Below are 72,089 nucleotides of genomic sequence, written 5' to 3' on the forward strand. Positions count from 1 at the left end.
TAAGAGTGTTTTTTAAGTATTTTTTTTTTTACAATTCACCCTTATTAAGAACGCGCAATTGGGGGATATCAAAACTAATTGGGGGAAAGAGGAAAAAGATGAAAAATGGATCCAAATATTAAATTAGGGTCACCCATTATCTAATTATTTTTTAATTCCTAATCTACCCCTCACTAATTAGGTTTAATGGTTAATTAGAATTAGTAAAATCTTAAGATTTTTTGTTAAATGATTAGTGTGTATTTTTATTTGAATTTGGGTGAGTGAGGTGAGAGTAGAAGGAGGGAAAAAAATATTTGAGAGGGAACTTTTTTTGGTGAAAATGAAGGATGATTGTGAAGAGAGAATTGTTGCTAAGAGGTTGAAAATTTGATGTTTTTTTCTTTGAATCCACCATTGTTGCAGTTGAAATAGCTCGGTGTCGGCATTGTATTCAACAGAAAAAACCATGCCGGCATTTGTTGAAAATTTTCATAAATGTTTGCCACTATCCGGGGAGGCGTAGCCCTTCCCGGGCTCGTAACAAAATTTTCTGGTTTTGATCTTCAAAACCTATATTTTTTTTGCTTTTAATCAGTCCAGTTCCGGCACAGTAAGTTGATTTTCGAGCATGCCGGTACTGCTACCGGCATGGTATGATGATTTCTATGCCGGCACATGATGTAAAGTATCCAAAAACTTGTTTTTTTTCACTTGAATACCGGCATTGATAGATTTCTATCGAGCATGCGGCACCATTTTCCGGCATGGTCTTCATCACTTCCGGCATGGTCTTCATCACTTCCGGCATGATATTCATCATTTCCGGCATGGTATTCATCACTTCCGGCATGGTCTTCATCACTCCCGAATGTTAAAAAAAAAATCATTTTCAAAGTGAGGAGCTGACAGAGAAGGAGAAGAGAATTTGAAAGGGAGTGTGGAAAATCTAGAATTTGAAAGGGAGTGGGAAATATTTAGGTTTCAAAGCTCTAACCTTAAAAGAGATTAATAAGAGCTGAAGATGGAAATGGGGATATGTTTTTGTTTTTTGATTTTAAGTTTTTTAATTTTTATTTTGAGGGAGGGGTGTTTTAGTATTTTCACCCCAAAAAACACCCCTTAGCAAACACCTTTGGTTGGGGGAAGTAATTCATATCCCCCAATCGCGCATTCCTTATTAACTAGTAAAATTTTAAAATGATTTATCCGTCAAACTATTCCAGGGATATTCATAAATTTTATAACATTGAAAAGCATATTAAAACACCTACAAAACGAATAAAAATATGGGATATCAAATTATACATATTTGTTATACTAACAATAGTCAATTAAAAAGGTAATTTTAGAAATATCCTCTTGGTGAATGATGTATGTCATGTATTAGTGGAATAAAAATTAAAAATAAATAAGTCTTCTTCCAGAGATGAAGGGAGTATATTTTATTTGAAGTTGGTCCAAGATGATTCAGGCGAGTAAGATTCGAAACAATTATAACTCGAGATGGACGGGTCAAAAACAAAAATTTGTACCAAAAAAAAGAAAAATGTTGTCCATACTGGACATAGACTCCATTTGATATAATTCACGCTATATCCATTTCCTTTTGACAAGAAATGAATCTTCATACTCATTTCATGTTTAGTTTATTTTTGTCCATTTTCGTGTGACATTATTTAGATCCAAACAAGGTACTCCCTCCGTCCTAAATTTTTAGTCCGCTTTGACTAAGTCAAGATTTTAAGGTGACCGGAGGAGTATACAAAATTACCCCTATTAAATGCTATGTTATTACCAAAACTAAAATGAGTGCATGAACTATGGAGTATGTAATAAAACACATATTTGGTAATTTAGTTATTCATAGAAATGTTTAAATAGAAGATAAAATTAAAAATCTTTATGCGATTAATTCAATAAATTTGTTTCCTATTAAGAAAGGTATCATTTAAGAATTTAGATTGGTTATATTTAAAATTAATTTTATAATATAAAAAATTAAAGGGTATATTTGAGAGTTTGACTAAAAAATATGACTATAAACAGAAGCTGGCCAATATATTAGGACAGACGAAAATAGAATAGAGGACATAAATTTTAGGACAGAGGGAGTATGTAATATTGTATACAAATTCTATAAATATATGTATTTGTAGATCTGATAGATGTTCATAATCACATTGATTAATTTTTTACGATAATGTGTAAATTTTTCGTAATTTCATATCTAATACTTCCCCACTAGTCCCACAAAATTGGATTTCTGGTTTGTTCAATTTTGCCAGTAAAAGATTAGAGAGTTGATTTCATAATATTTTCTTTCGACGAAATGAGATGTCCAAGGAAGATGAATTCTTTTACGATAAAACAACCGGTAATTTGGGTTTGTTCTGCCCATTTTAGGGCATTTCAAACGTTTTAAATTCATTTTGTTTGTCAAGGTCAGTGAAAACTTAAAAATATTGAGGCCAATAACTTCTACGTTGACTTCGGTCAGAGATATTTTTCTTTTCTTTTTTTGATGCAAAAGAATGGGAGTTATTAATCATGAATGTGAAGTTTTTCTGACAATACTTGAGCCTCAACATTACTAGGAGGATACCAACTTAATTCAGTCACATATATTATCTCCAAAATGAAAACTCCCATCCGCTTTTTACATGAAGAGGTTACATTCTTTTGTTGCAACAAGCACATTGTTTTATTTCACTAACGGGAAGGCAGTAAAAATACACAAAATTGGTTAAAAAGATCAAAATCAACAATTTTTGGGTGAAAAAGACATTTAGATTTTCATACTGTTTAAATGGACAAAAATGTAAAAATAGCCAGGATGTAAACAGTTTCATCCTACCCATTTTCAAATATTTTTTCTTATTTTTAATTTACATCAGGATGCATCCAGTTTCATCCTTGCTTTTTTTTTATGTTCATTTCACCCATAATAATTTTTACTCGTCCATTTGAACCATGTTTTAAAAATATTTGGACAAATGACCCATTTTCCGTAAAAAAAATAAAGTAACCGATGAAAAGTAGTAATTAATTTGAGATGAAAATGACTCGCACTTAGAAAAAAGACTGTGCACTCTATGACTTGTGCGTCACTTTCAAGAAGACTACTTGTACTTCACATTTTTCTATTTCGATCTTACCACTGGCAAGCCTCAACTGACACCACCAAAACCCTCTATTAATTGCAATTTCAATTTCAATTTCATTTCAACATATACATGAAACTGTTGGAGAAAAATAAGATGAAGATTGAGACGGACATATACTGTTTCCATACAAGTGTTTACCGTTAACAAAACTTTCTCTCTTTTACAGATCATATCTTCTCTATATCAGGAAGGTTATCATCTATATGTAATAGATACACATATAAGGTTACCATCCCCATTGTACTGTTACAGATTCTTCATAAGAAAGAATCATCTCTTCTCTCTTGTGGATGTAGGCTTAAAGAGCCGAACCACGTTAATCCTTTGTGTCATTTAATCTTCACTTGTGCCAACTGAATCTTCATGGTATCATCGATCAAGAATCGGTCATGTGATATTAATTTTTTATTTTTCCCTTCACTTTGTTGAGAGTACATTTTTTTTATAAGGTCTAAATGTCTGCAACGGAAGGAAATATCTCTTGGAGATTATCTCATGTGTTACTCAATAGTAAAAACTATGTTCTTTGGTCCCAAATAGTAGCCTTGCTATTGGTGGAAAGAAGAAAGTGAGTTTTATCAATGGAAACTCCATTTGTTCCCGTCCAAAGAAGAATCCAAATATGAGGAGTGGGTATCAACAGATCAGACCATTTGATCTTGTTTTTTTAATTCCATCGAAGCTTCAATTTCAGAAGTTTTTACATTTTCTGATTCAACGCGACGAAACTCATAAAAAATCTGTGAGTGCTGAGACGAAAGCTATTAAAGAGATGACTAACACAAGTGCTTTTCTTGTTGCAAAACAGGAAAAACGTACATCTTTTGCGACAGAAAAAGGTATGCAAATTTATTACAATAAGCACAAGAAAGAGAACTATCATTGTGATTATTGCAGGAGAACTGGACATACCAGGGATCGTTGCTGGTTATTACATCCTCATCTCAAGATTAGTTACGACAAGCATAAGAAAGATTACGCTGTCGTAGCCGACAATTTGATTTCGATAAACAACTTGACTAAACATTTCCTACAACAATTGAGTAAGTCCGTTCCATCTAAATATGTTTCCTCTCCATTTACTGATGCTTTAGGTAGGTTACAAGCATACGTTATTGCATCTTCTAAAATTGATCCATGGATAGTTGATTCAGGAGCCACTGACCATATGGCTAATAACTCTATTGTTGTGCATAAATTTACACCGAAAGTAGGTAAACATGATGTAGCTATAGCTAATGGATCGACTGTTCCTGTACAAGGGAGTGGAAATATTAATTTTTTCCCCAAAACCTCGTCTTCTGACGTTGTAGTGGTTCCATCTTTTCCTGTTCAACTCCTATCAGTTGGAAAAATAACGAATGCTTTGAATTGTGATGTTATTTTCTCTCCCACTTCAGTCACATTTCAGGATCGAAAGACGAAAACGATTATTGGTGAGGGAGTTTATTCTAATGGGATTTACCTATATCAACCTCTTAATAAAGCATGTCATGCCACTAATTTGATTGAAAATCATACTCTCCATAAACGTCTTGGCCATCCATCAAGTCGTATCTTAAAACATCTTTTTCCTGTTTTGTCATTTGAGTCTAGTGTTTGCGATGTTTGTCAATTTTCCAAGCAAACTCGTTTACCATTTCATAATTCATTGTCGGTATCGCCTACACCTTTCGAGCTAATTCATTCAGACTAGTGGTCATCACCTATTGAATCTTATGACGGTTTTAAATATTTCATTATATTTGTTGATGATTACTCTCGTAGTACTTGGTTATATTTGTTGAAATCTAAAACTGAGGTTTTCTCTATTCTCCAAGTTTTTCATCGTATGCTAACTAACCAGTTTGATGCCAAGATTAAAATTTTTAGAACAGATAATAGAACTGAATTTTGCAAAGAATACCTACCCGGATATCTTCGTGAAAATGGCATTGTGCACCAAACAAGCTGTGTGGGAACGCCACAACAAAATGGCGTGGCTGAAAGAAAAAATAGGCATATTTTGGAAACAACACGGGCGTTAATGCTTCAGACGAACGTTCCAAAAAAGTACTGGTCTCATGGGTTGTTGGATGCAACATATTTAATTAATCGCCTCCCTACTCAAATACTTCAATTTAAATCTCCATTATAAGTTTTAAAAGACCGGAAGATTGATTTGTCTCATTTACGAGTGTTCGGATGCGTCTGCTATGTTCATGTACAAGCACCTCGGCGGGATAAATTTGATCCGCGATCAGTTCGATGTGTATTCTTTGGGTACTCTTCCACACAAAAAGGATGTAAATGCTACGATGTTGCGGCACGTAAAATTCTTATCTCCAGAGACGTACGTTTTGATGAATGTGCACTATATTTTCAACTGAAAACAGACAAAAAGACAGGCATGGGGGGAGTATTTGTGTGATTTGGCTCCTCTTGCACCCATGATAAATAGATAAGTAATAGCAAGAGATCCGTCTATTGTGCTAACATGTTCAGAACCGGTTATCTCCACTTTGAATGAAGAGACGACAATACATATTTCTGATCATCCTACTGAAATTAACGTTGAGGTTGACCCTGTTACTACTCCCGGTGTATCTACTTATACACGTGGAGATGTTAATGCTTCTCAAATTAATGTACCAGCACAAACAATACCAACTGCAACTATTCAAGATGCTGCACCAACTATTTCTCCAGCTGCTGCACAACCACAACAAATATCAATTATTACTTCTGAAGCTGCTGCACCAACTACTATTTCTCAATCTACTGCACCAATACAAAGAAGATCAACTAGAAAAACAAAAACTCCAGAGAAACTAAAAGATTTCTTAACTTATCATGCAACCACATATCCTATACAAGAGCATTTATCATTTAATAATATTTCACAAACTCATTCTTCTTTTCTTACTGCCTTATCCAGGGAGGATGAGCCAAAGAATTTCAAAGAAGCAAACGCACTTCCAGTTTGGAGGAACTCCATGGGGAAGAGTTACAAGCTCACGACGAGAATGGAACTTGGGATATTGTTCGCCTACCACGAGGAAAAAAGGTTGTTGGTTGCCGATGGGCATACAAAATAAAGTACAGGAGTGACGAAACTATTAAACGACGCAAGTCAAGGCTCGTTGCAAGAAGATTCACTCAAACATATGGAGAAGACTATAAAGAAACATTTTCTCCAGTAGCGAAAATGAATACTTTTAGAGTTTTAATGTCACTTGCCGCAAATCAAGGGTGGAAATTATTTCAGATGGATGTAAAGAATGCATTTTTACATGGAGATCTAAAATAAGAAGTATATATGAGTATGCCACCGGACCATCCTGCTGAAGGAAAACTAGGTGCAGTATATAGACTTAAGAAGGCGATATACGGACTAAAGCAATAACCACGGGCATGGTACACAAAGCTTAGCTCAGCTCTTATGATGAATGGTCTCAAACAAAGTAACGCAGATCCAACATTATTTTTCAAACGAAGCGCGTCAGGTATTATTTTGGTTTTGGTATGTGGATGATATAGTGATAACAGGTGATGATCATTCAGAGATTACAAGACTCAAAACTCTCTTGCACACCAAATTTGCTATAAAGGATCTAGGTATCCTAAAGTATTTTCTTGGTTTAGAAATTGCCTATTCTAAGAAAGGTATTTTTATAAATCAAAGAAAATATATATTGGATTTACTAAATGAAACAAGAAACTTGGGGATAAAACCATCGGAGACGCCTATCGTCGAGCAAAGATTGATGAAGATGGTGATTTGTTTCCAGATCGTGGTAAGTTTCAAAGGTTAATGGGCAAGCTTATATATATCACCATTACAAGACCAGACATCTCTTATGCCGTGAGTCTTATAAGTAGATTTATGCATTCTCCTACGGTTCATCACATGAATGCTGCAATACCTTAAGGGCTCACCAGGAATAGGTTTGTGGATGCGTAAAAATGAACGTAGCTCTATTACTGTTCATTGTTCTATTTCCATTTCAGCCTACACAGACGCAGATTGGGCTGGATGCCCTGTTGATCGAAGGTCGACAATGGGCTATTGTACTTTTTTTGGTGGAAATTTGGTAACATGGAGGAGCAAGAAACAAAATGTAGTTGCCTGATCTAGTGCCGAAGCAGAATATCGAGCCATGGCACTAACAACTTGTGAAATAATTTGGCTCCGAGCCTTTTTGCGAGATTTGGGTTTTGCATCGTCTCAACCAACCAAGATGTTTTGCGACAACCAAGCTGCTATGCATATTGCCTCAAATCCTGTCTTCCATGAGAGAGCAAAACATATTGAAGTTGATTGCCACTTCGTTCGGGAAAACTTGAAAGTCAATGTTATCAGTACGCCTTTCGTTCCTAGTGCTTTGCAGTTGGCAGACATATTTACAAAAGGACTACCCGATGCTAAAATGAAAGAGATATTGGGAAAGTTGGGCTCAATAGACATCTACGCATCAACTTGAGGGGGAGTGTTGGAGAAGAATAAGGTGAAGATTGATACGGACATATATTGTTTCCATACAAGTGTTTACTGTTAACAAAACTTTCTCTCTTTTACAGATCATATCTTCTCTATATCAGGAAGGTTATCATCTATATGTAATAGATACACATATAAGGTTACCTTCCCCATTGTACTGTTACAGATTCTTAATAAGAAAGAATCATCTCTTCTCTCTTGTGGATGTAGGCTTAAAGAGCCGAACCACGTTAATCCTTTGTGTCATTCAATCTTCACTTGTGCCAACTGAATCTTCAGAAACACTCCTCATGCTTGAGCATTGAAGCCGTTCCATATTTGGCAACAAGGAAGTTTCGTAGCTAGTCTTCAACTTGCAATGAGAGCTGTAGGGGTCACTAATCAATGTCATGCTGAAAATGGTAAAAGTAAATGCAGAAGAAAAAAATCAATGCATCTCTTATTAGTAAGAAAACATAGTGCGTCTCTGGCAAGGCTCAACTCAACTGCCACCACCTAAACCCTATTTATTGCGATTTCATTGCAGAAACAAAACACCACCAACTCATAAACAGGTTTCTTCTCTTTCTTATCTAAGTACAAGTGCAAGTAATGGAGTTGTTTGAAGATCCTGAAATCTTGAATTCGCAGCAAAAAGATGAAAGAATTAGTAAGTGTTGGATGTATCAAAGAAGCAGTCAAAACAATCCTGAAAGCATCTCCAAACAAATTCTTCTGTATCTTCCTTCTCATCATACTCCCTCTTTCATTTCTACAATTCATGTTGGAAACTAACAATCTGGCACTGGCAATCTGTATTACCGATGTTTATGACAAATCATCACCTGAGTATCTTTATGCCAACTCATTACTTCCGTATGAACAAATCGTTGGCACATATTCTAGCGCCTATTTCTTGTTGAAATTGAAGTCTATCCAGTACTACTGTGTCTCCCTTGTTTTGTTCTTCGCCTTCTATCTTCTAGCCATCTCTGCTACAACCTTCACTCTAGCTACTTTTTACCTTCCCAAACCCTTGTCACACATTTCTATTCTTTCATCTGTTCCTGGTATCTTCAAACGTCTTGCAATCACCTTTTGTCACGCCGTACCCTTTGTTTTCCTGAACTACATAGCTTACTTGGTGGTGCATACTTTGTGTTGTATGATTCTTACTTTGATTCGCACAACACCCGAAATTGATCAGGTCCTGGTATCTGTCATAGGTTTCATCTTCTTTCTCATCTATCTTTCAATCTTCCTTGTTGTTCATGGGCGTTTTATAGCAAGGTGGAACTTCGCTAATGTGGTTTCGGTTGTTGAACCGGACACATATGGTTCAGGAGCCATAAAGAAGAGTAAAAAACTCTTGTGGGACAAAAAAATCATACTTGCAATTTTATACCTTGCTGTTGCTATTGATATTGTTTGTTTTGGAAACTGGGTTATGAGCCATGATATGAACATCAAAGCAAGGGTATTTGTCTGTTTCTCATCTGTCATGGCACTGGCAGTGGTGAACTTCTTGGGGTTAATTGCTCAAATTCTCATGTACTACCAAAATCAAGTGATTGTTCTTAATGAAAGCGGTTTACAGGTGAATGGGATTGTTTTGGCAAAAATGAGGAGGTTTGTTCGTAATGATAATCGTGTGGAAGGCAATCAGTTGGAGGTTTAAGTGATGTGTTTGGAATGTTATTAAGAATCTTGCTAGGCTATTCTAAGTTCTAAACATTCTTATGTTGTGCATATATGCACCTTACACAGTAGTGTCGAATGCTTTACCGTTTTTTGTTTTTCTTATCCGCAATAAAATGTTTAATTTCTTTAGAGATTGAACTGCAAAATGGTGAATTTCATACGTAGTTGCTGCTTGTTATTTATGTTATAAATATTCATGTTACTTCTAATTTGCCTTACATGTCTGGTTGTTCCAAGTCATCTCTCAACGTTTACATGTTTGAGAATGTTTTGCAAATTAAACCCGAAATATACTGCAAGAGAATGAAACTGATACTTGTGCTTTTTGTATTTAGTCCTGCAGTTGCTACCTAAAACACTTTCTTATCTCTTCTCGAGGTTCTGCAAGTTCTTATTGCAGCTGCTCAGAGTCGCTGTGTCAGACTGCGGATACAGATTTTAGTGCAGTACCAATTTCTACGAGTCAGTTGGTGCTGGTACTATGTACTTGCCATAATGCACAATCGAAATTCTTTCCAAAATGCAGAGTTTTGTCGGTTTCAAAAGAGTAATAGGTTATTCTGCTGTTTGATTTGAGATTATTTGGGCGGTTCTTGCAATTGCTTGTTGTATATGCAGAAGTAGGCCTCGTCTGGACCCTCACTTTCATTTCTAGGCCACTTTTTTTATTTCTTGCAAAACTAGGCAAGTTAAACAGATTCCATCCACTTTAACCATCTCGGTCAATTTATCGCGTTGACTTGTCAATATCTCGCCAAAATATCATATAGGGAGATCTCATACATGTGGTAAGATTACTGAAATGTCCTTCGCACGTGTGTGTCAGTCACACACGTTTAGATGTCCACCTGTCTCGATAAGATCTCCACGTGTTGCTATCTGAGAGCCAAATCTAAGTAACACGAAATATCGAGGATGAATTGAACGGCCAAGATAGTTCTTCATTGTTATTATCGACAGCGCGGGAAGGTGTAAGGAATAACAGAAGATTCTTGGATTGAGAAATCGATTCATTTAGTTTCTTCTTCTCTTTTGTTCTTCAAAGAGGGTTCTTCAGAGAGTGTTTTTAGATAAATCAGTGAAACAGTGTTTTGTTAGTTGAGATTCGAAGAACAAATTGAAGATTTCCTGCTGGTGAAGATGACGAGAAGGAAGAAGCGTTCTACAGAGAGGTAACAAAAAACACTAATCTGTTTTTTTAGGTTTCATGGTTGATTTTAACGTTTCAGTGATGAACATATTATGGGTTTTGTACGTAAGGTTGATTTATTTGGGTTTGTCGGTGTTTATATTTCTAGGGTTTTCTCTGTTTATAGAATTTTTATGAAGTTCGAATTTGTTCTGCTGATAATGAAGTTATACTGATAAATTTCTAGGGTTTCTTAATTTCAAAATTGGGTTCTGCTGATAATGATTAACTGAAATTGATTTCTAGGGTTTTTTATGGTTTGTGTGATAATTGATTTCTAGGGTTTTTATGGTTCTAGAATTTGTCTGAGATGGGTTTTCCATAATTTGTCTGATATATATTTTGTTGTTCTTAATTGTAGAAAGCAAGTGGTTAAAGAGGTTATAAATAAGGTTCAACAGGACATATTTCCAACCAGAAATATTAAGGTGAAGGATCTAATCAACACTGCTATGTGTTTTGAGTTTAAGGGTTTGTCAAGAGAAGATATGGGTATAAATCACTTAAAGTCTAGGATTAGTCCTATGTTGAGATTAACCAGTAGGGAGATATTGGACCTTCTATGGTTTGTTGATCCATGCCTACCATCAAACATCATTAATGATGTAGAATTTTGTTTTTTCTGGGAAAATGCAATTGAAATGAACATGGTTGGATTACATTGTATTTGCAAGTGATGCCACTAGATGAGAATGGTGAGATAGATGTATCTCAGGTTACTGCAGATTCACAGCCTCCTCCACCACAGATGATACCCAAAAAGAATGTGACTCCAAAGAAGCCAGTATCTAAGACTCCACCTAAACCAGTTTTTACTAGTGGTTCATCACCTAAGAGATGGCATGGCAAGTCAGTTAGAAGAAGTCAAAGAATACCAAGGATGAAGAAGAAGAATTCTACTAAAGTGTTTGTTGATTTAGCTGGTAGTGAAGAAGATGTTTCTGATGAATATGTTGATGATGGAGGTGTATCAGTTCCACAGTTTACTCAACAAACACAAGCAAGTGTAGCTGAGAATGATGATGGAGATGTTTATATTCCACAGTTTACTCAACAAACACAAGCAAGTGTAGCTGAGAATAATCCTGTTTTGGAGGCTAGTGGAGCTGAAAAAGGTAATGAGATACCTAGATTAGATGAGTATTTCAATCATGACTTTTGGGTTGAAGCTACAACACAGGCAGAAGTGGTGGAAGATTTGTTTGCAGTTGCCCAAGAGTACAAGAAAAGTGATGAGTATGTCATGCACTTGAAAAATGTAGAAGAAGATGAATGTAACCCTGATGATGAGGATGTCCTGAAGATGAATGACAATGACAGTGAAGAGAAAGATATCAAGAGTTACAATAAGTTTCTACAAAAAGTTGAGAATGGGTATCTTTCAGATGGTACTGCAAGTGAGAGAAGTGATGGTGATAATGTTGATAATGATGCTGCAAGTGATGGTGATAATGTTGATAGTGATGCTGGTGATCCAAACTTTGGGGAGGTGGAGGTTGATAATGACAAGGAAGGTATGTGATTGCTTCTGTCTCTTTTTAAACTTTGTTGTGTTTGATTGTAGATTTGTTTAATTTATTTAGTACTAATGCCTTATCTTTGTGGTTTTGTAGAGGACCATTATGGGGACTTGGTCTCTGACAGAGAAGAAGAAGAAGGTAATTTGTCATTTTTTTTGTAGTCTTTTGTTTTTCTTATTCTTTGTTTGTTTGTTATGTTTGTTTGAAGGGCTATAACTGAGTCATTTGTTTTTGGGAATTTGTATCAGAAACCAACAAGAATGATGGGCTTGAACTTATAGTATCAGAAAGCAACAAGACTGATGGGCCTAATTGTTCAAAGCCTAAATGTTCAAAGCCTCATGATAACACACAGTTTGAAGAAGAGCATGCACAACATTTTAAGGATGAGGAAGATGAGGAGATGTTCCCTGAGGGAATTAATTTTGAACAAGTGGATCCTTACAGCCTAGTGAAGGGAAGCAAGTTTGTCAGCAAGAATGCTTTCAAGAAGCATTTGAGGGCCTACTGTGTGAAGCATAGACATCAGGTCAAGTTTAAAGATTCAAACAACTACAAGATTAGGGTGAAGTGCATTCATAATGAGAAGACCAAGTGTCCTATGTTCATTTATGGAAGAGTTTTGAAGGGTGAAGGAACTACATTTACTCTGAGAAGTTGGAATGTGAAGCACACATGCAATGGAAATGTTAAAGGGGAGAACAGATGTGCAAATCCAGAATTTGTAGCTGACTGGTACATGCATAGGTTGGAGACTCTAGGTAGCAAAAACAAAATCCCTGATCCTGAGTCATTGGCAAATGAGTTCAACAAAACAATGAAAGTGAACATTAAGTACCATACAGCATGGAGAGCAAGAAATATTGTGTTGCAGAATCTTCATGGCAGCTATGAGGAGCAGTACAAGAAAATTCCTGCATTCTGTGAAATGGTGAAGGTAACATTAATTTTTTTGTTGTTTGTTTGTTAATGTTTGTCTTTATTTAGAGCAACATGACTTAATATTACAAATTATATGGCATTAACATTACTTTGTTGTAATTGCAGGAAAAATGCCTGGAAGTGTAGCTAGTTTCTCATATGGAAGCACAGACAACACATTCTTGTCAATGACACTCTGCTTCAAGCCTGCTATAGAAGGATTCTTGGATGGATGTAGGAAAATCATTGGATTGGATGCTTGCCATTTGTATGGGAAGTATGGTGGTGTGTTACTGGTTGCAACAGGTCTAGATGGTCAGAATGGTTTAGTACCTCTTGGTATAATGGTGTGTAGGAATGAAACCATTGAGAACTGGAAGATTTTTCTCAAAGACTTGAAAGCTATACTGGGTGAAGACTTGCATTTCACCATTATATCAGACAAGCAGAAGGGGATTAGTGAAGCTTGTGACAAATACTTCTGCTTGGATGAGCACAGATTATGTTTCAGGTTAACTTTTATATCCTTAATATTTCCTAATAATATAAGTTCAATGACTAACTGTTTCTTATTGATAAATTGACAGACATTTGATGAAGAATTTCAAGAAGTATTTCAAGTCATACAGCTTACATGTTCATTTCTGGAATACTGCCAAATGTTACAAGAAGAGACACTGTCAGGTATGCTCATTTCTCAAAACAATATAATATAATTTCAAGTATTACATACATGAGTTTGATACTATTTATGTCATGTTTGTTTTTAGCAACACATGGATAAATTATTTGCTGAGGATGAAAAAGTTGCACTGTATCTCATAGATCAAAAACCTGAAAGCTGGTCTAGGTCTCATTTCTCAAATGACAGCAAGTGTGAGCACATCAACAATAATTTCTCAGAGTCTTTCAACAACATGGCCAAGCCCTTTAGAGATAAGCCAATCATTACACTTGCACAAATGTATAATAAACTGGTGATGGGTCTTTTCTTCAAGAGGAGGAATGAAAGTGAAAACTGGCAGGATGGTGAGATAGTTCCAAAGGCAATGAAGCTGATTACAAAGATGCAGGACTTAAATCATCTGTTTGAGTTAACTGGAGTTGTAAGGGGAAGGGTGTATGAGGTCAAGAGTGTTCATGATGTTGTGTTTGTTGTGGATCTTTCCAAAAAGAGCTGTAGTTGTTTGCAGTGGCAGCTGAGGGGATTTCCCTGTCAACATGCTATAGTTGCTTTAACACCATTGAGACCAAACTGGGTTGAGTAAGTCACACTCTCTTTTCACTCCAATGTTTTGATTTTTTATATTCCCTTTGTTTTTCCTTGCTCAAGCTTGATTGTAAACTGATAATTTGTGGATATGCTTCCCTGATTTCATGTTGTAGCTACTGTGACCCTGTATACAGTGTGGAATACTACAAAAAGACATATTCTCCAGAGTTTGAACCACTTCAGCTGAAATTGACTGGGTAAGACCACTAGTTTTATTAAAGAAAAATATATTGATTATTGTGAAATAAATATTTAATAATAACAAAGATTCTTGGATTCTTTTAGGGTTTCATACATGCTTTATATAATAAACAACCTTTAAGGGTTTCATATCTATCTTAACAAATATCTTCTCTTTCTTCCTCTCTTTGTGTAGAATATACTGGTAGAGTTCATTAATCCTCCTGTTATCATAAGAAAAACTGGAAGGCCAAGAAAGAAGAGGATTCCTTCTTATGATGAAGCTGGAAGTGTGAAGAAAATGAGAAAGTGTAAGAAGTGTGGAGTTTATGGTCACTATGCAATAACTTATGCTGGTGGAGAGGTTGGAAAGAATCCAAAGGGAGAAAAACCTAGAACCTGTGTTGATGGCTCAACATCATCTACTCATGTCCCTGAACCACCAAAAAGGAAGTACAATAGAAAGAAACCGGTTGTTAGTGCTTCTGCAGGTGCATCTACTACTACTAAGGATGGAATGAAGAACCAAAACAATTCAGAATCTTCTAAACAAGGTGCTGCAAAAGGGAGAAAGAGAAAGGCTTCTTCTCAACCTGCTTTCAATCAGACTAATCAACATGTTGGATCTGTCAACAACAAAGTCACCTTCACAGTTGCAGATCCAAAGGGAAAGAAGAAACCAAAGAAGTACATGAAAGTCTGATGGGTTGGTTGTCTCTTTTATTTTTGTTCTGTAACTGGATCTGAACAATATGGTTGATACTATTTATGTTTCATTTTGGTTATCTTTTGTGAATGGATGAATGGATGCTTTTGTAAGACAATGCAAGTTCTGAAATGGGAGAAATTTTATTATAAAATTGTTGCAGGCTACATTTTCAGATTTTTCTTAAATTCCTTGCATATTTCATACACTTTACCCTTCATTGTATCTTTGATTTCAATGACAAGAGCATCTGAAGCCCATCTGAATGCATCACAGGATTTTTTCTTGCACACAAGGTAAGCTATGTTAAAATTATGTTGATTTTTGCATATCTTCAGTTCTAATTGAGAGTTGCAGTTGTCTTTAAAGCATTTTTGAAACTTCAGTGGACAACTTGTAACACTGGGATTGTCTTCTCCACAGGCAATACAACCATGACCTGATGGAAGCTTGATTGGAAGTGTTGAAGAATGGGTAGAAGCTTGAGAAAACCACTCAAAGTAGTTGCAGGTAGGATTCAAGCATTTCAAGAACAAATTTCCATTACTTACATCTGTTTTAGACCTCAATAAAGATCTTATCCATTACAAGGTACCTGTATGCACCTTGAATAAACCCATGGACATGCTTTTGTTTCATGATCATCTTCCATTTCACACATTAAACACACTAGCATACTAGTTGAAGAACTTGCTTTATCATTTATACCACCACCCATTTTTCAGTTCTGAAAATGAAGAGAAGCAGAAGTATGTGGTTGTGGAGACGTTCATTTATGATTTATGGAGAAGAAGATAAGATTGCCACGTAAGCAGTGTCACGTGGGCCTTGCCACGTAAGCAGTGCCACGTACGCACTGGGTGATGACGTATAAAGAGTCATAGTAGCTGGTTGGGTCGAAATAACCGATTCAAAGGACTTTTAGGTCTTTTTAAGTGCACCTAACGGTGATAACTTTCCATCCATCACTTTTGGTCAAAACTTGCCTAGTCTAGCAATAAATAAAAAAAGTGGCCTAGAAATGAAAAGCACCAAAAAAAAACGGGCCTATTTTTGTGAAAAGCCCTTGTATTTTCATATTTTGCATTGTTCCTATTGAAATTCGTATCATTTGTTCATGACTTTTAGTCTAGTCAATGCAGAGATACTTCTGATGGTGGTCTCAACTTCAGGGATCTTAATTGTACCTTGCTATAACCCCGTCGGCTAGAATTTAGGATCGCATATGTTTTTCAACTCGGTCATCTTGTTGTTAATGTAAGTTCTGTCTGCCACCTTACTGCCCCATCCGTCTTCCGTTTCCTTTGGCTGAGATAAATGTCATTAGACAATCTTCTTTAGGGTTTGAATTGTTACAGATTTTGATTTCACTTTCAGGTAAGATATCTCAGAACAACCACTGAGATATTTAAAGAATTTTCAAATGTTACAGGATTGGCCGGTACACAACGTATACAAAAAAAACCACATGACAGTTATCTCACACGCTTAACTCACACAAGTTCTCAGACATATTTCACACACTCAATTCACACAATTACAATACAACCATTTCACCTGACAGTAACTTTGATATTCTAACACCCCCCCCCCCCCCCCCCCCCCGCAAGATCAGGGTCTGGAGAAATCAATGACACTGAGCTTGAGTCGCATAGTAGGGAAACGAGCTGTAGAGAATGCCTTCGTGAAAACATCAGCAATTTGGTCTTGCGTAGAGAGGAAACGAACATCCAATGCCTTTGCAGCTACAAGTTCACGCACATAATGAAATGCAATTTCAATATGCTTCATTCTATTGTGAAAGACAGGATTAGCTGTAAGGTATGTAGCTCCCATGTTATCACACCACAAAACTGGGACTCTAGGCATGGAAAAGCGCAGCTCAGTAAGAAGAGATTGAACCCACACAATCTCAGATGTTGCATCAGCTAAAGCACGGTACTCATCTTTTATGCTGGATCGAGAAATAATTTTCTGTTTTCTAGAGCACCAAGAAATCAAATTAGGACCCAGAAAAATAGCCATACCACCAGTGGATCTTCTATCTGACATGTCACCAGCCCAGTCAGCATCTGAGTAGGCCTGTAATTGCAGTGCTGAAGCTCTCTTAAATTGCAGACCAAAGGAGATAGTGCCATTCAAGTATCTTAAAATTCTCTTTACAGCTGACCATCATGCATTAGTGGGATTTTGCATATGTTGACAAGCTTTGTTAACTGAAAATGCAATATTAGGTCTAGTGACTGTTTCATATTGGAGAGCACCCACAGTGCTTCTATAGAGAACAGGATCCTCAAAAGGAGTAGTATCATCATCATACTTGGATGGTAAAATTTGAGTAGATGTGGGTTTTGCAGCATTCATTTTGGTCTTGAGAAGCAAATTAGTAATATACTTCTCTTGAGATAGTAAGATACCTGCTGAGTTGTGTGTTGCCTGAATGCCCAAGAAAAAATGAAGAGATCCCAAATCCTTTATAGCAAATTCTTGACCCACAACAGCAATAAGAGTGTCAATGTTCTTTGAAGAACTCCCAGTGACCAAAATATCATCAACATAAATGAGAATATACAATGCAGAATTGGATGTGACCCTGTAAAAGAGAGAAGTATCTGTCTTTGAAGGAATAAAGCCATGAGAACACAAGAACTTTCTTAATCTCTCAAACCAAGCTCTTGGAGCTTGTTTCAGGACATAGAGGGACCTCTGAAGTTTACACACATGTTTGGGGAAAAATTTATCTGCATATCCAGGTGGTTGAACCATGAAGACCTCCTCATTTAAATGCCCATGCAAAAATGCATTTTTAACATCCAATTGTCTCACTTCCCAATGCTTGTAGAGAGAAATAGAAAGAATGATCCTGACAATGGTAGGTTTAGCCACATGACTGAAAGTATCTTGATAGTCAATTCCCTCCACTTGATTGTATCCTTTAGCCACTAGTCTGGCTTTATATCTTTCTATAGAACCATCTGCCCTTCTCTTGATTCTAAAAATCCCTTTACAGCCTATGACATTTGTACCATCAGGAGCAAGACCTAACCTCCAAGTGCCATTTTGAAGTAAAGCTGTAATTTCTTCATCCATTGCAGCTCTCCATTTTGGATCCTTGCAAGCCTCAATATAGAAAGTAGGAACAGTTATATCCTCACACACACTTTGAACTTCAGAAGCAAACACTCTTGGTTTAGGTTTAAAGATACCCATTTTACCCCTTGTCTGCATTGGATGAGCATTGGTGACAGATGGAGAGGTAGAAGTAGAAGATATAGGTGAAGTTTTTGCTGGAATAGAGTCACTTGATGAAATATCAACTTCATTAGAAATATGTAGTGGTGGAGATGCAGTAGCACTGACAGGAATAACAGATGGTGTAATAGAAACTGATGTAGAAGTACCAGAAGAATTAAACAATGAAGCATATGGAAATAAATTGTCATCAAACTTGACATCTCTAGAAATAATAATCTTGTTGGTACTTGGATTGAAACACCTGTATCCTTTATGCATAATGCTATATCCAAGAAAGATACATTGAACTGATCTAGGTTCTAATTTGTGATGATTAAACTGTCTTAAGCATGGATAGTAGGCAGAGCCAAAAGTGTGTAAGAACAGATAATTAGGTTTCACATTGAACAGACATTCTAGAGGTGAGAATTGATCCAAATTCGGTGTTGGTAGTCTGTTAATTAAATAATTTGCAGTTTCAAATGCATAAGACCAAAAAGATATGGGTAAGGAAGCATGGTGTAAAAGGGTTAAACCAGTTTCTACAATATGTTTGTGCCTTCTTTCAGCTGTCCCATTTTGAGCATGAGCATGAGGACAGGAAACTCTATGTCCTATGCCACAAGAATCCAAATAAGTAGATACATTTCTGTATTCACCACCCCAATCAGATTGAATGAACTTGATCCTTCTATTAAGTTGATTTTCAACAAGATTTATGAATTTAACAAAATTTGTAAGTACTTCAGATTTATAAGCTAGAGGATACAACCAGGTGAACCTACTGAAAGAACCTATGAAAGAGACACAGTATTTATAACCATTGATGGAACATAGTGGAGATACCCAGACATCTGAATAAACTATATCTAAAGGACCATAGACATTATTAGAACTTGTACCAGTAGGATAAGGCAGTGCATGACTTTTAGCTGTCTGAAAGGAGGAGCAAAGTGTGGAAGTCAAATGCTTGTCAATAACTTCATTTACTGAGGAGAGAACATGCTTGAGGGTTTGATATGCAGGGTGACCAAGTTTATTATGCCATTGAGCTGAAGAAGATACCCCAGATGAGAGAGCTTGCTTGAGTTGAGTGGTGGTGAACTCCATATGATATAAACCATCTCTAACAGGTCCATGAAGGAGAACTTTGTGGGTGACCAAATCCTTGATAAGAAATTTGTCAGAATAGAATTCAAAATAGCAGTTATTCTCTTTAGTAAACTGAAGAACTGATATTAAATTCTTGGTTATAGATGGGAATGAAGGACATTGGAAATGGTAAATTTAACAGAGTCATGTTGTAAAGTAGAAGAACCAATGTAGGTAATATGCAAACCCGATCCATTACCAACTCTGACTTGATCAGTTCCTTGATATTTGGAGTGAAGGTTGAGATTAGACAAATCAAAAGTGATGTGGTGAGTGGCTCTAGAATCAGGTATCCAACCAGAAGAATAAGAAGAATATGCAAATTCATCATTATAAGCTGCAAATGCTTCTGGTTCAGGACACCAATAATCTTCATAATCTTCACCATATGAATCATTGGAAGCATAATAAGCTTGCATAGAATAGTCACTTGGTACATATCTGTACTTGCATGCTGGAGCTAGGTGACCAAATTGCTTACATAGCTGACATTTCACAGAATAGTTGTATTTGGGAGGATAAAAGTTAGAGTTGTCATGTCTACCACCTCTACCTCCATTTCTGCCTCCTCTAAAATCTCCTCTGAAATTACCACCATTTCTATTTCCTCTAAAACCAGAATTACCAGCTCCGCCAACGTTACCACGATTTGGAGGACTCGACCAATTTGGATTATAAGAAGTATTTGAGTAATGTGGGTAATCATTTTGTGGATATGTATTGTGTGAATAAACATTGGAGCTAGTGTATTGGTGATCGAAAGAATTAGGTCCTGAGATAGATTTGTGTTGCTGAGTAACATTGGCAGAAGCAGTGTTGAGATCTAGTTTAAACTCTGCATTAACTCTACCTTCTTCTACCAATAGTAAACCTAAGAGCTCAGATGAAGTGACTAAATTGTCATTTTTCAATTGTTGAGTACAAATTGAAGTTTTAAAGGCATTGAACTCAGAAGGTAAACCATGTAAGATATGAATTACTAAATCTTCATCATAAATAGTTCGATCTATTTGAGCTAACTGATGAGAAATTGAACGAGCTCTATTGAAGTATACTTGTATTGAATCCGAACTTTTCTTTAATCCAATTAGGTCAGATTTGAGATGTAAGAGACAAGATTTAATAGTATAGCTATAATTTTGTTCTAAACGATTCCAGATCTCATGAGAAAAAGTGCAATCTACAACCTGTGAATGAGTTTCCTGTGCAAGCAGAAAATACCATGATAGAAGAGCAGAGTCTTGATTTACCCAATACTCATATGCTGGATTAAAGACAAATTCATTTTCAGGATCACTATCAACAAAATCAGAAGAACTTACAATAGCAATACAAGCTGTAGATGTTCGACGAAGATATTTTGCAGGACAATGAAAAGAGCCATCCACAAAGGGAAGAAGGTTGTAACTTCATAGGAGCGGAGCAATATGGGATTTCCATAAAGGATAATTTGTAGCAGACAATTTTGATGGAGGTTTGAAGGTTAGCGGTATGTGTTTATCAGATTTGGCCATTGAAGATGAAATTGAAAAACTTAATTGGAGACTTCTGTGAAAAAGACGGTATCTGATACCATGTTGAGAAGATAAATGTCGTTAGACAATCTTCTTTAGGGTTTGAATTGTTACAGATTTTGATTTCACTTTCAGTTAAAATATCTCAGAACAACCACTGGGATATTTAAAGAATTTTCAACTTTTATAGGATTGGCCGGTACACAACGTATACAAAACAACCACCTGACAGTTATGTCACACGCTTAACTCACACAAGTTCTCAGACACATTTCACACACTCAATTCACACAGTTACAATACAACCATTTCACCTGACAGTAACTCTGATATTCTAACACTAAAGCAATCATCGCAAGATTAAAAGCCAGGGTCGATTCAGAAAACCGAAAGATAGAAATCTCTTCATTGCAAGTTGTATTATCTCACATCTGGATAGCAGTACTACGTGCTAGAAGTAGTTTACGTAAAAAAGTTAACAATGACGAGGAGACTGTGTTTGGATTTGTGACGAATAACAGAAATAAGTTGATTCCACCCATGCCAGAAGCCTACTTTGTCAACTCCGGATCATGTCTGCTCGTAGCCGCAAAGGACGGTGAAGTGCTCTAAGGGGATTTGGGTGCTTAGCCTCATTATTGAACAAGGTGGTTAACTATGGAATCAATTATGAAAAAGACTAGAAGTGCTAAAACAAAAGATTATAGCTCCGAGTCATTCTTTGAAACAGTCATCAAAAATAAATAAACATTTCACTCGCCCCAGGTCAAGTGCCGAGTCAGATTCGCGAGTCAGACGAAAACAAACATTGATGCGAGTATCTAGCCGTTGTCTTTTTCCTTGGTCAGCCAAGCAAGTCAAGTGTCTAAGAGAAACTGTAGTGGTGTGATCATAACCAAAGACCAAAAAAAACGATCAAATTTAAGTTTAGTCTGTGGTGTTATACTAGGGTGGAAGAGTAAATTTGGTCGCTTAGGAAAAAGTATACAACAGGATCACATTATATGCCCGCCCCATCACCAGGATCACATTATATGTTCGCCCCATCACAGGATCACATTATATGCACGCCCCATCAGCCATCACCAGGATCACATTATATGCACGCCTCATCAACAGGATCACATTATATACCCGCCCGGTGACAAACGAACATTTTACGTTCGCTCGACTATATATAATTTTGATCTTGGTCGCAGACCAAATATAGTCTGGAATTTGGTTTTGGTCCCGCTGTGTCTCGTCTCTGGACCATAGTTATAGATTTGATCGTCCACTGTGGACGCTCTAACATCATGTTTATTTTTTTTTAGTCGGAAAAAATCAAACACCCTGTAAGCCGCAAATATGGTATGCGGCATAGCCTAGCTAATTGCTATCCAAAGTGTTGCTTGCTCTTGGCCTCTTTCAGTCTCCCCACAACTGTCGCTGGTCCCAATAGCTTCTTGATTTTCGAAATACTGATGGGAAGTGTTCCTTGAACATCATGAGCATCTCAAAAACTCTTCTTAAAAAACTCGCTCTCCCTGCCTCAGCAAAGGGGTCTCAGAGATAAATAAAGAGGTCGACCACCTTCGTCATATGGACTCGATGAAGCAGGTAGAATTAGATGCCTGTCAATTTACTCTCACCAACCTTCAACTAGACTATAAGAAATTATCCACGGAATATGACCATCTTGATGAAGCGCATGAAGTGAACTTAATTGAAAACATGATGCGTATCTAAACATAAAACTCGGTAAAATCATCCACACCCAGTTGATTGTATCTAATCGGTTTAATGAAGTGAACTTAATTGAAACTAATTGTCTTATCAATTTTTATGCTAAATGTGGTGAGGTTTCAGTAGCGCGTAAGTTGTTCGATCAAATGCCTGTGAGTACACATATATCTCACTATCAGACACGTGTATATAAAAAGATACGTGGAAAGCATGCAGGCCAAAACATCAAAACATGATGCGTCACGAAACACCAAATAAACCCCGAGGAGTTACTTTATCTCATCCCCAAAAGAGAAGCTAAGATCAACGGTGGAAAGAAAGTTAGCTGACACGGACTGACAGGGGCAGAAGACACTTGTCTGACACGAGCAGACCCCTCAACTACCCGCATTAAACACTCTGAGCAGTGTACGTGTCGACCAACCTGTGGAACGAGCGAGGATGCCTCTGCGGGATCAAGGGGCAAACGCAGACCTCCGCGTGATGGACGCAAGGACACAAGAAGATAAGGTTCCAACGGTCTTCAGAGATGGGTCCCACGTTCTAACCTTATAAATACCCAATCTCCACCAAGAGGAAGGGGATCGAAAAATCAGGAAAGAGAGAGAGAGAGAGAGAGAGAGAGAGATAGTGCAAGGGTAAGTTAATCCTTAGAGAGAGAAACATGTAAACCCAAAAGTCATTCAACTATTCGTGTAACCGTGAAGAACATAGTAAAACAACAAACCCCGTGGATGTAGGCCTTAGTGCTGAACCACGTAAACCTTGGTCTTATTTACATTTCAGCACTTTACATTATTTAGCTCCATGGATGTTTACTTATATGTTTTGTTTTCCTTAATACTTATATCCCATGCGCAAACGCCTCGCATGGAGTTGTTAGATGAGGCCATGATAAACCCGAAGGTTTTGAGCCAATGAATCAACACCAGGGTATCATCATATCTCTTTAGATGATAATGATTGATTGTGAGCGTTCGGACCCCCTCGCAGTGGTGTGCTCACAATTTGGCGCTAGAAACAGGGACTTCGTCCCGGTAAAAGATTTATCTTGTCCTGTGATTTCATTTTAATTGGCATATGATTGCTCTGATTTATCAGCTCGGACCGTATAGATCATTCGTTAACTGTATTATGTTCAAAAACCCACCTTTATCTTCGATAAGAGTTATTGTTCTAATCCGTCGGATTTACAATTTTCGTAGTTTTTATACTAAGGATCTCTTTAATAAAACTTAACCCGTATTATACTGCGGGTATTAATTCCCTCTTGAAAAATTGTATTTCGCCAACTAACCCGCTTCACGCGGATATTCCCGTTTTGTTGTTTGAAATAACTTATGCAGAAGAACGTTGTGAGTAAAGAAGGCAAGTTTCGCGAGATTTCATTATCAACAAAAGGGCACGTGATGGAAAAGACGCAGGAAGCAGGAAAATCCAAAGCTTTGTCAAAAGAAACACCCAGGACAACCCCGATCATCACCCGAAGCAAGCAGAAAGGAGATAAAGCTAAAATGACCAATCGAAGGCAAGATACTGCGGAAATCACTTCACCATGAACGCTAATTCAGTTGCAGCGGCGGCTCTCAGAGCAGCAACGAAAAGTACGGGGAGGCTGCGGTAGTCCGAAGGCTGCGGAGGCTAGCAATACCTTCGCCATGAGTCAACTTAATCAACCAAGAGAAAGGGTGGATGAATCCAGAACATTCCAACCCGCGCACCTTCTAACTTTGGAATGCCACTAACAAATAATCAGAATCAAACCATACCGGCGGCTCTGGCACCGCAGAGGGGCGCTCACCCCAATTTGGAAACACCAGCAACCGAAGCTGAACCCCTGCCACCTTTAGTACAGACCATGGAGGAGGGCGGCACCATGGCTGTAGCGGCACGCGCTGGGACTCCCAATCAGGGGTCCAACCAATCACACCGACTAATGGCTGAGCTTGAGGAACTGAGGAAGACCAGCAGGTTTACGCAGAAGCTGTAGCTCTGTTGGCCAGAGAAAATCAAGATTTAAAGGAGCGGATTGCTCTAAGCACGAAGACCAGCCAACAACTTGATGAAGCAAGCTCCAAAGCACCAGAGCCAAACCAAGACTGTAGAGTCGTCTAGCGGCTAATGAAGACGCGACAAGGAGACGTAGCGTATCCGACCCGGATTATGACGATGGAGAGTCAGACGGTAATGAGCGAAGAATTTAGAGCACCAACGCGCAATGGAGGAACTACGAGATGAGATGATGGCGAGATCAGGCAATTAAAAAATAAACAAGGGGGGGAAGGTTAGAAGAGGTCATGAGAGAAGCTAACTCCACGCCCTTAACGCATCGCTTGGCCAACACCCCTATTCCACTGAAATGCCCTGTCCCGACGTTCGAATGCTATGATGGATCCAGCGACCCTGCTGCACATATTCGGTACTACAACCGTGTCTTAGCTAGATGGGGTCAGAACGACGCCGTACTCTGAGATACTTCCCGTCAAGCTTGAAGGGATCGGCGTTATCATGGTTTGATAATCTGCCACCAAACTCCATCCACTCATACGACCAACTCGCAGAGAAATTCTTAAGAACATACATGTACAACAAGACTGTAAACACCGGGATGGATAAGCTCTTTTCACTAGCAATTGGCTACAAGGAAACCACGAGGGAGTACACAAACAGATGGCACAAGATCTGCCAAGCCATAGGGAGCGTGGACCCAGTGGTAAGCATCAACTGCTACAAATGGGGCTTAGACCGAATGAGTCCCCTATTTGTTGAAATTCACGGGAGCGTGCCCAAGACAGAAGGAGATCTCCGAATAATTATCGAAAGCACGCTCGACTTGAAGAAATTCAACGGGAAAACCCGAGGGCATATCCGCAGAGGTCTCACCGCACCAATTCAGCGGAACAAACCAATGGGGCCAAAAGGGGTTGCTCAGAGAGACCTCACGAAGATAGGAAGGAACGGAGGGATGAACGAAGAACAGGCGACCGAAAATTCGAAGATCAAGTTTACACGAAACTCAACGCTAGCTATGCTCGTATCCTACGAGAGATCAAAGGGAGGGAAAACTTAGAGTGGCCATGGTCTAAGGGAAAGCAGCCCCCGAGATCCGAGAAGTCTAAAGATTACTGTGAGTATCACTGTTTCAACGGACACCAGACCGAAAAATGCAAGAACCTTAAAATAATGATCCAAAAATTAATTGATGCGGGAGAGCTCAAACATTACATACGAAAGGAGGTTACCGAGGACAGATCCAAACGAACCAAACCAGTCCAACTTCCGGAAGAAACCGAACAATCAACACCATCTCGTGTTCCGAAGCCACAGGACCCTCACTCACAGCGCAGATTGGAAAAAGGTTACGGAAGCAATTCGAAGACCGCTGCGAGTTATATAAGGTCGATGGGATAGCGGTGGACGAACACGAAGAATGGATGGAATCTCCTATCATCTTCGATGCCGAGGATATCGAAGAAGATATGGAAGACCATAACGATCCCTTGGTCCTAACATTACCAGTAGCTGGATGTAACCTCAAAAAGATCCTCATAGACGGGGGAAGCTCTGTAAATGTCCTATTCTATGATGCATTCAAACGGATGAAGCTCCATGATGAACAGTTGATGACCTCTTATCACACCATCTACGGATTCAATGGAGCAGCCACGAAGCCCTTGGGAGACATCGTGTTACAGGTTAACGCAGGGCCCATGAAACTGGAACCCGATTCAGTGTGGTGGACACCCCTACAACGCATTATTGGACGAAATGGGTACAAAGCTCAAAGGAGTTGCGGCAACATACCACCAATACCTCAGATTTCCAACACCTGAGGGAATAATGGAGATCAAGGGAGATCGATCGCTACGCGAGTGCCAGGCCACTCAGGATCATATCAACAATGAGCAAGAAGAGCAGCGAAAAATCCGAAGAGTAAAAATCAAGAAACCGCGAAAGAGAAGCCGTAGACCTATTCCTTAAGGAAACTACAGGAAAGGCTTGACGAAAGATGGTAATGTCCAAGGCTCGGAAACAAGTACCTCAACAACCAGCGAAGAACAGAAACACGCTAAATAGCAATTAAAGAGCGCCCCAGTCCTCGGAAACCCGAAGCCTGTGTTCACACCAGTAGAACCCGTAAAGGAAATCAACATAGGAACGGAAGAAGACCCGAAGATGTCAAAATGGGACCATCATGGACGAAGGAAGAGAACATTCCTTAACCAAATTACTTAAGGAATATGCGGATGTGTTCGCCTGGAAGTTAGGAGATATGCCGGGGATTGACCCAAAAGTAATCCAACATGAACTACGCATCAAACCGGGCACGCCCCCGTTCAGGCAGAAAATACGAAAAGTGGCTCCAGTATCATGAGGCAGTAGAAACAGAACTTCGGAAGCTACTAGATGCAGGATTTATCAAGGAAGTCAAGTACCCTACCTGGATCTCCAACATGGTCATTGTTCCTAAGAAAAATGGAGGGGTTAGAATATGCATCGACTTTACTAATCTCAACAAGGCATGTCCAAAGGACAGCTATCCCCTGCCGAGCATAGATCACTGGTTGAAGCAGTTGAAGGTACGAAGAGCTATCATTCACGGATGGACATTCTGGTTACAACCAAGTAGCCCTGGCAGAAGAAGATCAGCCACACACAGCGTTCTATACCCCACATGGCCTTTATTGCTATACCAGAATGCCTTTCGGGCTCCGAAACGCAGGGGCAACATACCAAAGGATGGTCGATGCTATCTTCAAGCCATGGATTGGAGGAACCCTAGAAGTCTACGTGGACGACATGCTCGTCAAAAGCAAGCTGCGTAAAAATCACCACCAGGACCTGAGGAATATCTTCGAAGCAATGAGACAGCATCACATGAAAGTGAATCCGGAGAAATGTACTTTCGGTGTCACCTCGGGGAAGTTCCTCGGGTATCTGGTGACGAAAAGGGGCATCGAGGTAGACCCAGCAAGATTCAAGCCATAGTAGAGATGCCGTCCCAAAGAATCTGAAGGAAGTGCAGAAGCTCAATGGGTCATAGCAGCGTTGGGCAGATTTATTGCACGGTCTTCGGACAAATGCAAACATTTCTTCAATATTCTTAAAAAAGGGAGCAGGTTCGAATGGACCGCTGAATGCGAGGAAGCATTCCAAAAAATCAAAGAACATCTAGCTTCAATCCCGATCCTGCAGAAGCCAGACCCTGATGAGTTTTGGCACTGTACATAGCAGCAACGGAGGACGCAGTCAGCGCGGTATTAGTCAAAACCAATACAAAGGTAGAACAGCCTATCTATTACGTCAGCAAGACACTCAATTCGCGGAAAGAAATTATACTAAGATTGAACAACTCATCCTCGCACTGGTATGGGCTACCCAAAAACTGAGAACCTACTTCCTAACTCACCTCGTCAGGGTACCATGCAAAGCACCATTGGAAGCAGTCCTCAAAAGCACGGGAAAAGTGGGCCGAATAGCCAAATGGAACACCCATCTGGACCAATTCAACATCATTCATGAAATTCAACATTCTCAGAAGTCCCAAGTTCTGGCAGATTTCTTAGCAGACCTCCCCCTTGACAACGACGAAGAGATTAAGGGAATACCAGAAGCCGAGGAAGAAATCAAGGATCCAATGGATATCCTCGAACCTGCGAGTCAAGACAATGGGAAGTCTTTGTCGACGGATCTAAAAATAAGGAAGGAGCAGGAATAGGATTGTCATTATCACCCCAACTGGAGAAAGGATTATACAGGCACTTAGATTGGAATTCAAAGAGCATACCAACAACATTGTTGAATACGAAGCTGTCGTACATGCCCTACGTATAATAATAGAGATGGGGGTAACCGATGTAAGGCTGACAAGTGATTCGCAGCTTGTCATACGGCAAATAGGGCTCGAGTATAATGTGTACGATGACACCCTTTCAGCTTACATGGCCTTGGTCCAAACATTGGCATCACAAATCCCGAACATTAAGTTCCGGCACTTATGCAGAAGGGACCTCAGGCACGCGGATGCCCTAGCATATATATCATCCATGCTGAGGGATAAAAATGCCGAAGTATTAAAATAGCAAGGGTATACGAGCCTTCGATTGCATCTCAATTCTCCTTCGCTACCAATCAAGATATGGTGGAAGAAAATATCGAAGACCAGGTAGGAGAAGACATCCATAATGACTTTGATGAAGAGGACATCCTGTCAAGAGCAAATCAAGACGAAGACTTCAGCAACGAAGATGACTGGAGGGTGACAATACATGCCTTTCTCGAAAAAGGAAGCTTACCTGCGGATCGGAAACAAGCTAGGAAGATACTCTCCAAAGTGGGAAGATATGATCTTCGGGAGGGGGTCCTGTATAGGAAATCCTTCCTTGGACCATTACTACGCTGCTTGTCCCGGAAAGAGGGGCATCGAATTCTAAATGATATCCATTATGGTGACGCGGGGAATCATAGCGGCATGAGATCACTAGCTGACAAGCAAAAACGCAAGGATATTACTGGCCGACATGATACAAGATGCCGCGAGGATGTCCCGACGATGTGAAGAATGTCAGCGCTTCGCAAAAAAATCCACGCGCCGGCAACAATGTTAAACTCGTCGATAGCCCGTGGCCATTTGCAAAATGGGGCGTAGACATCGTCGGGCCTTTCATCGAAGGATCAGGGAAGAGACGATTTTTGATAGTAGCCACGGACTACTTCAGTAAATGGGTGGAGGCTAAGGCCTTGGCCAGGATCAGAGACGCGGATGTGTTCACTTTCATATTCCAGAACATCATTTGCAGATTTGGTATACCTGCTGAAATTGTATCTGATAACGGCAAGCAATTACAGGGAAAAAATATAGACATGCTCTTCGACACTTTCAAAATAAGAAAGAACAAGTCCACCCCCATATACCCTCAAAGCAACGGACAAGCGGAAGCTACCAACAAGACCCTCGCCCTTATACTCAAAAAACAATTAGACGAGCATAAGGGAAGATGGTGCGAACAACTGCACAATGTTATGGGCATACAGGACAACACGAAGATCCGCCACCGGGGAATCCCCGTTTCTTCTAACTTATGGAGCTGAAGCAGTCATACCTACGGAAATCCTCATGCCAACCACGAAGACCGAAGCTTGGGAGAAAAACCTCACAACAGATATGATGTTAGAAAGGTTGGACGACTTGGAAGGAAGAAGGGAAGTAGCATTGCAAAAGATGGAAAATTATCAACGAAGACTAGCAAGGGAGTACAACAAAAAGGTAAAGCTACGGAATTTTGTAGAGGGACAGTATGTGTTGAGAACAATCCCACGGTATCAGCAAGAAAAGAAATGGGGAAAGTTAGCACCTACATGGGGAGGACCTTTTATGATCCACGACATTGCGGGTAACGGTTCCTACTACCTTCGTAATCTAAAAGGCGAGGTCCTCCGGCATCCTTGGAATGCTAAATGGCTCAAACCATACTTCCCATAGAAGCAACGCAGATTTGAATCTGCTTGGAGTGTACCAGAAGAAGAAGGGAGCCTGACCGCTCCACATGTTTCTATCTCTGGAAGAGGAATTGCAGCCTCAACTTATCAATCAAACAAGCTTTCAAATTATCAAGTCAGTGGAATCTACCTACAATATTGGGGAAAGTAGTTAATCTACAATCTCTCAGGGCTCCCCCATCAGTGTCCATAAGTGTAGGACCAGGGGGAAGGCACCCAGCAGAAAGAGATACCCAACCAATCTTAAGGCAACGGGTCGACGGAATGGGTGCGTAAATATTTTAATCCCATATCCTAGAACGTTGCCCCGGCCCCCACCGTCTGGGAATCCTCTGGCCCAGGATTCGCCAGCGGGGTGACAGGTCTCAAGACGATCACGAAGGTACCTTCCTTCAGTATCGCACTCAAACACTTAAAAACTTTTGTTTTGTTTTTTCACAAATACTTAAAATAAAAAAAACCAACATTGTAGGTATATCAAGAAGAGGATTCATTTCATAAAGGGTGATTACAAGAAGTGAAAGGCCAAAGTCAAGGATACACAATCAAAAAATATTCCTTTTACAGGATATCAGCAAAAAATATCCTTGTTACATGATTACAAAAAAAAGATAATGATGCCGCGGACCCTACAAACGCTGGTCTCTACCTAGTGGCGGCCCCATCGGCAGGATTATTCCGAAGACTTGATGGGACGCTCCCACCAGAAGAGGGGCCCGAGGAGCTGGGCAAGGCAGAAGGAACGGGACGACGAGGATAGTTCTTCACGAGACCATGTTCATTCCTTAGGCCAAGTTCTATCCTCTCCAGCATCTTGTTCGTCTCCTCAGCCAATTGACAACGAGCCTTGTGTTTAATAACTGTTGTCCGCTGTTGGGCTTGGGATAATAACGAAGATAGCCGATTCACTTCTCTAGAAGCAGCACCAACGGCCTCCTCGCGGGTTGCTGCTAAATTCTTGAAGTGATTGGTCTGTTCTTCCTGCTGCGCTAAGGAAGATTGAGCCTTTTCAAGTTTTTCATTTGTGACGCGAAGGCGTCCCTCGAGCTCTGAAAAAGACAACACCACGGAGTTAGCGTAGAAAAAAAACAAGGTCACACTCGATGAAATGGGATTATACCTTCGACACAAGCCGAAGCCTCTTCATACTCATTAACAACCGCATCTCGCGCTTCATCAAGATGATCATATTCCGCGGATAATTTCTTATAGTCTAGTTGAAGGTTGGTGAGAGTAAATTGACAGGCATCTAATTCTACCTGCTTCATCGAGTCCATATGACGAAGGTGGTCGACCTCTTTATTTATCTCTGAGACCCCTTTGCTGAGTCTGTACATGCACACTTCAAGATTCCTCTCAGACTCAGCATGACGAGCTACGTCGGCACGGACGCGGAAAGAGCATTGCTGAGAGCGTAGACTTCAGCACGAGCATCATCTCTTTCTCTGGCAAGACAGAGCATATTATCCTGGACCCCTGAAAGAGGAATGGATCGAGCCGTCTGTAATTCTTCTTCCAGCAGCTGAATCCTAGATTCCAACAAGGAAGTACGCTCACGGGCTTCCCGCAGATTATCACGGGTCCACAGCAGTGTGCCATTAAATAAAGCACGATCATGGTTGTACAGATTTTGCATGTCGACCATCTGAACATGCCGCGCGCGCCATACCTCAGCCCGAGCATCCCATTTCTTAGCTTCACTCTTAATTTTCTCAACCAAATCTCTAATACGAGATTTTTGCCGAGCTCTTTCGTTTCGAAGCCATATCAGCTCGGGGACGCCACCCACTGGAGATAGGGTGGGGAGACTCAGACAGAACAACTAAGAATAAAGAATGACGACATACGGCGAGGGAAAAGAACCAAACCTGTGAAAGTGGAAACTTGGCTACGAGTTTGCTCTAACTCAGCGCGCACAACAAGTTCTGAACGAAGATCAGCCTCTGCTTCACCCAGCTTTTCTTTCTCCTTAAGGCTTTTCTTCAGCTCTTCTATTTCCACCTCAGCCGCAGATAATTCCTTTTCTCGGTGACGAAGCTTAGCCTCGAGCTTCAGAGATTTCGCTTTGAAGAACTGATACAGCACGTGGTTACAATGCTCGCTCCTCATCATCTACACATCAAGATGACAAAACATTATTTCACCGAAGCGTCTGATCGTCACGTAGAAGTATGTACGAAAATTTACCTCCAGCACACGCTGCTGCGGAAAGCCATATTGATACCCGTCGGCGATGGCCATCATATCGGCAACGGAAGTAGGAGGCTCCGGCACAAGGGTAGCTTCGGGAACAGTCAACCTTTTTCCCCAGGCTTCAGACACCTGCGCCTTAGAAGACATCTCCATCATGCGACGGGTATACGCGGTTGATTCCTTTTCCCCAGCAACAACAGGAGCGGGATGAGAGACAAACAGAAGATTCTTTTCCTTAAACCAATCCATGATGGCGTCCTCACCCTCAGACGTCGGCGACTGGGGAAGACTATCGGCAGGCGCATCGACAGATTTTCCTTCTCTGACACGACCCCCTCAGCACAATGTTGGCATGCTCCTCCGCGCCTACATGCACAGCAGGCTCCTCCGCACCAACATCTTCTACAGTAGCGCTCCCCATTACCATCACCACCAAGAACATCCCAATCATCATTGGGGGAAAGTAAAGAGAAGTCCTCGGGAAAATCGAGGGCTTCGTCAAAGAACTCCCCCGTGGAATACATCCGATCAAAAGAAAATTCTTGAGAAGTGGGAAGGGTATCCGCGACATCACCAGCAGGGACGGAAACATCCCCGATGACAACGTCATCAGCCACCACGGCTTTGTTCCTTCCTTCATCACCAGCATGACCAGCGAAGACCTCTTCTTCGACATTGATAGGGGAGGTACCAGTACGTTCCTCCCCATCTGTAATCTCGTCCTCAGCAAACTCTTCGTTCACTGGACTAGTAACTTCTTCTTGGGCTCAACCTCGCCCATCACCGTAGTAGAAGACTGCTTCGGCCTAATCTTTTTCTTCTTCAACACCTGAAACCAACACCACAAAAAGAATTATTTTTCCCGTCTGATGGAAGTTCTAAAAAAGAAGCGCAGCTAGAATCTGCGTACCTGAGCAGCTGAGTATTCTTCGGTGGGAGTATAGCACCGGAACCATCCTCCTCGTCTCCCTCTACGACGTCCAGGGCATAAGGAAAATTCATGCCCGCAAAGTTCAGACGCCAGGGGCAGAAATCTCCATAGCGAACAGGAGGAGACTCGCGCGGCTTACTATTCTCGGTAGGCCGCCAACCGCGGGGACCAGGAATCCAACCGTAAGCCCACGGACCAACTATCTCGATAACGGTGGCGTGCCACTCGTAGTCATGATCGCGCTTGATCCTCTCTCGCGCGGGGAAGAGTTTCCGACGACTGGACGCCTCCGTGCCAGGAACATACTTCAGCTTGGCATCGCTGACCTCATTTAACAGACGAATCTCGCCTCGAGGAGCAGGGAGATTCCGAAGGCTGACACTCCACGGCTTGCGATTCCTACTATTGACGTAATCACCGAAGGAGTTATTGAAATTCTCAGGAGTATACCATTCCTTCTCCATGGGATTGGGGACGTAACAAGTCATCGACGTTTCCCCCTTACTCCGCAGATAGCATTCCTTCAGGGCGCGGAGATAATTCCCCGATAGTTGGGATACGGAACGGCTGTGAGTATTGGTGGAAGAACCCTCACGACTAGCGAGCACGTCGTAGTAGAAGGAATCACCTGATTTGTACAACGGCAGCAAGACCAGCTTCGAATGCCCCAACCGTCGTTAACAAATGAAATTCATCGAACTCATACTTGGAGATAAGCTCATACGTAATATCATCCTCAGGGGCATAGAAACGAACCCCGAAGGCTTGAAGCTCATGCTTTTCCTTGAATATTTCAAGATCGATATGCTTGAAGGTTACTTTTTTCCTGCTAACAGAGACACTGCGTATCAAGGGAGCAGCCTCATCCTCCTCGGCGGGGCCGGATGAACTAACGAACGCTTCCGAAGCTTTTCTCTTCACGGGGGGATTCTTTGAAGATTCAACCCTAGGAGCTACCCCTTCGTATTCTTCCCTTTAAAAGTTGGAGAAGACCGTAGATGATGCTCGGGCACTAACGAACGTAGAGGAGGAATGTCAAAAGCAACAGCGCGGGGCGGAGCCTGCGTACTCCTAGTATCATCACGAGGACGAGCCCTGAGCGATCAAAGACTCTTCGGAACCAGACGGAATTATCGGAGGAATCTCTCCCTAGAGGACGAGGCTTTCGCTCCAGAAGAAACTCGACTCCGACGAACATCATCTTGAGACTCTCGACGCGGAGGAGATCTCGATACCCAGAACCAGGAGTCTGATAAGTAAGCCGCGGACGGTCAGACATGGCTGCGAAAAGAATAAAATCAAGAACAAGTTACACACAATCAAAAAACATTACCAAAGATCAAAAAACCACATCCATAGCAATACACACACGATAACGCAGAAACCCTAAAATTAGTATACATGCTCAAAATTTCATAAAATTCACACCCTCGAAGTAGTGGCTTCCTTAATTTAAGATGAAGAACAGGGGCAAACTAGTATGCAAGCATCTGAAGAAGTTCTTCATCACAAACAAGGAACAACAGTAGCAGAGAATTCACAAATCAACACAGCGTGAAACAGTGGAAATAAAGAAAAGAAAAACTTACCGGCAAAAACAGCAGTAGAAGAAACAAACAGGGGAAGCGGGCGTGATTAATGCTAAGGTGGAGAGAATTTAAGATCACAGGTCCAGTGAAGACTGACAGAGAATTTAAGATCACATGTGCAATGAAGACTGACAGAGAATTTAAGGTCACAGGTTCAATGAAGACAGACAGAAAATTTAAGGGCTGAAAAAAAATGAAAACTGAGAGAGCGTTTAGGAAGAATGAAATTAAATTTTCTTTCTATACTTAAAATACCCGAAAGAAAGAGAAGGAAATTAAGGGAGGAATGGGAAACGTGCCCGTTACATAAGCAGTTAATGCACGAATAAAAGACGTGCCCAAGTATCTAGGAGAAGTTATTAGGAGTGAGAAGAATATGCGACGATAGTTTTTCTTCAAGGCACCCATTAGTCATTCAATCCCGAAGAAAAGGGGCAAATTGTGTACACATATATCTCACTATCAGACACGTGTATATAAAAAGATACGTGGAAAGCATGCAGGCCAAAACATCAAAACATGATGCGTCACGAAACACCAAATAAACCCCGAGGAGTTACTTTATCTCATCCCCAAAAGAGAAGCTAAGATCAACGGTGGAAAGAAAGTTAGCTGACACGGACTGACAGGGGCAGAAGACACTTGTCTGACACGAGCAGACCCCTCAACTACCCGCATTAAACACTCTGAGCAGTGTACGTGTCGACCAACCTGTGGAACGAGCGAGGATGCTTCTGCGGGATCAAGGGGCAAACGCAGACCTCCGCGTGATGGATGCAAGGACACAAGAAGATAAGGTTCCAACGGTCTTCATAAATGGGTCCCACGTTCTAACCTTATAAATACCCAATCTCCACCAAGAGGAAGGGGGATCGGAAAAATCAGGGAGAGAAGGAGAGAGAGAGAGAGAGAGATTGCAAGGGTAAGTTAATCACTTAGAAGAGAGAAACATGTAAACCCAAAAGTCATTCGACTATTCATGTAACCGTGAAGAACATAGTAAAACAACAAACCCCGTGGATGTAGGCCTTAGTGCTGAACCACGTAAACCTTGGTCTTATTTATATTTCAGCACTTTACATTTATTTAGCTCCATGGATGTTTACTTATATGTTTTGTTTTCCTTAATACTTATATCCCATGCGCAAACGCCTCGCATGGAGTTGTTAGATGAGGCCATGATAAACCCGAAGGTTTTGAGCCAATGAATCAACACCAGGATATCATCATCACAATCTCTTTAGATGATAATGATTGATTGTGAGCGTTCGGACCCCCTCGCAGGTTTGTGTGCTCTCAGCCTGAAAGAAATGTAGTTTCTTTAAATGCTTTAATGACTGGTTATTTGCATAAAGAACTTCCTTTAGAGGTTTTGGAATTGTTTAAAAGTATGGATACATGGGAGTTACAGCCGAATGAATATATATTTGCTACAGTTCTTGCGTCGTGTTCTGATGTTAGAGCATTGGATGAAGGTAAACAATTTCATGGTCACGTTTTGAAAGCTGGATTAGTTTTTCATCTGTACGTGAAAAATGCTCTTATTGATATGTATTCAAGGTGCTCTGATATTGAAGGGGCAGTGAGGGTTCTTAAGACGGTTCCTGGATTCGATACTCTTTCGTATAATTCTATCATTAGTGGGATTTTAGAAAATGGGCCTTTGAATGAGGGATTGGAAGTTTTGAGAGAAATGGTGGATGGGTATTTGGTTCTGGATGGTTTCACTTATGTTACTGTCCTTGGACTTTGTGCCGGTTTGAAAGATTTGAAGTTGGGCATGCAAATTCATAGTCAAATCTTGATGAGGGAAGTAGAAATTGATGGCTTCGTTGGTAGCTCCCTTATAGACATGTATGGGAGATGCGGTAAGCTTTTGTATGCAAAAAGTATTTTTTGTGGCTTGAAGAAACGGAATGTGGTACATTGGACGTCAATGATGGCAGCTTATGCTCATAATGGGCATTTCGAGGATGCATTGATTTTATTTCAAAAAATGGAACTTGCAGGCGTTCTGCCTAATGAATACACATTTGCTGTTATGTTGAATTCCTGTGCTGGGTTGTCTGCTTTAAGGAGTGGAGATTTGTTTCATTCCCGCGCAGAAAAGTGTGGATTTAAGGCTCATTTAATTGTTGGGAATGCTCTAATCAACATGTATTCGAAGAGTGGTAGTATTGAAGATGCTCAGCGAGTTTTCCTGGAAATGGGTAACCGAAACAATGTAACATGGAATTCAATGATATCTGGGTATGCTCATCATGGACTCGGCAGGCAAGCTCTTGTTGTATTTCAACAAAAGGTAACATCTTTTTATGTCCCCGACTACATAACTTTTGTTGGAGTACTATCAGCTTGTGGTCATTTGGGTCTTGTGGATGAAGGTTTCTATTATTTGAACACTTTAATGGGTAAATATAGAGTCGCGCCTGGGGTTGAACACTATACTTGCATAATTAGACTTCTCGGAAGAGCGGGGTTACTTGATGAAGCTGAGAAGTTCATGAAATCTACCCCTGTCCAGTGGGATGTGGTTGCTTGGCGTACTTTGCTCAGCGCTTGCCACATTCACCAAAATATTGGTTTAGGGAAGAGAATTGCAGATATATTACTAGGGTCAGATTCCAATGATGTTGCAACTTACATTCTTTTATGTAATATGTATGCCAAGGCAAAACGGTGGGATGAAGTTGTACATATTAAAAAGCTGCTAAGAGGAAGAGGGATAAAGAAAGAACCTGGGATTAGCTGGATACAGGTAAAGAATAAAACCCATGTTTTTGTTTCTGAGGACAAGCAGCATTTGGAGTCCAAAAAGATTCATCAGAAAGTAGACGAACTGATATCTCAGATAAAAATGTTGGGCTACGTGCCTGACATTGGTACTGTGCTTCATGATGTTGGAGATGAACAAAAGGAAGAGCATCTTAGTTACCACAGTGAGAAGCTGGCTGTAGCTTTTGCTGTAATAAAAACACCCTCACGAGCACCAATCCATGTGATTAAGAATCTTAGGATGTGCGATGATTGTCATACTGCAGTCAAACTTATTGCACAGGTCACTGAAAGGAAGATAGTTGTAAGAGATGCAAACAGGTTCCATTGTTTTGAAAGGGGAATTTGTTCCTGTGGGGATTACTGGTGACAACTCAAGAATAGCAGAGAGGCCAGGCAGGTATCTGTTGAGAAGCCATCGCACTTAGATGCTGTCCAGGTATATCTGCACTGTTATTCTTGCATCCAGATTTCCAATTTGTTTTTCTTTTATGAAACAAATCATTTTCTTTTGGTCTTTCAGGTCACAGATATTGGAGAGCGTGCATGCCTGAAAACATACTGTTGGACACTTCAGCATATTGCTGTTGGCTTATATAGGTAATATAACTCACTCACTCATAAGCATAAATTATGACATTTCAGATCAATATTCTCTACAATATAGCCAAGACTTTGAGTTTCTTCAAGGGATAGTTTGCTTATTCTTCTAAGTTTTCTCGCTTCTAGATTTGCTGAACGTAACAGAAGTAGATGCGATATGAGAGAAGGAGGGGAGCCAACATTCACTCTTCTATTGAGTGTTTGGAAGAAAATTTAAGCAGCCAAAAAATTTTGTCGAGTATATTACTGAAGGTACAAAATCACTTTTATCGGATGGCTTGCTTGTTGATTATCGCTATAAAATTGAAAAATTGTGGAAGTCTTGCAACATTGAACAATTGCAAATATTACAATGCTGAATCAGTGTTATTTATCTTCTTTCATGTGGTAAATTTAGGAGCCCCATTATCAAGCAAATGTGGATGGTTGCATTCAGTACCATGGTCGAAATCTGGTTCCTAAAAATTAAGATGGTTTTTGAAAATGGGGTTCCCTCAATTTCTAAGATGAAGAACAGAGTGATTCAGTTAACTCATGAAGGGAGTATAAGATTAAAGAGGAACATGTGAAACTCTACTTATGATCTACAAATCCAAGACTTTTAGCAATTCAATGTAGGCATGTTGAAGTTATCAAAGCTGTGCAATGCTTCTTCAGATTACCTGTTCTGCCTCTCTTGTTGCTGTGTTCTGATGGAGCGTCAGGAGGAATTCCTGGACTGCCTGGTTATGGATATATTTGCAGAAATTGTCAGGGGGATTTTATCTGTTCTGACACTGACGGTATTACATTGCAGAAATCAATGACATTATTGTTGTAGAGCGTGGAAGAATGAATTTCCTTATTCAGTCAGATTCTACAGCTGCTATTAAAAGCTTTTATTACAAGGAAAATTCCATGGATTCTGCTGGCTAGATGGTCATGGATATGCTTCAATTTTTGGAATTTAGATCTCTGCTGATTATCCGTCCAAAAGAGGTGTTCGATTAAATAAAGGTCAGGTGCTTAGTTTCTCTTCCAGACCTGCCTCTTCTTCTTTTTTTTTGTCTAGGATGGAGTGGCCATCTGAATCATAAATTATATTCTGTCAATATTTGTACAGTTTAATGTTGGTTATTTGGTAGTGAAATTTCATTGATTTAGCAAAAACCAAAAATATCAGTGTTATTTATCAGGTAATCTCTGTTTCGATGTACAGCAGAAAACTAGTGGATGGAAAGGAATTTTGGAGTTATGAGCTTTTTGCTCTTCAGCCTCAAGAGTCATAATATATACTTGTAAGTGCATCATGTCTTCTTTCGTTTTATTTGGTTGTTAATCATAATAAATTGAAATGGCTTCTAATATGCGAAAAAATTGTGGTGATTTTCAATTGAGTGCATTAATCTAATCTACTTCATTCATATAATAAATCAACAAATATGTCTCGACTTCCTTTGTTAGAGGAAGAAAAAATAGATAGTCTTGCTTTGGTTACAGAAAAAAAGGGATCAGCAGAAACTGTGCTCCATTAATTTCACAAACTCATTAAAATCTATCCTTCCATCACTGTTGTCATCAAATCTTCTGATCATTATATTGCAATTCTCCAATGTTAGTCCTTCTCTGATTCCCAAAGCAAACAGAACCTTCTGCAATTCAGTTGCATCAATGAACCCATCCCTGTTCTCATCAAACACATCAAAAGCTCCCCTCACCTCGTCCACACTCGGCTCTTTCTCCTCAAACAAACCAAGTAATTCATCCAAACCCAATCTCTCCTGAATCTTTTCACCGTCTTGACTGCACGTAAGCCTCATCTTATGCATCACCATCTCCACATCTTCTCTGCTTAGCTTTCCATCATCTTCTTTTTCCTCTTCATCGCCTTCCTTCTCATGAATAGTACTTGAACTTCTGATTGACCAATTTAGACGTGAAGCTTCTCTTCTCATACTGACTCTTTGATTTTTCAAAGAAACATAGAAAACTTGAATAGAACTTTTGAATTTTAACAACCCACTTGAGAATTCCATGGAATACAAGAACCTCAAGCAGGGAAGATATCGAAATACCAGATGACAAGGTGTTGGCTGATGTTTTCTCCATTGCAAGATCTCGTAGAACAATCAAATTTTTATCAGTTGAACCTAATCAGCAGCTAACTCTAATAGATGGCTTTGTTAGAAAGAATTAAGGAATGAATGGGTTTGTTCAAAGGGGATCTGGGTATATGTAGGCAAGGTTGAATCCATCTAAATATGGAATTTCAAAGGAAATAGCAGTCCTGGTGATGCGTGGAAAGTCTCTTGTGCAAGTGATGGAAGCAGAAGAAGTAAACTGGAGAAAGCCAATATTACGGCAATTGGAAGGGAGGAGTTTTTTATGTTTTGTTTTTGTATGGAAACAGGGAAGTTTCCTGCAGATGTATTTGGAGTTAGTCTACCAAATTGCGTTTATAATTGACTAGAAAGAAGAATTTTTTATTGGGTTACCAACTTTGTACTTTCTTCTATAATTTTGGAATTCCACTGGATTTTCACTTATTTGTTTTTCTTCTGTTGTGCAGGTCTTTGTTGGCTACTTCCAGGAAAGTGGAGTCATATCTTAGTGGAAAGTCAAGCGCAATACTTAGAGATTTCACAGCGCATTATGGATTTTCTAATGAGAAAATCAGTCTTGTAATCCCTGAGAAAGAGGGATTTTTTGTGGTTCCTCTCCGGTTAAAATAAGCTATCGATAATAGGCCGCAAAACATCCCCCTAGTGTTAACTTTACCGTCTTTCCCAGTTACTACTTCATCGACAAATCCAAGCTCGATCTTCTGATCAGCTCTAGTTGATACGATAACCGGCAATCAATGATACGTCAAGCAACATTCCTAACTCGAAAGGAACTCAAAACCTTCATCGTCCATTAAAGACTCTTTATACCCCCAGCGAGCATGTTACGAGAAGCAAAATGACTGAAATCAGTACAGTCTTGAAGTCGGATTCCGGTCTATGATCCCTAGCAAATGATGCGAGTCTTCATAGGTAACCTTGTTTGTAGTGATATCGAGTCCCTGATAGACTTGCACTTCGTCTGTTGGACTAGCCGATGATATTTACCTCCACCTGTTGCCCCCATCACTGCCACGACTTTTCCTTTACGCCGCAGATCGTTGAAAGAATCGGTCATGATTGGAGTAGCCGGAAAGTTGACCAGTGGTGCTGAAATAATTAATCGGGACTTTGTCACGTGGACCCACTCCATATGCTTAAGACTAGCTTGTGAGACCCACGTCAGGCTCTGAGGTGGGACCACTATTGTGGGTCCCGCTTTGATGGTTGTCAGATTATAGACGGAGTCTACGTGTCCACGGAACAGAAGGACTTGGTGAGAATGTCGTACAGATTCAATGAGAAAAACTAGCTCTCCCGGAGTCCTCCCCAAAATTAAACTGATCAAAGGCATTGTAAGAGACTGGGATATTACTTTGCATAATCCGTCTGAGCTGTTAATAAATTTCCTGTTTATTAAAAAAAAATGTTTCGAGAGACTGTATTTTTGGTACACAAATGTTTTACAACGAAATTAGCCATAACAACGAAAAAATGAGGTTATATAAAATTTTAAATAGATAATATGTAAAAATGTGTGTGGAAGTCCCTCCCACGACTTATTACTTAAACCCAAATTGTCACATTAGGCATGATGGATTGTGATTGTACATGCCAATCTACTTGGATAAAATTTAAGTGGAAAAATTATCATTTATGGATTACCTGTATACGCATGTAAAAGTTACTTTCAAACAGTGAGGAGCCAAGTTCTAACATTGAGGGGGCTAAAAAAATTATTTTTGTAAATTTGGGTGGACTAAGAGCAACTGTAATGGTGCGATCAAAACCAAAGATCAAAGATCAAAAAATTCGATCAAATTTGAGTTTAGTGTGTAGTGTCACACTATGATGATCGACTATATTTGATCGAGCGGTTGATGAAATGTTCGCCCCACTTTTTTTGTTTTTTTCTTATTCATGGGGCGGTTGATGAAATGTCCGCCCCATTATTTTATTTTTTTGTTTTTTTGTTCAGGCGGATTTGAAATGTTCGCCCCATTTTTATTTTATTTTCTTATTCATGGGGCGGTTGATGAATTGTTCGCCCCACTCCATACGAACATTATAACTCCGCCCCATTCCAAACGGACATTATAACTCCGTTCGACCAAATTTGGTTTTGGTCTTGGTCCAAGACCAAATATAGTCCGAAATTTGGGTTTAGTCTGGAATTTGATCTTTAGTCTGTTCCACTGCGTCACGTTTTTTGACCAAAAATTTGGGTTTGGTCACCCACTGTGAACGCTCTAAGTCATGGATGCTTTAAAAATGGGGGACTAAACACTAAAATTACGAGGATTTAATATAAAATGTATAGGAAATAAAAGACTAATTAGTGATTTTTAAAATTTTGGGGGGGCTAGAACCAGGTCTAGCCCACCTTTGGTTGCGCCACTGCTTTCAACGATAATAAACACTTCGAGGATCTCTTCCGAGAAACATCTCGACTCTCCCATGTTGATGGGACCCACTACCCAAAAACAGACCCCTACTGATTATGTGGGTTTTGGGGCCCATTAATATGTGAGGATCGAGATGTTTTATGGGATCCGTCCCTTGGTGTTGGAATCACTACTATACTTTTAATTTAGAAGTCGAAAAATCAGAAATTAATTTGGTATCGAATTTTAGAATGGCTTCTAGAGAAAAAAAGGTTAATCTTTTATGAAGCAAAATAGCTTTACTTTTAACTTCTGCTTTGGCATCCAAACGTGTCGTTAGGCACCTACATGTTTCGGGTTAATTCTTCCTTTTTTTCGAAAACCCAGTCACATCGTGACTTCCAGATACCACATAAAGTACTTGTGGCCATAAGCTCTGGACAATCATCTCTACCTATCATGTTGAAAAGGAGAGGTCACCAAGTACACCACAACTTTTTCGTTCGACAACCTGTATGTACAAAACCTAATACAATTGCAAGCAGACTAACTTAATGATCATTGAATAAGAGTTTATATTTATTTCTCTTCACAATCAGAAAATGAAAACAATATTGTGTAGAAGTGTATTTGGACAATCCTAAAAATCAATATCCACGAGATCAATCTAGTCGTATCCAAATAATTGAATCTGAATTCTGCCAAGAATGAAATTTGTTATCTATCTTTCAAGATATGAATTCTACAAGAATGAGTCTCGCAATTAATCATAATTAATATGGACTTATCTATCAAGATTGATTACGTACTACTTGTGATATTCCTATTATACATATAAAAGAATATAACAGACCCCCTGCTTATCATATGGGTGCTGGAGCCCGTTAATATGTGACGGTCGTGATGTTTTTTGGGATCCCTCCCTTGGTATGTCTATCCTTACTCTACTTTTAATTTGAAAGTCCAAAAATCAGAAGTTAATTTGGGTATCGAATTCCAGAATGACTTCTAGAAAATAAAAGGTTAATTTTTTATGAAGCAAAATAATTTTATTTCTAAATTCTGCTTTGGTATCCAAACGTGATGTTAGGCACTAACATGTTTCGGGTTAACTCTTTCGTCTGGATCCCCATATAATACAAGTTCATTATTACTGACATGTTTAGAAGAATTATCTCAAGCCCTTGTGCAAAAATCTTTTGGAAGTCAGTGATGGAAACACCTATGATTGACGATGATGATGGTATGCGATATTTCGACTCTGACACAGACAATGTGATGAAATTGATGTTGTCTAATGCTCGTTTCAAGATGAAAATTTGAATTTTGAAGGTTGAATCGTTTTCAGCTCTGATAACTTTTATGTTTCTTTTTTTGTGAAGGATCTCTGGTAGATTATTGTTCAAAATTTTGTTTGAGAGTATGTTGAGTTTGCTCCTCCACGGACAAGTTGTTTTCCTGTTTGTTTTTATTTGTTCTTCTTTTTCTTTTGTATCTTTATTGTCACTTTTGGTGACATGACATTTTTATTTTTCAATTATATTTGCTCTCTTCTAATAAAAAGTAAAAAAATAATCTCAAACTCTAGAGAACCTTTATCTGATAAAAAATTCTCATTTTTTTTCTTTTTGAAGCATGGTTAATTCTTCCATCTTGATCCCCATGTAATACAAGTTTATTATTATTATCATGTTTAGAAGAATTATCCCAAACTCTTGTATAAGAATCTTTTAGAAAAGCAAAATCTTAATCAGAGATGGAAACACCTCTGATTGAGGATGATGATGGTTTCATAGATTTCAACCTTGACACTGACAATGATGAGAAAATTGATGCTGTCAAATACTCGTTTCAAGGTTAAAATGAGAATTTTGAAGGTTGAATACCTTTTGGTACTCGTTACTTCTGGGTTTCTTATTTGTGCAGGATCTTAGGTAGATTCTTGTTTGAGAGCCAATTGAGTTTGCTCCTTTACTGAAAAGTTGTTTTCCTTTTTCTTCTTATTTTCTTTCTTTTTGTAACTTTTGTGTCAGTCTTGGTGACATCTTTGTTTTTTAATTATTGTTTTAATAAATAAAACAGGGAACGTCACCCTGGAGTTACATAACCGATAAATTTCTTTTCGCATGCCTGACAAAAAGTTGTAAATTGAAAAAGAGAATAAGTATCCAAGTTTCTGAAAGTGGCAAAAGTAAGACATTTAAAACCTATAACATGCAGGCTAAGGAGTTTTCTCCTTCTGAATTAAGACTAAGAGTTTTAAAGCTATTTACACATAGGATAAAGTTATGTGTTTCATACATTGGATATTCGTAGAAGCAGTCTGTTTTTCGATCTTTTCCCCTTCTACTAATCCTTGAGCTTTGAGACTCGTACCTTCGAGGACGTCATCTACACAATCAAATTCAACAATTGTAACAGCCGCCTTGGTATTTTTTTTTTCTGTTGTAAGCAATTGATGTATTGAGTTTAGCTGACTACATGTCATACAAATTGGGTACAAGAGAATAGCTAATGCCAATTTCATGTTCTTTATCTAGATTATCATTCATTTTCCTATTGGAATTGACCAAATTTATAATTATCCCAACTGTTGTTTTGTGTTTAATTTTTTCTTTTCATGTTACTTACTTATTTATTCATCAAACTTGTATTAAAACATTTCCTCTTTCTTCTTTCCCTTCATCTTCCCTTTCTTAAAAAAGAAAAAAACTCAATAGCCGTCTTGGCCAGATTTAATCTTTTTGGACCACATCTGAGCAAGGATTCTTTTCCTTTTAAAGGTTTTGATAGTAGTTAATCTAATAAGATGTTTTTACATCATTTTTGGTGTCTTTTGACATATTTCTTTTTCGTTTTGGGGCGATTTTTCTTCGTCGTTGTGGGGCGAGTTCTTCGAATTTTAATGGCTGGTCCGTGGCTTGATCTTCTCGATTCAAAAACATCGACGATTTATCATGACATCGCGCATCCGTGTTCGTGTGGATCGACAACTTTATGGGAAAAATACTCCTTTGTTTTAGGAGCATTTCTTATGGAAGAAGAATACAATCAGATTAAATGGTCGGAATATATTTCCGGATATACCATCTTTCCCTTATGCATAAAGTTCTTTGGATATCTTTGTGGTTTGTCGCTCTTTCTCTTCGCGATTTACATATAATTGATGTCCTTATTTAGGGTTTTGATTATCTTTTATTTTGATGGTTTTGTCATTCTTGTAAGCGAACATGTAATCACTTTTTTGACTTGAATGTATCGAAATACGTTGATTGTCAAAAGAAAAAAAAAATACTTATTTATTCATCGATGCTATTGAAACACTGTTACAGATATCAATACGGGACCCGTGACGCAATCCAAGATATACAAGAACTGTACCTTGAACTTGTTAGTGGTTAGCCATACCCAGCGCTGTTGGCGGATTTGATGGCAATGGATAGCCATGTTTTTAGCATTAAAAGAAAAGGCTCATGTCGGAATCCGTTTTTCAAAGATCAATCCGATTTTGTCTCCGCAACCAAAAAAAATAGAAAAGAAAAAACTTCATCCTTCAAACCCTAAATTAGGGTTACTCTGAAAACCCCTTCTCCTCAACACAATGGGGAATTTCAATATGCTCCCGTTCGAAATCATTTTAGAAATTTTATCTCGTGTACCAGCAGAATCTATCCTTGAGTGCAAATCGGTGTCAAAACCATGGAGAAATGTTGTTCAACATCTCGATTATGATGATTCTGCAGGTAAGTTGAGTTTGATTTTGTATACAAACTGGTCTCGTGAAGAAGTAGAACCGTTTTACTATACTGAGTATGATGAAAATTTAAACCATTTTACTAGAACAACAAGGATCAATGTAAGACCTCCATTTGGAAAATCTGATATCCTTCATTCATGCAATGGTTTAATCTGTTTCAATGCATTCCTTGGGAAATATTACACCCAACCTGCTTATTGAAAAAAAAAACTTGTTAAATGGATTTGGATACAGTCCTTCAACCAACGAGTACAAAGCTGTTAGAATTTTTAGTGACAAAAGAGACCCAAATTATGGAATTATTCAGGTGTACACTCTTGGTTGTGGCATTGGATGGAGAAAAGGTAGAAAGATGGAATATAGTGCGATGTATTTTACCCCACGCGGTGTGTTTGCGAATGGAGCTATTCATTGGGAGCAAAGGAACCATTGTTGCCTTTGATTTGGCTGATGAGGAGTTTCGAGAACTTCCATCACTACCTTTTTTGCCACAACTACAAGCTGGTAATCAGCTAATTTTTGTTGGACTACAGGCTTTAGGGGTTTTTTATGTGTGTGTTGTCACAATGATCGAATTTTTGACATATGGGTTTTAAAGAAGAATAAAAACAATCATGATGTGATTTGGAGTAAAGAGTTCAGTAATATCAATGGCAAACCATTCTCCTTTACAAAGAGTGGTGGGCTTCTATGTTACAATCATCGTGAAAGAAATGTCTATCTTTACGCTCCAAAAGCTTCAGCTTCAAGAATGCTTGGGAATGTTGGAAAGAATTTTAATTCTGGAGTCCCTCACAAGAACACCTTAGTGTCATTGAAAGCATTAGGGGAAGAAGATACGAAACTAATGGATTCAAGTGCAAGAGTAAGATCTAGTGGGGAGCATGAAAGCAGTGATCTTTCTCCAACGTAAAATAAGGAAGAAATAGATCTCTAAACGAAGATATTCCGGTATGTTCCCTTTTGATTTTTAGCTCTTACAGGAATTAGATAACACTAAATCTTTTCTGAACATAACTCAATTGACAATTTGAATTACTGTTAGCTTTTAATTAACGTAAACTGCTGTGTTAGTTCCAAATATTTCGTCTACAAAAATAATGTTAAAGTATATGCAGGAAAAATCATGCAAGCTGATATCTTTCTCTGTGGTTCTTAGATATATAATGTTTGATTCCTACTTCTTAGCATCACTTCATAAAATGCTATCATTTTGAGATTAGTGCGTGATTAAGTTGTTGAATTTGATGAGTATAACACAAATGATCATATATGAAAGCAGCTGTTTGAATTGAAAAGGCATTTTTATCCCCATTCATAAGTGAATGACATAAGATAAGAATAACACTAGTAGGCAGAACCCTGTCTGCTTGTCATTGTATAGATAGGGGATGATGCCCTTTGGAGACAGACAGTAGATTTTTGGAGATAAGCTTAATTCACAAACATGTTTGGTTTGTCTACTACTGCTGAGTTTAATTGTTAGTCTTAGAATAGATTTTTTGGTATTTAAGGCAAGATGCCTCAACTCTGCCTACATCAGGATCTGTGACAGAATTACTTTGGCAGAGAGTAATTGGGATATCTCTTTTGATTGAATAAGTTCACCCATACCTATGGGATATTTACATATTTTATATTTAATATTTTACCTATGCTTTTATCGTTTTATATTTTGTGATATGAGAATCTAACATTCAAAAACTTCTATAATGGTTCGTCAAGATTGTATGTGTACTTGTATGGGCTTATTCTTGCTTTGTATGGTTGTGATTATTCTGACAGGCGTTTTTTTTTCTCACGAACATGTTATTTCTTATAGTAATGTTGTTCGAAGAATTCCACTAACCTTAGAACTCGAAATTGAACACCATGACCTGCCTTGCATTACTTCATTCAAGAGGGTAATGAATACTTCAGGCTATTCACAGTCAATGCAGGACTTTACTAGCTCAAATGAAACCTAGTATTTCAACTTCAATGATTGTTCCCATTTCCTTTACACTCTCATAATAAGTACCTTGTATGCCACCTTTATAATCTTATCCCCTAAGTTGAGCATACAAAACGAATGTAATAATCACTTTTGTAGTTGTCACCAAGTTGTGTCTCACCTGTTTATAACGCAAAGTAAGAATGTCTAACTCGCACTGTCAAATAAAAATGATTGTGTTTATGTTAACTTTACATGTTTTTGTTTCATTGAACTAAATGCATTAGAGGATGTGATGCAGACTTAAGAAAACACAAATTCTCTTATGCAAACAGAAACGGGTGAGTAGATGCAGGGATTTTCTTTTTGAAAAGTAGCATCCATAGTTTCCCTATAGAATCTATTTGGTTCCAAATTGTGCTAGACTACTGATTTTATTTAAGTACTTCTTTCATGATCAACTATCTGTATATATAAATTGTGATTGTAGCTTTTAGTAATAGTAACTCAATAAGTTTAGTTGAATAAGATGCTTTCATGTGTTCTCTGGTTGGTGAAGTACAATGAAGCTTAGTACTCTGTTGGAATACTTTATGTTGATAATTGAGTAAATTTATATGATTTGAGGGAACAAGGAAGTTAAGTTCTACTACAATGTTCTATGACTGTACAACTAGGATTATGCAGCACAATCAAATATTCAGTAGCTAACTCAAATGGAGGTAAAGGAATGACTGGCTTTGTTAGAAAGAATAAGGAAAGAATGGGTTTGTTCAAAGGGGTATTGGGTTTATATAATCAGTGTTGAAGCAATCTAAATATGGAATTTCGAAAGAGCGGTCCTGGTGATGCATGGAAAGTCTCCTGTGAAAGTGATGGAAGCAGAAAAAGTAAACATGAGAAAGCCAATATTATGGTCATTGGAAGGAAGGAGTTTTTTATGTTTTTGTATGGAAACAGGGAAGTTTCCTGCAGATGTATTTGGAGTTAGTCTCCCGAATTACGTTTCTTGAGCTTGACTAGGAAAAAGATTTTTTATCGGGTTACCTACTATATACTTTCTTGTATATTTTGGAATTCCACTGGATTTTCACTTATTTGTTTGTTTGTTTGTTTTTTTCTTTCTGTTGTGCAGGCCTCTGGTGGCTACTTCCAGGAAAGTGGAGTCATATCTTAGTGGAAAGTCAAGCGTAACACTTAAAGATTTCTACACGTGCCACAGGGCATTATGGATTTTCTAATGAGAAATTCAGTCTTACAACCGGGAGAAAGGAGATTTTGGGATTCTGCTCGATTAAAATAGGCAATTAATGTCGATTCTTTTTGCAATTAATATCGACAATAACGGGTAAAACATCTCTTCCCGTCAACTTCTCGGCTTTTGTCGGTTAAGGTGTGAAACGTTCAGAGCCGTTATATATACCAGGCCAGCTAGGCCAGTGCTTAGAGCCTCATATTATTAGGCCCAAAATTTTAATTTTTCTTACAATTTTTTTTTTTGAAGCATCAGAATACCGTTTATGACATAATTACACCTCCTTTGTGTAGTTAGCTAAACGCAACTGTGATTATGTTTTATTATTATTTCTATATACAACTCAAGATCAGTTGATTGTTTCTTTCGCGCTAGTATAAATTTCTACTAATCGACTTATTGAATTGAAATATTTTACTAGACCTTCAAATGTTTTTGATTAGGCATGGTAGATAATCACCTTATGAATCCAAGGTTCTCCTTTAAAAAAAAAATTGTTTGAAGAATCGTCACAGAATCCTTTCAAAACAAATAATGTAATCCAACTGATCTTCCACTACTACCTCACTTTGTTTCCTCAAGTTATCTACTGCGTATATATTATCATTTGGTTCTTATGAGTCCACGACATTGCAACCTACTAACCTTGCTGACAAGATGGAACAACTGTAGATCCATGTATTACATCAATGTGCCTTCGCCTAAAAGAACCACTGTCTATGCCCAACACTTCGGTGCTCTATTTGAACCTCTGTTGATTTTAATCAAGTTGGTATCATTGTGGTACGTCAACCTTGTCCAACAATTTCAGTACCGGGAGATTATAAGTTCTCTAAACTTGCCTACACCTTGCCAAAATGGATTTAACCTAGATTTATGTTTTGATTCATCCAAAGGTTTAGTCTAGATCTTCCTGGATCACTTATAGAATAATTATTAGGGTTTGAATAATAGATGATTTAGTAAAGAAGAAAAAGAAATCCTAAAGGAAATCTTATGATTAAGGTAACCATAAAAAGAGTTAGTTATTTTTGGACTATGATTATGATTTTGATTTGACATTTTTGGGTTGTATTTTGTTAACATATATATGTAAACCTTAATAGTAATATCTTGGTTGTATTAAACCCAAGCGAAGGTTGCATTTAGTCATTGGATCTACTTTTGTACACTTTTATGTAAGAACATTAGAATTTAATGTATTAAGCAATTTTCTTCAAACTAATTTAGATTTCTTGTTTCCCACTGAATTCATATAAAATTTGATGAATATCAATATTGGCACTAGAAAAGATCAAAATTTGATCAAATCCCTTATTTTATTTCATTATGAAGCATATTATATTCATTTAAACTAAAAAGAGATTATGTGTGGGTATGTTAGGAAGGTTCCTACGGGGATTGGCTAAACCCCCCATTTGCCATGCCAGCTGGCCTGAAAAACTGGTCGCGCCACTATGAGAAAAAATTTAACCGATCGAGTCTCCACCGAACGGTTGAGACTAGACCTAGCGGCGGAGATGTTTTAGTTTTTTTTTTCTAGTGATAAGTAAAAGTTCGTTGCTCAGACTTGTAAAGATTTAAAAATAAAAATATATACACAATATTTGTCACAGGATCAAGAGACACTAGGACACGGGATTCCACCATTAATCATTCACACAATTCATATATTTATTCGAAACAATTATAGCTCAAATCATAAGGACTCTCATTCTTTCCAAGGTAGATTTTTAGAATATTTATTGTATATCACTAGCATGACGCATCAAAAGCACTACGACCAAGCATACATCATCATACGATATCACAACCAATTAAGAAAAATCATAAATCGATTAATAAAAAGTGCAAGTAGTCAAAAAAAGAATTAATATAATTATCATATGCGTAAAGAACGGCTTCCTCCATCATCCCAGTGTTGGGGTTTAGCTAATAATAATAATCATGTTCTCAAAATACATAATTGATGCTCAAAGTATGATTAAAAGAGTGAAAAAGTATAAAACAGTGAATCTACGACCCACAAAAGGCGTCCAGAAATCAACGATACCAGAAAACTGCCGCTAAACTGCGACTCTTGTCCACTGCTGCTGGAACTGTTGAAAAAAGAAGGTCTTTGAATAGGTGAATAATTATAAAAATTATTTGGATTTGAACTAGAAATAATATAATCATTATAAAGCTCAATTGTATTAATAGATTCCTGATCACTATGCCTACATATCTCAGATTCTTCATTACTACTATCCTCATCATCATAATAGTACAAAGATGATTGAACCTTATCTAAATAAGTAGTGTTTTTTATTCTAGCCTCGTCCTCTAAATGAGGCAAATATTCACTATTGATATCAAGGGTAGAATTAGAAACCCTATTTTGGAAATTTAGATTATTTCGAGCAGCATTAGCCATCTGTTCATTTTCTGCCTCTAGACGTGCCTGAATTTCACTGAGCATAACACTTATACGTTCACCACTCTCGTTTATCATCTCAGAATATCGTGTACACTCTTCTTTTGAACTATTCATTGCAACTAAACGTTTGTACGTCCTTTCAATACGTTGTTGGGTCTCTTCTAGAGATGGAACAGGTTCAGAAATATCATAATCAGGACTAGTTTCCAAAAACGAGTAACCAGTACTACAGTGTTCCTGATTTTCTTGCTCGTAAGACCAATTCGCGTGTGGATAGTAATTGGGCTCACCATGGTATGAACCGTAACCTTGAAAAGGTTGGCGTTCCCAACTACTATTCCCACCATGGTAATAGAAAGCATGATGTCCATATTCATATTCAGGTCGATACTCATTGTATTGGCTTCTATCATACCAGTTCGACATTCTTAATTTCAAGGAAATTCTACACAACCACAAACAAGGCCGACTCGACTCCACCAAAACAAACCTAAAGATTTCTAGCAAACAAAAAGCATGATGGCTTCACTTAGATTGTTTCTAGACTTGCTTCTATCTCTCGAAGGGGAATTCGTTACAATTTAAGCAAACCCCTCTGGAATCAATCCGAGTCAAAGTAAGTTGAATTGAGGCGAGGGAAGCTCAGTGGAACTTTGATACCCAAGGCCTCACCGCTATCACAAGGCGGCGCAGTCACGCATTCAACTCACAGAAACCATCATGAACTTCGAGGTGTGCTTAAGAAAGTAACCAATATCCTTCGAAATTTTTTCCTGATAAGCGCGATACCCTATCAGTCTCGTTCTAGTCAAGTTTTAAGCTTGGGTTCGCGTTAGGTTTCGTTTTCCTAAGGCGGGCAAGAAGGGAGCGGTGATGAAATCCGAACCCTTATCTTGTATTGGCCAGTCCTTGCCCTTTACTAGGAATTTAAAAACAGTCCAAATTCGTCCTCAATCAATGAATCACCTTAAGGAATACAGTAAACCCGCTAACAGGGGATTCGCGGGTGTTTGAAAGCTTACCTCCCGTACCAGACGGGGGATGAACCGTTGAAGTCGACTAGGGCCACGACTCCTATGTCATGTATGAACCCGAGGGGCCGAGACGATATTGTAATCGTCGTCCTTCCCTGCAAACAGTTTATATTTAATATTTTTTTTATTAATAATAAGACCCTTCCGTAGGGTTAAAAAAATAAAAAAAAAATGTCCAAAAGTCCAGAATAAAGTCCAAATAAAAAGTCCAAAAATTATGAAAAATAAAGCATATTTACAAATTCTAAAAAAATAAATCAAAGCTATATAAAAAAAAATAATAATAATAAAAATTAAATCCTAAAAAAAATTATGTCTTTTTTTCTTCTCTTTTAGCTTTTAGCTTTAAGCTTTTTGTTCCCAAGTCCTTAGTATTCCATTTCGAACCTTAAATCAAAGACACAAAAAGAAGCGCAAAAAGGAACAAATAATAGTAAAAAAAAAAAAAAAACCTAAAAACAAATCTATAAACAAGTCCGCGTCGGCGGCGCCATTTTGTTGTAGTTTTTTTTCTAGTGATAAGTAAAAGTTCGTTGCTCGGACTTGTAAAGATTTAAAAATAAAAATATATACACAATATTTGTCACAGGATCAATAGACACTAGGACACAGGATTCCACCATTAATAATTCACACAATTCATATATTTATTCGAAACAGTTATAGCTCAAATCATAAGGACTCTCATTCTTGCCAAGGTAGATTTTTAGAATATTTATTGTATATCACTAGCATGACGCATCAAAAGCACTACGACCAAGTATACATCATCATACGATATCACAACCAATTAAGAAAAATCATAAATCGATTAATAAAAAGTGCAAGTAGTCAAAAAAAGAATTAATATAATTATCATATGCGTAAAGAACGGCTTCCTCCATCATCCCAGTGTTGGGGTTTAGCTAATAATAATAATCATGTTCTCAAAATACATAATTGATGCTCAAAGTATGATTAAAAGAGTGAAAAAGTATAAAACAGTGAATCTACGACCCACAAAAGGCGTCCAGAAATCAATAATACCAGAAAACTGCCGCTAAACTGCGACACTTGTCCACTGCTGCTGGAACTGTTGCAAAACGACGGTCTTTGGCCGTCCGTTCTTCGTGTTTGAGCTCCTTCTTCTTCTTCAGAAGCAGCAGGTGAACAATCCTGCAAGTCCCGATTTCTCTCTCCTCTCGGCTCTGGCTATACCCCAAACTCTTCATCCCCTTTCTCTGACCTTCAAGGACTCTATTTAAACCCGAAGCATGCATCGAATCTCCTCCATAATTCCACAAATCCTCGGCAGTGAAAGAAAATATTTTCGGATATTTTCTTTCATGTTTTAACTTTTCACGCTTTTTCTCTGGTCCATCACGCTCCAATTCGATTACACATGCTCCAACAGGTTGCTCGATGCATGAAACACGAGCAGAACACACACAAAATCTTCCAGTAGTCGTAGAGAAACTCTTCTGCATGTGTTTTACCTGTTTTGAGCCCATGAATTGTTTCTAGACAAATTTGAGGTAAGAGAACACTCACAATAGCTTTTCCATGTTAAATCACAACTTCTCACCAATTTTCAGCGATTGAATCGCACTAGAACACCTTCATTTTGGTGATTGAAAATCTGTCAGGAGTGAAAATGGTTTTCCCGCCAAAACACGAATTTGAATGTTGAAGATGATATACCCCTATCCTGAACTGGGGTGCGAATAGCAGATGCCTTGGGGGTGACCTAGAGGTGCCCCTTAGTAATTAGGTTACCCCTTATCCAAAAGCGAGAGTCCGAATAACACTTGTCCTCTGGGTGCCAAAATCAACTTTTCGAGCCGAATTTCCAAAAATGTTTAAACACCTACAAATAAATAAAACACCTTGATAAGTACAAAAATTGGCACTAACAGTATATACAAATGAGATATATTAGACACATAAATGCGTCTATCAGGAGACCAGACCGCTAGCGGTCTACATAAGATCGATCGGTCTTGTAATCGTCGCTTATTAAATAATAAAGTATCGGCTATTCCAACCCCCCCCCCCCCCCCCCACACACACACGTCTCCCTATAAATTCATCCCATTCAATTCAATTTAATCACACCTCATTTTCTCATTAACTCTATCATCTTACTCTTTTGTACCTTTAATCATCTGTTTAATTTTTATTTTCAACTCAATGGATTCTTCTAACGAAGAAGTGTGTATTCATATGGATCGATTTGAAGAACAACAACGAATATTCGTTCAGGTGTTGAAACAAATTGATGATGAGTCAGATGAATATAAAGACCTAACCAACAACTTGTTGCAGCTATATTTATCGGGGCAAATACCTAGAGATCCAGAGCCAAAAGAAGTGTTCACAAGAAGATATACGTACCAGGGTCGGGATGAATGTCACGAGAAGTTAATGCACGATTATTTTCTTCCCGACTGTGTGTTCTCTGATGAAAATTTCCAAGGTCGATTCCGAATGCCCCGAAATTTGGTGCTAAAGATTATTGGTGAGCTCTGTCAGGTAGAACCTCAATTTATTTATCAGTATGATGCACTGGATATTAGGGGTCATAAACCTGAACAAAAGGTTACTTCGGCCTTAAGGATTCTAGGATATGGCAGACCTCCAGATTCTAATGATGAGTACCTTCGCATTGGAAAAACAACTGCATACAAGTATCTTTCGTTGTTTTTCGAAACAATGATTAATCATTTTGGTCCAACCTATTTACGAAAACCAACTGACACAGATGTTAGAGAAATATTAAAACAAAATCAGGAAAGGGATTTTCCGGAATGCTGGGTAGTCTTGACTGCATGCATTGGGTATGGACCGGATTCCCTACCTATTGGGTCGGTCAGTATAAGGGTCACTACGCAAAACCAACGGTTATCCTTGAGGCTGCTGCTTCTTATGATTGCTGGATATGGCACGCTTTTTTTGGTCTCCCGGGATCTCAAAACGATATAAATGTTTTACACCAATCACCTTTGTTTGAAGATTTAAAGTATGGAATTTCACCTCAGGTAAATTTCATTATCAACGGGAATCACTACACTCATGGTTATTATCTTGCAGATGAAATTTATCCAAAATGGTCAACTTTAGTTCACCGTCAGCCACCAGCCGGTGAAATGGGTCGTTCATGCTCATATTTCAATAGTAGACAAATGGATCTGAGAAAGGATGTGGAACGGGCTTTTGAAATTCTGAAGCGGAAGTTCGCAATAATTTTTGGGCGTTATCGTGGTCTAAGTGCTCATGAAATGCATAAGACTATGCTCACTTGCATCATTATGCATAACATGGTAATCCAGGAAACTCGTCATAATAAGAATTGGACTAACCATCAAGATGAAGACTTAAGGCCTGAGATTATACCAGCAAGAGGATTACCTGCAAGGAACTATGCGCAAATGACCAGTCATAGTGAGAACAAAACTCTGTATAACAGGTTAATGGAAGATCTCAGAGCGAATATGTGGGCTAAGTTTGGAAGAGATGGAGGACGAATTGAGTAGTGTTGTTTCATTTGTTATTTTATAGTTTTTTTGTTTTTGTTTTTGTTTTTTGAAATTGTTTAATTGTTTAAGTTTCATTTGTTGTTCCATAGTTTTCTTTGAAGCTGTTTAAGTTTAAATTTTTAACGGTCATTTTAAGTAGCGGTCTAGACTCAATCGCTAGCGGTCTAGACTCAGTCGCGGACATTCCTTATAAATATACCTTCACTTCATCCATTTCAAAATCACACCTTCACTACAAAAACACTTCTATACTTTCTGGTTAATTTATGGATGATCCTAGATTCACTGAATATGAAGATTTATCTCTTTGTAGAAATTATGTAATATACTGCCCGAAAAGAGGTGAAGAACGACGGATGAACGGTGTACCTAGTATGAGTTATTTGGGAAAAATTTATGATGCCTTTTGCACAGAAATAGGTAATCCTCATAATCGGGATTGTGCTGCTTTGTTTTTCCGATTCATGACTATCAAAAAAGATCTTGTGGATTTTATAGCGATGAAAAGGATTATCACTTGATATCGTCTTAGAGGTGACACCAATGCTGAATTGGGAATACGAACTCGAGACGAGTGGCGAAGATGGAAAGGAAAGAATTTTTAATACGAAGTGCATTACAAAATTCTTAAGGAGTTTTTAATAACTTGTATGGGATTTTAGGCTTAATAGTTTTCATGGATGTTGTCAAGTTTAAGTTTTAATGTAATGAAAAAACTAGAACAATTTGTAATAAAAAAACTAGAAAAATTTCATTCACCATATATAACTACTACATCCTCATTAAAATTAAAGATGATACATTAATTAAGTGGCATTACTTCATCGTGGTCTTCATCTTCCTCATCTTCAGTAGCTTGAACTCCAAATTGTTTTTCCAAATTTCTCTTGTTTCGTTTTTCTTCCAACTCCTCTGCTAACCTGTCCATCTTCATCTCCCATACCATATATTGTCTGGGATCCATTGTTGTGGTGTTTGCATTTAGAATCTTATTCTTGTCATATTCTGAAACAAATTTCTCTTGAGTTTGTCGATGTTTTTTCATCTCCCTAGTCAAGAACTGACGGTATACAAATTTTTTTCGACAATCTTCTGATGTTCTGTCAAAGTATCAAAAGCACCTCCTTCACTTGCTTCTCCTTCTTTGGCAGCTTTTCTCGCTGCTCTTGCATGATTTTTTCCTAATAATTTTCTCTTGATCGCAGCATTGACATTCAAGTTGGAATTGTTGTTTATTGTGGTTTCTGGTGAAGAAAATGGATTATCCTAAGGGGGATGAGATGATTGAGATGGTTGTGAAGCTGGCGTTGAAGGTGAAGAAGAGTATGGTGAACTTGCAGGTATATTCTGCATGTTTGCTAACACTTATGGATTATATTTAGGCAACACTTTCAAAATATGATAACAACTTTCATAAGCAAAAAATTTCCATGTTTATGGTGCCAATCATTTCGAAACTTTCGTTCGACATCAACATCGACAAGACCGCTCGCTCGAGCACGAGAAGCTTGCATTTGAGCAACGACATACAAGGAAACTTGGGCGTTGATTATAACGAAGCGACCAGGCAATCCATTTGCATCACGATCGTTAATGTTCATAGTTTCTTCACGAATTTTAGCAAATATGTTATCCCACAACTCGGTAGATTGTTGATGGGCACCATCGACACTATCTTGTTTATAGAACACATAGTTTCTGGAAATGCTTTCATCTTCGGCTACGGTAATTTTGCACCCCTAATTTTCTTAGTTTAATTAGATTAAGTATTAGATTGAGACATATTAAAGAAATTATACAATACTAGTGACTGAAAAAGTTGGATGATGAAATTTGTTTTAGATTAACAAATGTGAAGAGTAGAAGAGAAGGTGTGAGTTAAAATGGTAGAGGAATGTGGTATTTATAGGGGGAGATTTATGCTGGTTGGATCAGATTCTACTTAGCGGTGTAAACTAGACCGACCGGTCTTATAAGAGCCGCTAGCGGTGTAGGAAACACCTAACTGTGTAGCCTTGACCGAGCGGTCGAGACTCGACCGCTCGGTAGAAACTTGACCTGGCCTGGCTAAGTACCAAATTTTCCACTTAGCCAGGCCGGTTTTCCGGTTTGCCAGTTTGTCAGCTCCATAGTGGGTGCAAAAATGGCAAACTCTCAAGTTTGCCACACCCATAGGAACCGGCCTTACAACCCACGGGGTCATCTATTAGATATAATCCCAAAAAGCAGGGTATACATATAATCAAAAAATGTTAGTTTCAAAAGATCTCTGCTGACTTATGTATGTCGCCTGATTTGCTAATTCATCAGACATGTGGTTGGCCTCTCTATAAATGTGGTGGGCTGCATGATGCAGTATGGATCGCAACAGGATTCTGATTTTGTCGATCATGTTTCACAAGTACGATAATATCTCGATCCAAATTGTGGGGGTGAAATGAACGATTTTTGTGAAGCAAACTTTTCTTCACTGCCTGTTTGTTGTTGTTCTTACTACCATAAGCATGTCCCATGTTTCTTCCACTAAAATCGTGGTTAATGCTAGAGGATGTGCCGTTGTTAAAGTCGTGATAATTGAGGAATTTTTGTAGAAAAATCCCACTATAAATTTGACGTTACAATTAATGAAAATAATATATTAATTACAACAAAAATAATCAAACTGGAAAAGAACAAAACATCGAGTATCAACTCTTGGAAATCAAGACCCATGTTAGAGCATCACTCGGCTGAAACCACAAGTATTGGTATGTTAAGCTTGTTGTCAATGTTAGATAACCAAAACTATATCTTGATTTAAAGTATACTCAATTTAGTCTCGGCCTATGCTTAGAGCATTATAGTTGAGTATTAGAAATCACTTAATACCCTCAAAGATTGAAAACTGGAGAACATTGTAAGCATGTGGGAGAGCTTCATCAAAATAGGTTACGAAAACTGGCTATCCTATTTACTCATTATTTCTACCATTCTATCTTCTGAGACAATGTCCTGCGGCTTTAGTGTATGATGAATCACAAGGAAGAAGACATCAACTCAAGTATTAAATGTTCAAAGGTCTCATCACTTTTGAGGTCGAGAATAATTTTATTGTTCAAAAAACTATGTATATGAAATATAAGCCTGAAAACGTCAAATTATACTTTTGTTCACAAACTAATTTTTAGTTAGCGAATTATGATTTTTTTTATGTTACTGAACTTCAAGGTGCACAAGTGTTCACGAAGATTTTTCAGTTTGCGAATTATGTAATTTCAAGGTGTTCCCAGACACTTTTTGAAATTTTCTATGTTGTTCACGAACTGAGTTTTCAGTTTGCGAACTATGTACTTTTGAGTATGTTTCTGGACAGTTCAAGCATATTGAGTATACTATTTTTAGTTCGCGAAGTGGCCTGTTTTTGGGTGTCACACAACTCCAACATTACTTGATGGTTCACAAACCATACTTGGTTATTCATGAGATAACTTTTATGCACGGTTCTTCAATCGAAAAATATGAGGGCACACATTCTTCTTTGTATTACAACGCGAACTTCTCACATGCTTACATAGTTTCCAGTATTTGGAGGTAGTCTATGTTGAGAAATTTAGTTTACTTGGGATAAGCATGAAAACTAGTTCACGATCTTGCTTTCATCACGAGAAACAATTGCTTGAACATTAAACAATCTCACTTGTTTCACCATAATATATAGAGGAGTCACTGCAAAGTAGAATCCAATCAGTAAATTAAGTATACTAGGTATGGATAGAGTCAGACTTGGGTTTCTTTGTCAAGCATAACTAGGTTACGACTTTGAAGACTTTACGTGGGATTTCCGAATCCCGGTCAGACTATCTTTTACCTGATAGATCTTTAATATACAAAATTTACAAACATTTGAGCAATTAATATGATAAATCCATTTCCCTTTAAGCAATTAATTAATATGAGTATGTTCCACAGAAAATATTTTATTATTATAACAAGTAAAGATACTATGAATACACTCTTTTAATTTTTGATAACAAAAAATTTAACAATTTCATACAGACTTTTTCCAAATTCTCTTGTGTGTTCATTATTATTGAAAATGCGGGGGTACAAAAATCACACCCAATAATTCGTTGGCAATCTGAGAGGACTTACTCCAATATACTTTCTAGAGAATCAACTAGACAGTGAGACTCAATCTAGAGTAAAGTATATCAAAGAGTTTAATATCTCTAACTCTTAATTCAATCCACAATCAGCAAATAGAAATCTGCGAGCCTGATTGAATATAAGAGGATTTACTTGAACGGTACCAAAGACCAATGTTCAAGTGTCAATCAATGTAAATCAACAACCAAAGGTTGGATATTCTAATTGATTGATCTTAATGCATAACCTTTGATATGTCAATTATATAACAAAATATAATGCGGAAAAGAAATAACACAGACACCAGAATTTTGTTAACGAGGAAACCGCAAATGCATAAAAACCCCGGGACCTAGTCCAGATTGAACACCACACTGTATTAAGCCGCTACAGACACTAGCCTACTACCAATTAACTTCGGACTGGACTATAGTTGAACCCTAATCAATCTCACACTGATTCAAGGTACGGTTGTGCTCCTTACATCTCTGATCCCAGCAAGATACTACGCACTTGATTCCCTTAGCTGATCTCACCCACAACTAAGAGTTGCTGCGACCCAAAGTCGAAGACTTGATAGACAAATCTGTCTCACACAGAAAATTCTATAGGATTTAATAAATATGTCTCCCATAGAAATACCCAAGAGTGCAATCATACCATAATGGCCCTGTCAGCATTTTAAAAGCTTTATTTACCAGCAACTGGAACCTCCCTACTAGGATACTCTTTCAAGTCATAACAATTACTGTCCTTATTACCACATTTTCAGGACTGAATGATGCATTGTGAATATATTCGCATTTTTAAAAGTAACTTGCAGATGAGTTTTGTTTTGTGTGAGCAGCCCAAGGAAAGACTGAGGTTTAATTCCAGTCTTAGTAGTGATGGCAATTTAAAGTTCTCCATAATAATTCTTATTATCAATTACTCCCTCCGTTCCTTTTTAATAGGCTGGTTTCTATAAATAAATGTTTCAAAAAAATAGGTTGGTTTCCTAATTGGAAAAGTCAAATGTTATTTTAATTTTCTGGGACTACTTTTCTCTTAACTTCCTTTGATGACAAGTGTCATGGGGACCATTTCACTTTACTTCTTTTGCTGACAAGTGTCATGGGACCATTTCACTTCACTTCTTTTATTGACAAGTGTCATGGGGACTATTTCACTTCACTTCTTTTATTGACAAGTGTCATGAGGACCACTTTCAATGATTAGTTCTCTTAATTTCCTTAAATTTCTATAAAAACAAAACCAGCCTATTAAAAAGGAACGGAGGGAGTACATGTTAGTGGTCTATATACACGAGAGCTGAAATAACATGTGTCAGAGTATACCCTTTTCATTAGGTGCCAATAATATTACGATGTTAAGAGCAGTTTATATGGAATGAACAAACTCAAAGTTTGTTCATTTTGCTCCCACTGTGGAATGAACAAACATGAAAAATGGATGTTCAAATCAACAAATTTGTTGATTTGAACATCGAGATGGAACAACCAACGCGTGTCTGTGGTAAGGACTGACGTCATTTCTACCAACGCTGGCGTTCGACGAAAAATCGCGAGGCTGTACTTGGTTCGCTGGCGTTCCAACTTTTTTTTTGATACTAAAAGATAATTTTATTAGCTCATTGAACTGGTTAAACCTTTTGTGTCTGCATATAATGCTTCCACAATAAAGTTTGGTGGATTTTGAATCCAACTTCTACTAATTTGAAATAAACGTGAATGTTTTGCCAGCTTGTCTGCTGGTTTATTAAATTTTCTACTGATAAACTTGCAAGACCATAGTGGGTCTTGTCTGCTGGTTTATTAAATTTTCTACTGATAAACTTGCAAGACCATAGTGGGTGCTTGCTAAAAAGATTAATAACTTCCAAAGCTAGAGTTTGAGATTCCCATCGAACTTTCGGGTAGTCTCCTTTGGCCGCTGCGACTATAGTTTGAGCATCCTGCTCAAAACATACTTGGTATATGTTGAGTTCTTCTGTCCAAATCATAGCTCTCCTCATCCCTTCAAATTCTGCATGCTCTGCGTTTAGATGTCCACGTTCATAGATGCAACGCCCTTGTTCGAATTCACCTGCAGCGTTACGAAGTATTAGTCCAATGCATGTATGATTTATGTTTAAGATAGATTTAAAAGCAACATCACAGCATATGGAATAAGTAAAAGCATTAGGAGGTATCCAGGTCTGTTGAGAATTATTAGGTGAACTATTTTGATAGCTTTGTTGTTTTGTTCTCTTCGTGACTGTTCCTGTTGTCTGGTTGAGATACTGAATACTGCGAATAGTTTTCACAGGGTTTGGCTTCTTCCCATAAAAAACACATCGACATCTTTCTTTCCAGATTTGCCAACAGACATTTACCATCTTGATTATCCAGTCTTCATCCAATTTTATGAAATCGTTTGAGAACCAACTGGTGATCCAATCATTCACCGTAGTATCAGCAGCTTCCATACTTCTTCTAGCTCCAGGTAGTGACATTCCCATATTATATGTCTGGCGTTCCAACTTCAATCACCCATTAGTTCTTTATTCATTTTAATATAGATATAAGATATATAAACAGTGTAATAGCTTATTATTATAGGGACACCTGTAAAATAGGAAAGATAGGATAAAAAATCCAAAAAAATAGGGACACCTGTGAAATTTTATATAAAACTTATTATTATAATAAATTAAATAATGTACTTTGTACTGTTAGTGAAAGGATGATGCAGTGGGCGACCAATCCACCAACGCGGACGACCAATGCACCAACGCCGGCGCCATTTCACGAACGTGCGACTAATTTTCATCGGCCCATTGCATTTTCCATAGTGGGAAAACGCATTTGTTCATCCACCTGGCTGAACAATTTTTTTCATTTGGCCATTGTCATAGGAACTGCCCTAAGGACTTCAAGAAGATAAATAAACGGGTCATTACATTTTGGCTGAATTTATGTACAACTCTATAGCCGGCACGAGTGGCTTACGGCGGGGTTAGATGTGTTGTGTATGTTATGAAATGGAAAAATCTCTTGGGAGGTTGCAATGTAACATGCCTAGATGGTTCGAGTGAATGTCATGAGATGCGTGCACAATGGGAGTCCATGTTAATAAGACTTTATAATGTATGTTCACCAACTGTAAGGGTTGGCCAACCCTAGGCCCTTTAACTTCGTGAACAGTGAGTTGGCCAACCCTAAGGATCCTTTATTTCGAACGATTTTTTAGGGACCATGATTTTTTTGAGGGGACCATGATTTTATTAGGCCACCTTCCCTATAATTATAAGGGGTATCCTAAAGCATTGAAATGACTAACCTATCCTTAATCTAATTTAATTTAAAACCAACCTAATAACCACCTATATATATATATAACCACTGCCTCCTCCCACCATCACCTCCCACCATTACCGATTACCACCACCACCACCAACCACTGATTACCACCACCACCATCGCCCACCGCCGATTACCACCACCACCACCTCTGATTATCACCACCACCAACCACCGATTACCACCACCACCACTATATATATATAGCTTAATTTAAAACATTAACAAAGATATTCTCACAAATCCATTACTTGTCATTCGTTTTTGGTTGAATAAATGAGAAGTAATCGTTAGAATTAGTTGAAAATGGAAGTTGCAGAGAGGTTTAATGAAGGGTTTTTTTCCAGAGAAGAGTTCGGTTATCACGAATTAATTTTTTCTTAACCGAACTCAGAGTTCGGTTGATTCGCAAAAAAATATGTTTAACCGAACTTCTTGTATTAGAACAACACAAGTCCATAAGTTCGGCTCCTTCGCAAAATAAGGATATCACCGAACTTTAGTTTACGAAAATAATGAGAAGTCCACAAGTTCGGTTCGTTCGCAATAATATTAAGTTTTCTTTGTAACCGAACTCTACCTTTGAAACTTCGTAACCGAACTCTACCTAATTCGCCAAGAAATAAATTTCGTAGTAACCGAACGTTTGCCTAATTGCATATATGCATATATAAGCCCAGTTCGGTTGATTCGCAAAATATGTTGAAGTTTGCGAACCAACCGAACTTCTAACACTAGGTTACTTTTAACCTTCCGTTCAGTTGGAAACTTGGTTGTGTTGAAGTTTGGGAACTAACCGAACACACAAGGTGTACCCAAATAAATTGTTAAGTTCAAAGTTCGGTTACCTACCATTTTATCCTAGGTAACCGAACATTACACTGTACGACCAAAACCTCCATTAACGAGCGAGTTCGGTAACCTGCGTGTTTGGAAAATGTAACCGAACTACACTTTCAGGTGTGTTTTGTTACATGTTTCTTGACATATGGTAATCGAACTGGCCTAAATCTACACAAAAAAATTCATTTTTTTTGAAAGTTTGGAGCAATTCAACCAACATTATCTAAGTTTGAAGCATACCTGGGTACCCAAATACCCTTCCTCCGGTTGTGGTTGGTAAAATCCGTCGTTTTTCATGTTTTCCTTCTTCATCTTCTCTAACTTTACTCTCTCAATAGTTCTACTTCTTTAAAAAAAAACCATCTGATTTTTTAATCTCACTAATTATCTTTAACTTAATCATCTCACTAATCATTACACTAACTATTATTAACACTAACTAATCATCACCCAAAATTAATCAGGAGGGTAATTTAGGTATTAATATAAATATCTAGATAAGGGGTGACCTAGATTTACTTCTAATGTCTTTACCCAAAATAAAACCATGGTCCCCCAAAAAAACCATGGTCCCCAAAAAATCGTTCTTTATTTCCTAGTTTAGGTTAGCCATATTTTGGGGAAGAGATTTCCTAACCCGGTTAGGATTCGTGGTGGCCAAGTTTGTAACTTTTGTGATAAGCTATTAGAGCGTCCACAGTGGTGCGAGTATAACCAAAGACCAAAGACTAAAAAGAAAGACCAAATTTGGGTTTAGTCCGTCATGTAGCGTAGTGGGAAAAGAGTATATTTGGTCGCGCGTTGATAAACATTACGCCTGGGATCAGGCGTTGGTAAAGATAACGCCCGAGTGGGGCGTTGGTAAAGATAACGCGCGAGTTGGGCGGAGATTATATCAAACGCTTCAGAAAAAAAAAAAAAAAAAAAAAAGGAAAATAATGGGCGGAGGTATAAAGCCCGCCCCATGTAAGTCCTTAGAATTTGTGAAAGTGGGGCGTACATTATATCAACGCGCCATTTCGGGCGTTGTCTTTACCAACGCCCCATCGGGCGTACATTATATCAACGCCCCTTGTGTAGCGGATATTATATCAACGCCCGATGAATGGCGGAGATTATATCAACGCCCGATGTGTAGCGGAGATTATATCAATGCCCGACTATATTTGGATTTGGTCTTGATCGCAAACCAAATTTGGTCTGGATTTTACTCTTTGATCAAATTTTGATCGATGGTCCATCCCACTACGCCAGCCCACTCGACTGAAAATTTGGGTTTACTCGTCCATTGCAGTTGCTCTTAGGACTTATAGAAATATGTAATAGCTTAATAGTTTTTTGGGATAAAAATTAGGGTTTCGCAGTGAGTGTAAGTTGGTGAGGAACAAGAGATAAAAGTGATCAAGTTGGTGGGAACAAGAAATAAGGTGATCGTCTCAGGTAATTGTTGTGGTTAACTTATTATTCATCATAGTATTCCAAGATCCTGCTTATTCGGCACTATGAGTATTCTATTAAAAAAAAAAATTATCTACACCTGTTCGGCTAGAATTTCATGACGGTGCATGCACCTGTAACCCATTGCTTTGAGTATGTTAGGTGAACAAGTGAACATACGAGGAAAATAGATAAAACTAGCTAGCGGGTGCATTGCATTTTCCCTTAAATTTCCAATTTTCAAGTGCTGGAGTGTCCTTTGCAATTCTTTTATTAATTCTTTTCTGGAATAGAAAACCAACGACATCAGTTATGATATTTTCCATCGTAATTGCTTCGCCCATTATCTAAGTATGATAGTATCCTTGCATATATATATCTGGTTCGACAACGGTGAAATGTCTTGACCGTGAAACAAACTGGACCCGTATAAAACAGCATTCCCGGTGGTCACTACTCACGAGTAATTATAAAGATTCGGAAGCATGCTTTCTAGTCACGGGATTCACTATTACAAAATGGTACCATTATTATTATTGTACTGTCTAAGCATTATTGTACTCCCCATTTTGAGTTGCATTATATGAATTCTTTTTTAGGTTTGGTTCTTTGGGAAGGATATCTAAAGGTTCCGAAGAAGAAATAGTGGGAGACCAGAAGAGTTTGTTGGTGAAGAAATTGGTAGCTCATCTCGATATTTTACTTGATTCATGTAAGTAAGAGTTTCGTTTTCTTGATTTTCAAAACAAGAACTGCTTCTGTTTAAAAAGATCAGAAAAATCTTAACCAGACATGTTTTTCTTGTTTTTTTTTTCTCCTAATTCCCTAACTCTATCTCTAGTTGGCTCTGCAGCTTTGCTTCTCCTCTAATCATCTGATCTAAATGGAGGTGGAATACCGATGTTTGGTTTGTAATGTTCCTGCTGGTACCACCAGTGAGGTGCTAGAACAAACTTTTCAAAAGACATGTATATCTGTCTCTAGTTTCTCTTTCTATATGTTTTTCGTTTGCTCCCCTTAAGTCCACCATGTCACAGTTGATATATTTGTATTATAGATCTGGCCGGCTAAACAAAGATGCACAATTGGATTTGTCACTTTTCATAAGAAAGAGGATATGGATGCTGCCATTAATGGCACAAATCTCATTGGCCAGACGCAACTTGGGGTATCAGTAGCGGAACGCAGAGGCTACGCCTACTTACTTGCGGGTGGTGATGATGAACAAGTGGTAGTAGTGACCAAACTGGCCAAAACCAAGGTGGTGGTGGCTTTTCTAAGTAGCCCTTGGGAGACGAATCAGAAGAACTATATGTTTACTAATCAAATCTGGATCACTATCTTTCGGGTCATGATGTTCGAGGGCTGAACTTTGTTTATTTCACTACGTCTTATGTATCTATTCAGTAGTCAAAAGGAAGCTTTCGGTTGATATTATTACCATGAATTGATATGAAGTGAAAACCGTTTGTTAAGATAAAATGCACTGCATCTGTGTGACATCTATAATTCGCGAATGGATGATATTTGGACCTCATCGGCAATGATTAATTCGGCGCGAATTATGCGCTCATTTGCTGTCTAGGCTTGACATATGAAAGAGCTTATATGCCAACATTGCCATTACTTACCATAGTGTTGATGCCAGTGTCATTCCAAGACCCACGAAACACATCCTTTATTGATTTTTTCTTCTTTAAGCTGGAGGGCTCACAACGAGCCTACCCCAACATCAGAAGAAATCAAAATTGAAAATTGAGATCATCAACACTATGGGCTTACTGCAAAGTCGTTAGTAGATATCCAGTCATGTCAAAAGTATAGTCTGGTTTTATGACAAAATATCTCCAATAACAAACATTTTAAGGTTCACTGAAATAACAAATGCGCACTTTGCATATAACTCAGCTATCAGGTAGGCTCACAATCTGCAACCCGTTCAGAGTCACATAAATTCCATGATGAAGCTAGCAAAATCTTCATTTCAAAGGTTTACATATAACCAATTATCGAGCTAGTTGCATAATGTCCAACTATCCACCGAAGTGCCTAGACTACAGATACATAGATAGGAAGAGATAAACACCCTGCGCAGAGCACTATCATGTGCAAGTAACTACTGAAGTGCCTGCAATCATACATAGAATATAAGTTTTTAAACATGTCCGTCCGTCGTTGTTTCTAATTTGTATTCCAGATGCAAAACCATTTTTTGCTACTGGTGGATTCACGTATTGTATATGCAGACCTATCGTATCACTACACTCATGGTGTGAGATATCTCACACCATGATGATGTGTGTTCTTTCGCGCTACTCGTGGTCTTTCATAATAGTAACCAGGAGTAGAGAAGCAGGAGACATAGTAGCAGAAAAAAATACTATAGCAAACAGTATATCTATCCCTGGACAATTTAGTGGTGGCAATGAGACTCCCACATACCCAAAATGATAATTTTGAATCAGGTATTTTGTCAAACAGATCACGTTCAAATTGAAACAAACATCAAGCATGCGTCAAAAGAAAGAAAAATCAGGTAGATCTTAACATACATAGACGATCGAACCTACCTATTTGGAATTCTGGCGAAAAGTTTGATGTTTAAAACCCCAGAGTTGTGAATCCAAATCATCCGAATCTACTCAAATTAGTGAAGTAAGTTGTGCATAACGAAATTTGAAGCAGAACCCGTTATTTGTGAAGAAACTTAATTTGATGTTCAGGAACCTCCTTGGCTGTGGAACGGACATTCCTTGCTGAACGATAATTCCTTGCTGAAATGAACTTCGAACCTAAACCCCTAAATTGGGGACCCATTTTTCTGGGGGATATAAAACCCTAATTAATCCAACAGAGAAATCGGAATACAAGAAGAAATCGAAATACTACTTATAACATCTCATTAAGTAACAGAGAGAGAGGGAGAGATCAAGCTGACATTGTTGTTAGTGTTTCTCTCTCTTCTGCAAATACAAACGAATTCTGATTTTGGGCATACCAAAAACTTTCAAGGCATATAAAGGAGTAGTCCTAACTTGGGTGACCTTATAAGGAATACCCTATGGGTCGTTTGATTATCTATATGCCTTTAAATCCTATAAATTACTAATCTATCTCTAACCTTAATACAAAAATCTATAATCATAAACCTAAAATCAGTTTCAACCCCTTCTTCTTCCTCCTCATCCTCCACAGCCGAACCCACCTTATCCTTTTTTTTTTCATCGTATCATCGCCGAAATTTAATCGTCGATTCGTGAAAATTTAGTCGACGATTAAACTCATCTATAGAATGGTTCGCTGTAAGCCAGTATCTCGTTTTAATCGAGCGATTGAACAACCCATTGAAGAAGAAGAAGATTTAGAGAGTGAAGAAGAAACTCAAAATCAACCACAAAATCAACTGGAAGAAGAGATTGAAGAAGAACCAACTTTAGAAATGAGAATAAGAAGGTTAGTTTTACAAACCCATCTCGTATTTGATGCTTTTGATTGGTTTGATTGATTTAATTCGTCAAAATCATGTTTCTGCGGCGGTTACAGGGTATGGTTCGGCGCAAAACAAATCTTAGATGTGCGCCGAGCTGTTCTTGAAACTGAACCCTGAAAGTGCATATGAACGGCTCGGCGTATATCTGAAATCCGTTTTGAGCCGAACTTAGTGACACAGAGACTTATATTTAGGATCGACTTATTCGATGGTGTTAGTTTTGTGCCGAATATGTTTTGTGAATTTCAGAAATTTTGCATGTGCGTAGGATCGGCTTGTATGGTAGTATTAGTTTTGTGCCGAATAATTGTTGTTTGAATTTCAGAATTTTTGCATGTGCTTAGGATCGGCTTGTATGGTTGTATTAGTTTTCCGCCGAATAAAGGTTTCAATTCATAAGTCTAGATTCGGCTTATTTGATAGTATTAGGGTTGTGCCGAATATCATTGTTAAAATTTCATAAATTTTACTAGTGTGTAGGATCGACTTATTTATATGATATCATGTTGCGCCGAATACATGTTTGAGTTCATAATCATAGACTCGGCTTATTCGACAGTATCAGTTGTGAGCCGAATATATAGGATCGGCTTATAATTGTTTTGTGGTATGAGCCGATCCACTCTCTGTGTAAGCTAATAAAAATTTCAAGAGATGATTCGGCTCATATGTGTTATTTCGGGTAAGCCGAGCCATCTTATTTTCTTACAAGTTTTTGGCTTTCCAAATCTCTTTGTTGTTCGAATTAGTCTTATAACTTTCATACTTGTGTCAGGACCAATGCAGCTACAAAGAGGAAGAAGATGGAGGTAACACCTTTTACTTCTAAAACTCCCGATCCTAGAGGAGAAGGTAAGAAAAAATTGGGAGCGGGAGGTAGAGGAGGAATTTTAGAAGAAGAAGTTGAACAAGTAAGAATTGAAAGACAAGAAGAAGGAATAGCTGAAGATGAAGAAGTTGATGATAATCAAGAAGTTCATCAAGAAACACAACCTCAAGGAAAACCCAAGAAAGACAAGAAAGGTAAGAAGGTGGAAGAACCCGAGAAAGAGAAGAACGATGATGATCGACGGATCACTGGTTTACACATTCCTGATGAAGATGACGTAATTACACCTCGATCAGATGGTTTGCCTAATGGTCTCCCGGAAGATGGAGGAAATGTGTTGATTGGTTATGCCGATTCTTGGGAGAAGAAAATTTATGAGACTCCTGATCACAACCGTGCAGTCCGAGTATTGAGACACCAGAGGGAAGCGGAATGGAGTCTTGATGAAGAGGTTCCTGAGGTGATTGCTTACGTACAACGCAGTGCTTTACGGCCTATCATCAATTATGGACATAAGGAATATGATAGTGTGTCGGCCTCTGCATTTACCGAGCGCTTTTGTCCAGAAACTTGAAAACTAAACCCAATTTTGAACTTGGCCAAAGTATTTGAGAAAGATGTCGATTATGTTGATACTGAGCCAGCACGGTACGCGTACGAGGACTCCAAGAAAAGGAACAAAAAGAAGTTGGTGGCAAGTTTGAGAGAGACGTTAGACCGTCTTGGTGTTGATGATGTCACTTTTCAACCATATGAGAAGGAAGATGAAGAAGATGAAGTTGTTGAAGATGAGGATATGCCGGTAGGTATGTATCATGGGCCATTGTGGTATCCCGGTGGTTATGTTATATACGATCCTAGGCGAGTACTCCGTCAATTAGGATGCGTCCAAAAGGTTCCTTTGTTTGACGAGAAATTCAGGTTGTTACCAAAGAGTGGTAAGGTAACTAAAAGCACCACTTCATCTTGGGAACCAAAGTATGATCCTGATCCCACCGTTGAGTTTTGGAATAATTTAGACAATCACACATTAGATGCGTCCAAGTTAACACCTTTACTTGATGATCCATGTGAAGAGGATCCGGGCTATATGGATTGGTATAACCAAATTTCCCATCCCTTCATTATCAATAAGAAAAGGCAAAATATAGCTGATAAGGGGAAGGCGAGGCCAATCAAGATCACCAACAAGTCTACTTCCGAAGATGTAGTCAAGGCTTTCAAGATTATGGTAAGAATGACTTCACTTTATACTATTTTCATATATTAGTTATGGTAAAAATGTCTTCAACCTCATGGTTATAAGTTGTTGACAAATGAAAAAATAAGTTGCCG

At 38.4% G+C, this 72,089-nt stretch overlaps 5 protein-coding genes and 1 long non-coding RNA gene across 6 annotated transcripts; 5 read left to right on the plus strand and 1 right to left on the minus strand.

Annotated features, from left to right (window-relative positions):
- The first annotated feature begins 8,263 nt into the window (after positions 1-8,263).
- LOC113334030 lies at positions 8,264-9,283 on the plus strand. Its single transcript, XM_026580380.1, has one exon. It carries the CDS (start codon positions 8,264-8,266, stop codon positions 9,281-9,283), a length of 1,020 nt encoding a protein of 339 aa, XP_026436165.1.
- Positions 9,284-13,124: 3,841 nt separating this feature from the next.
- LOC113334031 lies at positions 13,125-15,092 on the plus strand. The gene is made up of 5 exons (XM_026580381.1): positions 13,125-13,447; positions 13,524-13,620; positions 13,707-14,200; positions 14,323-14,406; positions 14,627-15,092. The coding sequence occupies exons 1-5, from the start codon at positions 13,125-13,127 to the stop codon at positions 15,090-15,092; spliced, it is 1,464 nt and encodes a 487-aa protein (XP_026436166.1).
- Positions 15,093-22,728: 7,636 nt separating this feature from the next.
- LOC113334114 (pentatricopeptide repeat-containing protein At5g39680-like) lies at positions 22,729-38,097 on the plus strand (the record flags this gene model as incomplete). Its single annotated transcript, XM_026580453.1, has 2 exons — positions 22,729-22,872; positions 36,234-38,097. Coding segments are annotated over 2 exons (1,989 nt in total), but the record flags the coding sequence as incomplete, so codon positions are not given.
- A 1,586-nt stretch (positions 38,098-39,683) lies between these two features.
- LOC113334220 (probable calcium-binding protein CML45) lies at positions 39,684-40,647 on the minus strand. The gene has a single exon (XM_026580555.1). It carries the CDS (start codon positions 40,324-40,326, stop codon positions 39,802-39,804), a length of 525 nt encoding a protein of 174 aa, XP_026436340.1. The 5' UTR covers positions 40,327-40,647; the 3' UTR covers positions 39,684-39,801.
- A 14,696-nt stretch (positions 40,648-55,343) lies between these two features.
- LOC113334033 lies at positions 55,344-56,686 on the plus strand. The gene is made up of 2 exons (XM_026580382.1): positions 55,344-55,881; positions 56,166-56,686. The coding sequence occupies exons 1-2, from the start codon at positions 55,344-55,346 to the stop codon at positions 56,684-56,686; spliced, it is 1,059 nt and encodes a 352-aa protein (XP_026436167.1).
- A 10,337-nt stretch (positions 56,687-67,023) lies between these two features.
- Positions 67,024-67,932, plus strand: LOC113334245. Its single transcript, XR_003352688.1, has 3 exons — positions 67,024-67,147; positions 67,289-67,375; positions 67,493-67,932. It is a non-coding gene; the product is annotated as an uncharacterized LOC113334245 (long non-coding RNA).
- Positions 67,933-72,089: the final 4,157 nt, after the last annotated feature.

Source organism: Papaver somniferum, unplaced genomic scaffold (assembly GCF_003573695.1).
Source record: "Papaver somniferum cultivar HN1 unplaced genomic scaffold, ASM357369v1 unplaced-scaffold_135, whole genome shotgun sequence".
Taxonomy (NCBI): domain Eukaryota; kingdom Viridiplantae; phylum Streptophyta; class Magnoliopsida; order Ranunculales; family Papaveraceae; genus Papaver; species Papaver somniferum.

What these genes read in the sequence shown, in the direction of transcription:
- LOC113334030 (XM_026580380.1), top strand. Translation starts at nt 8,264, where the DNA reads ATGAAAGAATTAGTAAGTGTTGGATGTATCAAAGAAGCAGTCAAAACA.
- LOC113334031 (XM_026580381.1), top strand. Translation starts at nt 13,125, where the DNA reads ATGACACTCTGCTTCAAGCCTGCTATAGAAGGATTCTTGGATGGATGT. An exon ending in GAGCACAGATTATGTTTCAG is followed by an intron (nt 13,448 to 13,523) that starts GTTAACTTTTAT and finishes ATAAATTGACAG; the next exon opens with ACATTTGATGAAGAATTTCA. An exon ending in ACAAGAAGAGACACTGTCAG is followed by an intron (nt 13,621 to 13,706) that starts GTATGCTCATTT and finishes GTTTGTTTTTAG; the next exon opens with CAACACATGGATAAATTATT.
- LOC113334220 (XM_026580555.1), bottom strand. Translation starts at nt 40,326, where the DNA reads ATGGAATTCTCAAGTGGGTTGTTAAAATTCAAAAGTTCTATTCAAGTT.
- LOC113334033 (XM_026580382.1), top strand. Translation starts at nt 55,344, where the DNA reads ATGGATTCTTCTAACGAAGAAGTGTGTATTCATATGGATCGATTTGAA. An exon ending in AACAATGATTAATCATTTTG is followed by an intron (nt 55,882 to 56,165) that starts GTCCAACCTATT and finishes CTTTGTTTGAAG; the next exon opens with ATTTAAAGTATGGAATTTCA.